We start from the raw sequence: 72089 nt of genomic DNA, 5'->3' as shown, positions 1-72089 counted from the left end.
CTGAGAGCATGGAGCCTGCTTAGGATTCTCTCTCTCTCCCTCTCTCTGTCCCTACCCCACTCATGCTGTCTCCCCCCCCCCCCGTCTCAAAATAAATAAACTTGAAAAAAATAAAAAATAATTTCAAAAAAGGCAAATAATATCATGTGTTGGTGCAAATGAGGAGACACTGGAGAACTATTCGAGTCATCCGGCATGAGCTTCTTCTGATGTCCCCCGTCTGAACTCTTGACACAAATAACCATGGGATATAATAATAACTGGGGGCGCTGGGAGGGCTCAGTCAGTTGAGCGTCCGACTCTTGATTCAGCTCCGGTCATGATTTCATAGTTTGTGCGATTGAGCCCTGTTTTGGGCTCTGTGCTGATGGTGTGGAGCCTGCTTGGACTTCTCTCTACCAATCTCTCTCTGCCCCTCCCCTGCTCACACTCTCTCAAAATAAATAAATAAACATTTTAAAAACTTGTAAAAAAAATAATAACTAAATTTTTGTTTTAAGCCACTAAATTTTGGGATTGTGGATTATGCAGAAATAAATAACTGGAGCAGTCAGAAATGACTTTCATCAAGGGGCGCCTGGGTAGCTCAGTCAGTTAAGCGTCCGACTTCAGCTCAGGTCACGATCTCACAGTCTGTGAGTTCGAGCCCCATGTCAGGCTCTGTGCTGACAGCTCAGAGCCTAGAGCCTGCTTCGGATTCTGTGTCTCCCTCCCTCTCCTCCAGCTCACACTCTGTGTGTGTCTCTCTTTCTGTCAAAAATAAACATTTAAAAAAGTTAAAAAAAAAAAAAGATGACCTTCATGTTGCTATAAATGTAATAGACATGTTTTCATCCTCATTTATTTACCCTGTAGGCAGCTCTTGTCATAGGTCACCGTTCCCTCTTTTTTTTTTTAATTGAAGTATCATCAACACAGAATACCCTATTAGTTTCAGGCATACGTCATAGTGGTTCTATATTTTTACACATTATGAAACAATCCCCACAATAAGTCTAGTTATTATCTGCCATACAATTACTTCAATATTATTGACTATATTCTCTATGCTGTGCTTTACATCCTCATGGCTTATTTATTTTATAACGGGAAGTATATACCTCTTTTTTTTAAACAGTTGATTTATTTATTTTGAGAAAGAGAGAGAGAGAGAGGGAGGTGGGGAGAGAGCATGTGAGTAGGGGAGGGGCAGAGAGAGAGAGGAGAGAGAGAATCCCAGGTAGACTCTTCACTGTCAGCACAGAGCCCGAAACCAGGGCTCGATGCCCTGAACCGTGAGATCATGACCCGAGCTGAAATCAACGCATTCAACCAACTGAGCCACCCAGGCACCCCTGGAAATTTATGCCTCTCAATCCCCTTCCCCTATTTTGTCCACCCAACCCCTCCCCTCTCTGGTGACCAACAGTTTGTTTCCTGTATCTATGAGTCTGTTTCTGTTTGTTTTGTTTGTTTTGTTTTTTAGATTCCTCGTAGAAGTGAAATCATATGGCATTTGTCTTTCTCTGTCTAACTGATTTCACTTAATACCCTCTGGGGCCATCCATGCTATCACAAATGGCAGGATATCATTCTTTTATATGGCTGAGTATTATACCAGTGTATATATATATCACATCTTCTTTATCCATTTATCTATCAGTGGACACTTAGGTCATTTCCACATCTTGGCTATTGTAAATAATGCATCACTGGGGGCACCTGGTTGGCTCAGTCTGTGGAGCATGTGACTCTTGATCTCAGGGTTGTGGGTTTGAGCCCCATGTTGAGTATAGAGATTACTTAGTAAAATCTTTAAACAAAATAATACTGCAATGAACGTGGAGGGCATATATCTCTTCAAATTGGTGTTTTTGTTTTCTTCCACCCAGAAGAGGAATTGCTGGATCATATGGTAGTTATATTTTTAATTTTGAGGGGAACCTCCACACAGCCTTCCCCTCTTTTTGAAATATTCCCTTTCCTTGGATTATCTGACACATCACTCTCCTGGCTTTTCTCATACCTCTTTGGTTCCTCCTTATCCTCCTTTGTTCAACCACTAAATGGTAACATTCAACTCAGTTATAGCCCATCTCCTCACTTTAAAATCTCATCCTGGGGCGCCTGGATGGTTCAGTCGGTTAAGTGTCTGACTCTTGATTTTGGCTCGGGTCATGATCTCACAGTTCATTAGATCAAGCCCCATGCTGGACTCCCCTGCTTGTGTTTGCACTGTCTCTCTCAAAAGACATCAACATTTTAAAAAAATAAAATAAAATCTCATCCAAATCCGGGATTTCAATTACCACCTGTTCGTATATCTCACAAATTTGTATCTCCAGCTTTTCTCTGAGCTTCAAATATTTTTATCCCATGCTTACTATACATCTCCTCTTGGATGTCTCGAAAGCACCTCAAACACAACATATTCAAAACCAAACTCTTTCCTTCCTCTTCCCTCTAAAAATCAGAAACAATAATCCAGTCCTCTTGCAGTGTTCCTTATCTTGGTGAACAACACCATCATCCATCCATTTGCAAGAGCCAGAAAACCAGGACAGGTCACCCTTGTCACGTCCCGGTTCTCCCGTTTTCATGCAACACCCATCCTGAAGCCTTATCAGTTTTGCTCACCAAGCACCTCTTAAAGCTCTCTTCTCTCTCAGTGTCTACCACTCTCACCACCACTAAGATATATTCTTTTCTCACCAGACAGGTAGTTGTAGTCTTCTAATTGACCTCCCTGTTTTGATGTTTGCCCCTCATCCAGTACCTTTTACAGATGGAGTTGTCTTTTTCACTTTTAATCCTTTCAATAATCCCTATTGTGCTTAGGATGACACAAATCACTAACATAGCCTCTGAGTCCCTGTACAATCTGGCCAACATCTGTCTCCTCAGCGTCATTTTATAAAATTCTCCACTTGCTGAATCACCTGGGTGGCTCAGTCGATTAGGTATCCAACTCTTGATTTCAGCTCAGGTCATGATCCCAGGGTTGTGGAATCAAGCCCTGCACTGGGCTCTGCGCTGTGCAGAGCCTGTGTGGGATTCTCTCTTCCTCTCAATCTGCCCTCCCCACCCCACCCCCACTTTCAAAATAAATAAATAAACATTTAAAATATAAATTTAATTAAAATTCTCCACTTGCTGACTGAGCCACAGCGGCACCAGCTCTCTTTTGTCCTTCATATGCAGTAGGCTTCCTCCTGCCACAGGGCCTTTGCACATGCCCTTCCCTCTTCTTGGAATATATTTTCTCCTTTCTCATCGAGTTAGTTCCCATGCACTTTTCAGATCTCTGGAGAGGTTTTGCTTGCTCAGGGAAGTTTCCCTGACCTCTCACACCTCTGTGTACCTCTCCTACAGAGCACTCATCACAGTTATAATTTTACATGTATTTGAATTAATATTTGAATAATGTTTGTCTCGGGGCGCCTGGATGGCTCAGTCAGTTAAGTGTCTGACTTTGGCTCAGGCCACTATCTCAAGGCTTGTGAGATTGAGCCCCGTGTCAGGCTCCATGCTGGCAGTGTGGAGCCTGCTTGGGATTCTCTCTCTTCCATTCTCTCTGCCCCCTCCCCCGCTTGCACTTTCTCCCTCCCAAAACAAATAAATAAACTTTTTAAAAAATGAATAACATTTGTCTCTCTGACTAGACTGTAAGCTCCACTGATTGGCAACAAGGTTGTTTTGCTTGCTATTGTGCTCACAGTACCTAACACAATACCTGACATGTATTAGCTGCTAAATATATATTTTTAGAGGAAAGTAGGGGAGAAGGTAGGAAAGGGATATGGACAGAAGGAGGGAGAGAGGAAAGGGGGAGCAAGAGGGGGGAATCTCCTTCCTATGATTGGTTATTTGTAAATTTTTATTCTCCTTGTATTTCTAACAGACTTGACTTTGTGTATCTTTCATTCATTTGTTATATGCATTAAGGTCCATGATTGTCACATGTTCTTGGTGGAATGTACCTCTTTAAGATTTTATTTTTTATTTATGTTTTTTAAAGTGTTATTTATTTATTTTGAGAGAGACAGAGAGAGAGAGAGAGAGAGAGCACGAGCCGGGGAGGGGCAGAGAGAGAGAGAGAGAGAGAGAGAGAGAGAGAGAATCCCAAGCAGGCTTTGCACTGGCATCACAGAGTCTGACATGAGGCTCAAACCCACGAACCATGAGATCACGACCTGGGCTGAAACCAAGAGTTAGACCCTTAACTGACTGAGCAACCCAGTCGCCCCAAGATTTTATTTATTTTATTGTTATTTTTTCCAAGATTTTGTTTTCAAGTAATCTCTACCCAACATGCCCCCTGAACTCACAACCCAGAGATCAAGAGTTGCATGCTCCACTGACTGAGCCAGCCAGGCGCCCCAAGTGTAACTTTTATCAGGATTAAGTATCCTTTTGTCTCTTAATATTTTTAGCTCTGAATTATATTTTCTTTTGATTCAAAGATCTTTTTTTTACACTTATTTATTTTTGAGGGAGAGAGAGAGAGAGAACAAGCAGAGGAGAGGCAGACAGAGAGGGAGACCCAGAATCTGAAGCAGGCTCCAGGCTCTGAGCTGTCAACACAGAGCCCGATGCGGGGCTTGAACCCACAAACTGTGAGATCATGACCTGTGCCAAAGTTGGCCACTTAACCAACTGAGGCACCCAGGTACCCCTGAAATGGTGCTCATTTTATGCTAGCATTTGGAAAACTCGAAGTTTTATATTTCTTTGCTTACCACTAGTTCTTACATTCTACAATGTTCCTGTTTTGAGGATTCATTTTTCATTTTGCTGTAATGCCTACCTGAGTCATTCATAGAGGTTCTGAATATGTCTACAATGTGTTCCGAATATGCCTAAAAATTAGAATCTGAAAATTGGAGTTTTGTTCTGTATATTATTTCATTCCCCACTCCCCTTCACCACTTAGGGTCAATTGTACTATTTATTCATTTTTGTTCTTCTGTTTTATGTCGTAGATTTTCTCCAAATATTTTCGGTAATTCTTTGTTATCCATATATATTCATGAATAAGGGACAAATCATTAGCAAACATAGCTTGCCTGGGTTTCCTCTGCAGATTTGTGTTCCCCAACTGGCCTGTCTCCTGAGCAGGTAGGCTCTGTATAAGTGGGTTGCATGTGCTGTTTTTAAGTGGATGGGTATACTGCGGTGCCTGGGTGGCTCAGTCTGTTAAGCGTCCAACTTCAGCTCAGGTCATGATCTCATGGTTTGTGGGTTTAAGCCCCACATCGGTCTCTCTGCTGTCAGCACAGGGCCCACTTCAGATCCTCTGTCCCCCTCTCCGTCTGCCCCCCCCCCAAAAATAAATAAACATTAAAAAAATAAAGTGGTGGGTAAAGAGGCTTCACTTTAAAGTGGGTGGGTTTAGGGGCACCTGGGTGGCTCAGTAGGTTAAGCGTCTGTCTTCGGCTCAGGTCATGATTTTGCAGTTTGTGAGTTCAAGCCCCGCATCAGGCTCTGTGCTGACCGCTCAGAGCCTGGAGCCTGCTTGGGATTCTGGGTCTCCCTTTGCCTCCCCTGCTCACACTCTGTCAATCTCTCTCTCAAAGATAAATAAACATCAAAAATAAATAAATAAATAAAGTGGGTGGGTTTGGAAGAGGTAGAAACGCTATTGCTCTAGCTCTCTGTAAATTGCCAAAACAATTTTACTTTGGCAGAGGACTTGAGGGTATTCTCTCCTGGCCAGAGGTGCTTCTTTTTTTTTGTTTTTCACATATTTTGTGAAAGTCTAGATCATACATACCAAGGTCCGCTCTGTTTTTTTCTAGAATCCTGTACTCACACAAGCCAACTTTGCAAAGTAAATCGCTCACTTAACTTTGGTGTGAAATTTTAGGTTTTAACTTTGGAGTGCGTTGAGGGATGGACAGGCAGGCTAGTCACAGAGGGGCAGAATTGATCTTTGTTTTCTGAATGCAATTCTGTAATTGACTAGAGGACACGCCCCCCCCCCCCTTTTTGTATTTCTTCATTCTGAGATTTGATTTTCTCTGGATTTGCTCAAATAATTTTCTCCTGCATGTTTTAGACTGGGCTCCTTCTCCTCTCTTATCAATATGATTATATCTGATTTCTATCCTCAAGGGATTCGTTACAATTTCTGAACTGCTGATGGTACACTTGCCTTTAATTATCCCACTCTTGGTCCTTTTAAAGGATTTGGGGAGGAGACAATAGGGACAAAGTTACTAGTGCTTAGGCTGTCATCTTGATCTAATCTGACCAAAGTAATTTTCTTACCTCAATTTGCCTGAGGCAAAGAGAGTGGCTAGAACTCACTCCGAGAGAGGCAAGGGGAAAGGGCCTCTTACGGTGCTGGCTTCTGATTACTCAGGACTTCTAATCAACCCCCATTAGGATCTAGAAACCTAGTATCTGCATTTCAGTACTTCTGAGAGGGCCAAGCTGGCCACTAGCAGAACCCTCAGAGTAGAAAAATTGCCTAAAATAAAAGTGCCCCCTCAGGGTGAATTGATTAGAAAATGGCAAAAAAAAAAAAAAAAAAAAAAAGGGGGGGGTGGCGCCTGGGTGGCTCAGTCGGTTAAGTGTCCGACTTCAGCCCGGGTCACGATCTCGCGGTCCGTGAGTTCGAGCCCCGCGTCGGGCTCTGGGCTGATGGTTCAGAGCCTGGAGCCTGCTTCCGATTCTGTCTCCCTCTCTCTCTGCCCCTCCCCCGTTCATGCTCTGTCTCTCTCTGTCTCAAAAATAAATAAACGTTAAAAAAAAAAATTAAAAAAAAAAAGAAAGAAAGAAAATGGCACCCCTTTGGATAGGCCAATTGTAAAACAAACTTGCCTTTCTCTGCCGGTAGTGGCATTCCTGCAGGAGGGCACAAGGCTAGAAGATTTTACTCCCCTCCCACATACACCTTCAAATGTGCATCCTTGTGCAGGACACATCCGGCAGAACCATATACAGCAAGTGGTAGCCTCAGCTAATGCCGATTACAATGCCCAGAGACAAAGCCTCCACCCTCTGGGGCTTCTCCCAATTTCACGCGCAGGGCTGAGAAGTCAGGTTCAAGCTCAGAGAGACTTTGCTCAAGTAGGCCTCCTATGACAGCAGCCTCTGCTCCCCACCACCCACTGCCCCAAGAGACAGGCCTCTGACCTCCCTGAGCCCTTGCAAAGCCAACATGGTAGAGTAGCCAGAGATGATGCCTCCAACAGTCGGGGACCTCTGGTTTTAAAGACTAGGCCCTCTTCACTGGAGATAGATCTGCCCTCAGCATCAAGAGCAGAGGTCTGTATTTTATTTTATTTATTTAAAGGGAAAGGTCTTTAAAAAAAATTTTTTTTATTACGTTTCTTTATTTTTAAGAGGCAGAGAGAGACAGACCACGTGTGGGGCAGGGGCAGAGAGAGGAAGACACAGAACCTGCAGCAGGCTCCAGGCTCTGAGCTGTCAGCACACAGCCCGATTTGGGTTCGAACCCATGAACCATGAGATCATGACTGGAACTGAAGTTGGACGCTTAACCAACTGAGCTACTCAGGCACCCCACAAATGGCCCATCTTTTTTTTTTTAATGTTTATTTATTTTTGAGAGAGAGAGAGAGACAGAGCATGAGTGGGGGAGGGGCAGAGAGAGAGGGAGACAGAATATGAAGCAGGCTCCAGACTCTGAGCTGTCAGCACAGACCCCGACACGGGGGCTTGAACCCACAAACTGCGAGATCATGACCTGAGCTGAAGTCAGATGCTTAACCAACTGAGCCACTCAGGCACCCCCATATTTCTAAACAAAAATAGGATTAGTCAATACACATTGGGCTATAACTGATTTTATATCCCACTTAATGCATCAAAAATACCTTTCAAATGGGTACATATAGTTCCAGCCCTTTCTTTTTTGTGGCTTCATAGTATTCCTTTGCATAGATATATCATGATTTATTTAGTTTTCCCATACAAGTACTAAACAAGCTCAGCCTTGCCTAGCTTCCAAGATCAGGTGAATTTGGGCATGTTCAGTGTGGTATGGCCATGGACTATTTAGCTGTCTTACCTTTCCACCTCTCCTCTCCTCCTCATCTTCTTGGTAGAATTACAGCAATTTTGGGATCAACTATTCTGTTTATATCATTATGATTACATAAAAAGAATTCACTGATGAGCCAGTACTATATTATGGTTATATTTCCTTTCTTAAACAACTTATTCTTTTCCTGGATTTAATAATTGTTCCTCCTTTTCATTTGCTTTGTGTGTTTTGTACAGTGTTCCTTAGATTTGTACAGCACATGGCCAGTGCAGTTATGTAATGGCAGCCCTGTCTGTACCTATGGCTAAGTCCTTCCAAACCATCCAACAAACTTTCAGTGTAACTTTTTTAAGTTAAAAAAAATGTTTATTTATTTTTGAGGTGGGGGGAGGAGCAGAGAGAGGGGCACGGAGGATCTGAATCAGGCTGTGCTGACAGCAGAGAGCACGATGCCGGGCTCAAACTCATGAACTGTGAGATCATGACCTAAGCCAAAGCCAGATGCTTAACTGACTGAGCCATGCAAGCACCCTCCATATAAATTTTTAACACAGTTAAATTAACAGATAATCTATCAGTTCCTCCTTTTTTTTTTTTAACTTGGAGCCCTCTGTCTTCCTACTCCAATCTTCTGTGTCGGATCTTCTGTTTCTTACATGCTGTGTCTTCTTCCATCTTGGTTTACTCTTTGGGGTTAGTGAAGCATGTCCTCCAGTTGCTTCTTGAGAAAACATGCACGGGAAGAAAAAGTTTTGGTAACTGCATGTCTGAAAATGTATTTATTCTACTCACTCATTTGATAGTTTGGCTGAATATAGAATTCTATCTTGGAAATTATATTCACTAAGAATACTGAACACGTGACTCCATTGCCTTTCGGCTTTACCTATTTCTGTTGAGAAGCCCAATGTTATTCTTCGTCCTAATCCTTTGTACGGGCCTTTTGTCCTGCTTCTGGAAGCTTTTAAGTTGTGCTCTTTAACTCTGGTATTCTGAAATTTCACAATGGTGTGCCTCTGTGTGGGCTTTTTGTTCCCCATTCCTGTTTCATGTTTTATGAATATAACATTGTCTCTTATTTCTCTGAAATACTAATTAGAGCAGAAGCCTAGTGGTTGTTTTTATGTTTTCATCTGCTCCCTACATTGTCCCCTTTATCCAAGTTCCTCTTTTTGTTTTTTGTTTTTGTTTTTGTTTTTTGGAATGGCCTCTGGCTTTCATGTTGAAATTTCCTTGAACTGTCTGAAATCCTGGGTCATTTGTTCATATTTAATAGCGAGGCACTAAAAAGCCAATTGGAAGTTCTGTGTGCTTGGGTTGGGGGGGTGTTTGTTGTATGTGATTGGACGAATGGCAGGATAGTTTTTGGTTGGGCTATCAGTAGTCTTTTCTCTGGGGTGGTTTAGTTCTCCAGAGAAGGACTATTTGCTTGTTTGTTCATGTGCTCTCCATGCCCAATATGGGGCTCAGACTCATAACCCTGAGATCAAGAGTTGTATGCTCTAACAACTGAGCCAGCCAGGTGCCCCTGGAGAAGGATAGTTTAAATCTATTCTACCTGGGTTGTAAGCCTGGGTGCCTGTATTCTGGGCACTGGATGTGGAAACTAAAATCCTTGACTTTCCTCCATTGCCCCTATTTTTAGTCTAGCACACTCCACTACCCTTATTTGTCTTCAAGTCTATAACCTCTCAGGTTCATTGTCATTTCTTTGTTTTTCAGTCTATTTTAAAAACTTGTTACTGACAGGTAACATACAAAAATGCACAAATGGTAAGTGTATAGGTCAGTGAACGTTCACAAGCAGAAAGAACCGTATCATGAGCATTCAGATCTCTCTCTGGTTCGGTTTCTACAAATAAGAAACCTCTTTGCCCGGGTACCATACATGAAGCACTTAGAACAGTCTATAGTAGGGGTGCCTGGGTGGCTCAGTCGGTTAAACATCTGATTCTTGGTTTCAGCTAAGGTCATGATCTCATGGTTCATGAGTTTGAGCCCCGCATTGGGCTCTGTGTTAGCAGTGCAGAGCCTGCTTGGGATTCTCTCCCTCTCTCTCTCTCTCTCTCTCTCTGCCCCTCCCCTGCTCTCTCTCTCAATATAAATAAATATACTTAAAAAAAGGAAAAAAAGAACAGTCTATAGTATACTGTGAGTGCTTCCTAATGCTAGCTATCATCATTCAGTTGCCTGTCAACCTGCTTTCCATTTTCACAACTTATGCTTTCATGTAACAGTTATCTCTTGGTTTCAGGGAAGGTGGAATCTACATTCCAGTTTTTTCTTTTCCTTATTGTTTCCAGGTGATTTATGTACTTCATTCCTTACAAAAATTGTTATTTTTTATGTCTGTCAATGGATGGACAAAAGGTACTGGATAAAAACCAGCAGCTATGCCTTATAAAAATTCTAAGTACAAAAGAATAGAAGAGAACTTTCTAAACATAGGAAAGAATATTAAAAAGCTATCTGCAAGCTTCATGATCAAGTCATCTCCCAACAAATTCAGGAATAAGGTACGGATGTCCTCTATAATGTTTTGAAGGTTCTAAAATGTAATAAATGAAGAAAATGAAAAACGCTGTATAAATCTAAAAGGAATACAGAGAAAAAAGAATAATTATTTACAGATGATATGATTATATGCATTGAGAATCCAAGAAATGTAATTTAAAAAAACATGAAAACTAAGAAGTCTATATAGTGGACATCTGCTGTTTCAGTTTGCCTGGCAGCATTCTTTCTTTCCTGCTTCTAGTAATAGCACTCTTCTTCCTTTGGAGAGCTGCTCCTCCTTCACTGTCCTTTCTCTGTTTTCAATATTTATTTATTTTTGGGAGAGAGAGAGGAGGAGAGAGAGAGAGAGAGAGAGCATTCACGAGCAGGGGAGGAGAAAAGAGAGAGGGAGAGAATCCCAAGCAGGCTCCGTGCTGTCAGCACAGAGCCCAACATAGGGCTCAATCACACGAACCATGAAATCATGACCTGAGGTGAAATCAAGAGTCTGATGCTTAACCAACTGAGCAACCCAGACACCCCACTGTCCTTTCAGTATAGTCCTGGTAGGATAGGCAATGATAGTACCTTGTCCCATTCACCTTCCACACACATGGCTGTGCACCTAACCCAGGATGAGCTAATCATAATATATATCAAACTCTGGGGGCACCTGGGTGGCTCAGTCGGTTAAGTGTCCGACTTCAGCTTAGGTCATGATCTTGTGGGTTCACATCCTGTGTCGGGCTCTGTACTGACAGCTCGGATCCTGGAGCCGGCTTCGGATTCTCTGCCTCCCTGTCTGCCCCTCCCCCACTCACACTCCATCTCTCTCTGTCTCTCAAAAATAAATAAATGTTAAAAAAATTTTTAAAAAGAAAGAAAATAATATCAAACTCTGCTGGGCACAGTAGCAGCTGCAAGGGGTAGGCATGTGTCCAAGGTCAGATATATAAGACCTTTCTTGGAATAATCCAAATCAGAGGTAAAGAAATAGCTCTCTCTTTTCCTTGGATGTTAAACTGTAAGGCTGTGACCCCAAAGCAGTTGGTAGCCATGTCTCTATCATGTGGAAGAGTGTTAGAGAATGAGGCAATCCAGAGAAGAGAGAAGCAGAGAATGGAGATGAAGAGATGACTGAGAACCTAGTCATTTGAGTCTCTGGATCCTGGTGTGTCTGAGATCTGCTTTGTCTTTCCCAGTTATAGAAGCTAATAGACTCCATTTTCCTCAAGCTTATTCAACTTGGGTTTCTGTCACTTGCAAACCAGAGTCCTAATAATACAAGCTGTATGTAAGATAGAAACACTGAATCCCATAACTTTTTTGTTTTTTTTCTTTCTTAAAGTACTATAAAGTAGCTCCCTCTTGTTTTATTTTCCAGCATGTATTATAAAAAATTTCAAATGTATAGAAAAGTTTAAAGAATTTTATAGTGAATACACACCACCTAGATTTTACAATTACCATTGTATTATTATATTCCAACAGCTTTCTTTTAAACAATAACAGGAATAGAAACAGGAAACTATCTCATTCGCAAGAGTAGAAAAAGATATGTGTGAAACACAAACTGGCACAGACAAATAAAGCTCCCACAAAATTCTTTTTCTTTTCTTCTTTTATTCTTTAAACATTTTATTTTTCGGGGCACCTGGGTTGCTGAGTCGGTTGAGCATCTGACTCTTGACATTGGTTAGGGTCCTGATCTCAGGTTCGTGGAATCCAGGCCCAAGTCGGCTCCGTGCTGAGTATGGAGCCAACTTGAGATTCATTCTCTCTCTCTCTCTCTCTCTCTCTCTCTCTCTCTCTCTCTCCCCCACCTCCCCCGCCGACCCCGTTCGGGTTCCCCCTTTCTCTTTAAAAAAAAAAAAAAGGGGGGGTGGGATCAAAATCAGATACATTTTGAGTTTTTGGTTTTTGCCTTGGCGCCAACCAGGCGTCTGTTAGATGAGTGGGGTTTTCCCTGAAGGGATTGGTCAGATCCGCTGTCAATCAGCCATCCTTGACCTATTAGATACGCCGGAACTCCAGCTTCAGTGGGCAGGACCTAGCTTTAAGAACACGCGTGTTGCTAGCGTGACTGACGGTCCTTCGTTGGCGGCCGTGGTTCGTATTTCGAGACGTTGGTTTGGAGATCCGAATCGATAGCTAAAACGCCGGTAACCACAACAAATCCCATTGGTCCTCTTGGGACGGTGAGTTAAACAGCCCCTTAGAGACTGGGGAAAGCGGAGGGGGTATCTTCTGGGGGCTTACTGAGTTTGGACCTGACTTCGGGCAGAGAGACGATAAGCCAAGGCTCCGCTTCTGGCAATTTTAAGTTATTCTCTTTGTTGTATTTCTTTTCGTTATTCGCAAGCATTTAACAGGTATGTTAGAAGTTATAGCCTTTACTCACCTGCGATATGAATTTAGGGAAAATCATGTTAGAGCCATAGTTATCTGTGGAGAAAATCTTCTTAAAGGTGGTGACCACGTGGGAGGACCCCCAACAACCGCGGCTCTGTAGCCTGACGAAGAGGCCAAAATAGAAAATAATTAGAGACCTGGTTCAGATCGCAGTGAGGTCGTACTTTGAGACCCTCCGGAATAGCTGGAGGATGTCCAGAGTCTGTCTGTTGCCGGTTAAGCAACTGGGCGGGGGGCGAGTGGGGGGCACAAGCCTTCGTAATTTAAAAGGGCATGGCAGATTAAGATGTTAGTCTGAACAATTGTGCTTTTTCTCCACAAAATAGCATTAGAGATGGAAAATAAATATAAGAATAAAGACGTTAAAAACAAAAAAAAAGGATAGAGCCGTAAAAACAGGATACACTTGGTTGAGAAGCCAGAGTCCGAGAATCCAGAACACTATACAGATACGGGAGAGGACTGCTGCAAACATGAATTCTGTTTTCTAATGCAGCCCTTCAAAGACAGAATATGTCACTGTTACCTGGATCAGGGAAAGGGAGGTATGGTGCCCTCAATTCAGAAGATAATGGTGAACAAATGAAGTAGTAAAAGCTAAATTCAGAGTTAAATACAAATAATTGTTAAGAATATGTCTAGGAAATGGTGCCTGTCTGGTTCAAGTTGGTAGGGCATGGGACTTGGGGATCTTGGAGTGGTGAGGTTGAGCCCCACATTGGGCATAGAGCTTACTTAGTAAAAAAAAAAAAAATCAAGCATGAAACTGTTCATATAAAAATTAATAGCAAGATGCAAATAAATTTCTGGAGAGAGGATGGTGGTAGAGGGCACTTATGCTTTGTTGTGGTTGTTTTACAGTGAGAATGAATTCATGTATATTTTGGCAAAAAAATTAAAGTTTGATAATTCTTAGTGTTGCTAATGGTGTGGGCAATCAGCAGTCATTCTGAAGGTGACTGTGTATGTACCACCTTTCTGAAGAGTAAGATGGCAATCTATCAACATTTTAAATATACTTTTTCCTTGATTCTGCTTCTTCAAATATATCCTCAGAACTACTTTTATGCCTGCATAAAGATTTACATCACAGGATGTTTATTGCTGCATATGTGTAGTAGAAAAAAATTAGAAATAGCCAAATATCCAAAAATAAGGGAGTGGTTAAATAAAACAAGGGATGGCTGTACTATGAAATAGTATGCAGCCCCTAAAAAGAATGAAATCTCTATGCACTGGCATGGAAAGCTGTCCGAAGTATATTGAGTTTAAAAAGCAAATTGTAGAGCCAAATTTACAGAAATGATACTATTAAAAGATACCAAAGCTGCCTATTTGTAGATATACAAATATATGTATATAAATACTGAGGAAGGCTATGCACCAAACCTACCAGTGAAGGGATTTTTTGTTTTATATTTTTCTATATGTTTTTCTACAAGAATGTGTGTGTCATTCGTGTAAGTTAACAAAACTGAAAGACAACCAGTAATAGAATTTAGTGTGTAGAACTTGCCAACCACTAATAGTTGAAAAAAAGGAAAAAGGGAAATTCAGTCAATTCAGTCAATCCAGTAAGGAGAGGGGAAAAACAAACAATAATGCAATAATTAGAATTTTTTAAAGTGAGAGGGGAATGTATATTCATATACAGTATGCTATGCTACCCTTAAAAGTGGTGGGGTAGATCTATGTATACTGACTAGGAAAGATGTCCGTGATATAATAGTAAGCAAAATAAACTCACAGAACAATTCATGTATGATCTATTTTTTTTAAAAGCAACAACTGTATGTTGCTAAAGGTGTACAGAAAGATCGTTAATTAGTAAACTGTGAACTGAAGTTATGTTTAGGGAGTGGTTTTTGTTGGGGAGCAGAGAGGGGGAGGTGTCACCTTATTTTGTAGTTAAAAGTTGTTGAGACCTGGACATCTCTAAATGCACAGCTGATCAGATTATTCCCTTCCCTGCTTGAAGCCCTTCAGTGGTTACCCATGACCTGGGGAATCAAATCTAAACCCTATAGCATGGCACAGAATGTTATCCATGATCTGAACCCTGCCTGCCTCTCTGTCTTCCTCTCCTACCATCCCCCTCTCAAACCTACTGCACATTAGTCACACAGCATAATAATACTTGCATTTGCGTAAATGGGCCATCATTTTTCTCGTATTTCCATGTGTTTGTATACACTATTCCCTTTTTCAAGTAACCCCTAGGTTTCCAGATCTCACCATCCTGATACTACAAATTACATTCAGATTTGTATAATTAATGCACAATTACAGCAACTCTTAAGTCCCCATCTTGTGGACCATGAAAAGTCTATTCTTCCATCAGCTTGAGGGTGATTCCCCCAGCCCCCAAGTAACTTGAAAGAATCCATGAGAAATGCCTAAATGTTCCAGAAATCAGTCCTAGTTGTCATTTACCATCTCTGCCAGCTATTCTTTCTCCAAACTGTTATGCACTAGTGTTCAACAAGGCACCACTTAGCCTTTTATAATTTATTCATTAATATTTAAAAAGAAAAACTTTTTTTCCAGTTTTTTAAAAGAAATCTTTATGCCCAACGTGGGGCTTGAACTCACACCCTGAGATAAAGACTTGCATGCTGTACTGACTGAGCCCCCAGGCACCCCAGTCTTTATACTTTAAAAAACTTTTTATTAGGGGCGCCTGGGTGGCTCAGTCGGTTGAGTGTCTGACTTCGGCTCGGGTCATGATCTCGCAGTCTGTGAGTTCGAGCCCTGCGTTGGGCTCTGTGCTAACAGCTCAGAGCCTGGAGCCTGCTTCGGATCCTGTGTCTTCCTCTCTCTCTGCCCCTCCCCCCACTCATGGTCTGTTTCTCTCTCAAAAATTAAAAAAATAAACATTAAAAAAATTTTTTTAAACTTTTTATTATAGGGGCGCCTGGGTGGCTCAGTTGGTTGAGCGTCCGACTTCGGCTCGGGTCATGATCTCACAGTTTGTGAGTTCGAGCCCTGTATCGGGCTCTGTGCTGACAGCTCAGAGCCTGGAGCCTGCTTCAGATTCTGTCTCCTTCTCTCTCTGCCCCTCCCCACTTGTGCTCTGTGTCTCTGTCTCTCAAAAATAAATAAATGTAAAAAAATTTAAAAAAAACCTTTTTATTATATAATTTTAATACATACAGAAAAATGTGTGGGACATGTAAATTATGGAGCATACTAAGAAAACACACACCCATGAAACCATTTATCAATCTAAGAACTAGAACATTATCAATGCTTTTGAATCTACTTAAATTCTTCCCCGTTTCCCCTAGAGCAATCCCCTATCCTGGGTTTTGTGTTTATTTTTTCCCTTCTATCTTTTAATGATTTTTACCACATTTTCTGTCCATTGAGTCTTCCTTATTTTTGAGCTTTACAAAAAACTTATCAGTTGCGTGTGTTCTGTGATTTGCTTTTTCCATGTAACATTTTTTGTGATTTATGCATGTAAGCTGTAATTAATTTTTCAGTGTCATGTAGTATTTCATTATCTGAATATGCCACAGTTTATTTAGTCATTCTGTCAAAGAATATTCTCTTGCCATTTTTTTAAGGTTTATTTTTGAGAGAGAGACAGTGTGAGCAGGGGAGGGCAGAGAGAGAGGGAGACACAGAATCTGAAGCAGGCTCTAGGCTGTGAGCTGTCAGCACAGAGCCTGACACAGGGCTCAAACCTATGAACTGTGAGATCATGACCTGAGCCAAGGTCGGACGCTTAACTGAGTGAGCCCCCCAGGCACCCCTTTTTTGCCATTTTTTGAAGTCTGTATCAAAGGTTGATGCAGACTAGGAACAGAAAATCCTTAGCATGTTCTTTCCTTTCTTTAGCATGTGTTAAATCACTTCCCTCTTGTGCCACCACTAGACAGTCTCCATATATCTATTTTTAGCACTTAGGGCAAAAGGTCAGCAATTTCTTTTTTCTGTAAAAGACTAGATAGGAAATATTTTAGGCTCTTGCTGGCTCTATGATCTGTCCCAACTACTTAACTCTTGTTTTAGTACAAAAGCAACCACCAAAAATATGTAGATGAATGCGTATGGCAGTATTCCAATAAAACTTTCTTTATAAAAATAGGCAGCTGGCTGGGTTCAGTCGACTGACTCTCCTTTCCCAAACTCTGCTCCAGTTCATCTGAATTCTTGTAGCATTGTCCAGTACTGTGGTTACATGTGCATCTGTATTATCTCATCTCATTCTTATTACTTTATTTCCCATGCTTATCTTTCCCTGCACTCCCCCAACTTTGCGATTACTGAACCAGTGTGGCTCAAAGCAAGAATTATTATCAGTATGGGGTGCCTGGGTGGCTCAGTCGATTAAGCATCAGACTTCGGCTCAGGTCATGATCGCAGTTCATGAGTTCCAGCCCCACATCGGGCTCTGTGCTGACAGCTCAGAGCCTGGAGCCTGCTTCAGATTCTCTTTCTCTCTCTCCCTCTCTCAAAAAAATAAACATTAAAAAATTTTTTTAAATGAATTATTATCAGTAGCAATGAGAAGAAAAGCTAGTAAAAATGAGATAACAGGGACAGCCAGATGCCCGAGCCTGGATTCTCCCCTTGCATACTTTTGGCTTCTGTAATCTTGTTTGCCTCCTGTGTCCACCATCTGCCCAGTTAGCACCACTGTTAAGGGCCCTGTACCCCTTTTCTTTTGTCTCTCAACACTCTACCATCCCAGCCATAAAAGGAGGCTGATGCCAAGGTTTGAGGCTCAGCCTTTGGAGGTGACTCCACTGGGCCAGCACCAGTGCTCAATAAACAATCTTTTCCTGATTCCCCAAGTGCGTGTGGTTTGTCTCTTCCTGGGCACCGAGTATTTGCTGTAACATTTGGTGCTTTGGCCGGGAAACTCAATAGCTGCCTTGGCCCCTTGAGCCACCGTTGGTGGAGGCTAGTGGAGAGGCCACTCTTCAAGGGCTCTGTGACAGAAAGGAAGGTACAGCACCACTGATTTCACTGGATCCCAACCCTCACTGGGCCTGGCAATAATTGGCCCCCGCTGTGCTCAGACAGACTCCAGTGGGAATCAGAAAATTCTGCCAGGATAGGACATCAGATCGGGTAAGTGTCCCTGGGGACCCAGAACCAAGTTCAGGCCTGCCCTAGAGGTGGAAGGGTAGTCTGATCACCTCCCAGGCGACTCAGACACCACATAGGACAGGGAAGTCCTGGGTGGAAGTCTGCAGTCTGAATGTGTGTGTGAGTGCCCGTGCTCCATGGTCTTGGCTACAGAGCCTGAGTGGGTCCTACCCTGCAATTCCGTGACGACCTCATATGGCTCAAGGCAGAATCAGGTCCGCACAGGCCTGATCCGAGTTAGGGGTTTATACTGACCTTCCAATGCTAAGAGGCGTCTAAATCCCCACGAGGGGAGCGGCCAGGTGGACAAAGTGACCTCTTCCCTCGTGTTTGTCCTGCGACACCATACATTGGGAGGGATCTATCTAGGATACCAGGATGGGAAGAATTTCCTCAAAACCAACTGTTTTTGAATGTATGATTAAGAATTTTAAAAAGATGGGGCGCCTGGGTGGCTCAGTCGGTTAAGTGTCTGACTTCGGCTCAGGTCATGATCTCGTGGTCCTTGAGTTCAAGCCCAGCATCGGGCTCTGTGCTGAGAGCTCAGAGCCCGGAGCCTGTTTCGGATTCTGTGTCTCCCTCTCTCTCTGACCCTCCCCCGTTCATGCTCTGTCTCTCTCTGTCTCAAAAATAAATAAATGTAAAAAAAAAAAGTTAAAAAAAAAGAATAACAGAAATAATTAAAAAAAAAAGAATTTTAAAAAGAGATTTTCAGGTGACTATGGGGTCAAATTGACCCCCGGGGAAGTTACACACCCTCTGTGAATTAGAATGGCCCATGTTTGGTATAGGCTGGCCCCCAGAGGGCACCCTAGATGTCCCCAAAGTCTAAGCTATTTATAAAGTAGTTAGTGGAGACCCTGGCCTCCCAGGTCAATTCCCATACGTTGATCAATGGCTGAAAATAGCCCAAATCAAGTCTCCTTGGGTCCAGTTCTGTGTTAATAATAAGGGACAATGTAGGGTCTTAGTGGCACAGGCCAAGAAGACTTCACAGCAGAAAAAACTGTCCCCCGTTCTCCCAAGAAACTTCAGAAGTCCCTCCATTTCAGCCCCATATGCCCCAGCATCCCATCAATTGAGGGAGGGGAACCTCGCCTGCCTGATAGTCCACCTCCGTCGGTCACGCCTCTGCCAGCAGCCAGCCAGCCCCAACTTGGGACACCTGAACTGGTAGGGAAATGTCTTAGGTCTGTGGCTCAAGGTCCAAGGCCCCCAACGGCAATGCAGATGCCATTGTGGGAGACTAGGGGTCCCCAGAGAATAGGCCCCGATGGGACCCTACAAGAGGGGGATTGGTTTTCTACTACCAACCATTCCCCACTACTGACCTCCTCAACTGGAAACACCGCATGCCACCCTACTCTGAGAAGCCACAGGCGATGATAGATCTCCTAGAATCCATAATCCAGACTCACTGCCCTGCCTGGGTCGGCTGTAAGCAGCTTCTGCTTACCCTTTTCAACATGGAAGAGCACTGACGAATTGTCACTGAAGCCAGAAAATGGCTCCAGACTCAGGCACCAGATGGGAATCTAGAAGTTGAGGCTTGAGTATGGGAAGGTATGCCCGAAGAGGAGCCCTGCTGGGACCCTAACACAGAGGTGGGAAGGGCCAGATTAGGAAGATACTGATCCGCCTTCCTCCAGGAGTAGAAGCAGGGGCCAAAAAGCCCACCAAAATGGCAAAGGTATCTGAGGTCCTACAAAAGCCTTCAGAAGAGAGTCCAGCTGATTTCTATGAAAGATTTATGTGAAGCCTTCAGAATTTACACTCCATTCGACCTAGAAGCATCAGCGCATGGTCAATGCTGCCTTTGTGGGACAAGCCCAAAGTGACATTAGACAGAAGCGCAAAAAAATTGGAAGGATTCCCTGGAAAAAATCCCACCGAATTATTGGAAATTGCCAACAAGATTTCTGTAAACTAGGATCAAGGTGCCAGAAAGGAGGCAGACTGAAAAATGAAACAAAAGGCAGCTCTTCTGGCTGTGGCCTTGAGGCAACCACTCCCTCCAGAAGGGCCCCCACAGAAACCATGAGGGATGCAAGAACAAAAAAGTAGGGCCCCACGGGGATGGGATCAAGGAATGTGGACACTGGAAAAATGAATGCCCAACCGCCAAAAAGGGAAACCAAAAACCTCTTCACTCAGATGCTACCAACCAGAACCACCTAAGGCTGACCTGATTGGACTGACAGGAGTGGACTCTTACTAGGAAAGACTGAACTCTAGCTAACTAGGCCCCCATGAGCCCATGGTCAAAATGAAGGTGGGGGGCCAAATAATAGACTTCGTGGTCGACACTGGGGCTGAACACTCTGGTGGCACAAGGTGGCACCTCTGTCAGGTTGAGAAGTCACCATTGTAGGAGCCACAGATTTGCCAACAGGAAGTTAAATATTTGGGCTTCACAATTACCCAAGGCAAACAGAAGTTGGGAGCCGAAAGGTAACAGGCAATCTGTGCCATTCGGGTTCCCGCTACCCATTGGCAGATCCGAGAGTTCCTGGGAGCAGCAGGATTTTGTTGAATATGGATCCCAGGTTTCTCAGAGTTGGCCAGACCTCTATATGAGGCGCTAAAGAGGGAAGAGAGAGCACCCCTTTTCTGCGGCCCTAATAAGAAAAGACTTTCATAAAGACCATAAAAACAAAACTCACGGAGGCACCAGCCTTGGGACTCCCAGATCACGAGATTTCAACCTGTTGGTACATGAGAATAATGGGGTGGCCCTGGAGGTTCTCACTGGTGAATTTGGACCTTGGCAAAGACCAGTGGCATACCTTTCAAAGCAGATTGACTCAGTTGCGGCAGGGTGGCCTCCCTGTCTGAGGGCCCTGGTAGCCACCACACTTTTAATCAAGGAAGCAGACAAACTCATGTTGGGGCAAACCTAAATGTTAAGGTTCCCCATTCTGTTATTACCTTGATGGATGCCAGAGGGCGACACTGGCTAATGCATGCTCAGATGACACAATATCAGGGACTGCTATGTGAGAACCCATGAATAAGATTGGGAGCCATAACATTTATCCAAGGGATATAGGTGTGCTGTTTCAAAGGGACACATGCACCGCCATGTTTATAGCAGCACTATCAACAATAGCCAAAGTATGGAAAGAGCCCAAATGTCCATCGATGGATGAATGGATAAAGAAGATGTGGTATATATATATACAATGGAGTATTACTTGGCCATCAAAAAAGAACGAAATCTTGCCATTTGCAACTATGTGGATGGAACTGGAGGGTATAATGCTAAGTGAAATTAGAGAAAAACAAAAATCATATGACTTCTCTCATATGAGGACTTTAAGAGACTAAACAGATGAATATAAGGGAAGGGAAACAAAAATATAAAAACAGGGAGGGGGACAAAACATAAGAGACTCAGAAATATGGAGAACAAAATGAGGGTTACTGGAGGGATTGAGGGAAGGGGATGGGCTAAATGGGTAAGGGGGCACTAAGGAATCTACTCCTGATATCATTGTTGCACTATATGCTAACTAATTTGGATGTAAATCTAAAAACAAAAAAAAAAAGATTGGGAGCCATAACAACTATAAACCGTGCCACTTCCTTGCTCACAGCAGCATGGACCCCAGAGCATGATCTTCTAGAGGTACTTGATGAAGTCTATTCTAGCTGACCCGACCTATTAGGCTCTTACAAACCCTGACCTCATCCTGTACACCGATGGCAGCAGCTTCATGAACGAAGACAAAAGATATGCTGGTTATGCAGTAGTCTCTGATTTTGAGGTCATAGAAGCAAAGGCCCTTCCACGAGGATGGTCAGCCCAAAGAGCAGAACTGTAGGCCCTAATAAGAGCACTAGAACTCTGCAAAGACAAACAGGCCAACGTATACGCGGACTTGAGCTATGCCTTTGCCACTCTACATGTACGTGGGGCTCTATACAAGGAGAGAAGACTTTTGAGTGCAGGAGGAAGAGAAATAAAAAATCGGGAAGAAATCGTAAAACTATTAAGGGCAGTCTGGAAACCAAGTCATCCACTGCAAGGGACACCAAAGAGGAAAGGACTCAGTGTCGGAACGTAACAGACGAGCTGATGCTGCAGCTAACCAAGCAGCAGGAAAACAACACCCTCAAAAATCATGCTGGCCCCGGAACTGCCCGCTTCCCCAAGGCACACAATCCAAGAAACAAAATGGGCACAGCAGGAAAAAGGAGGCCAGACAAAAGAAGGGTGGTGGGTACTTCCAGACCAAAGAGTCTATATCACCAGAGCAGCGAGCCCACTAGGTGGTTCTCCAGCAGCCTGAGCTTGCCCACCTAGGAAAAACCGCCCTTGAAACCCCACTGAGCCGTTACTATGTAATTGCTCGACTCCCATCACTCTGTGCCTCGGTCTCTCAACACTGCCTCCTCTGTGCTCAGAATAATCCCAAACAAGGCCCCAGTGGGCCCATGGGAATCCAACGCTGTGGTCAGGCACCCTTCGAAGATTTAGAGGTAGACTTTACCAAAATAAGACCCAGCGGATGATACAAATATCTTTTGGTATTTATCTGCACGTTTTCGGGCTGGGTTGAAGCCTATCCCACACACACCAAAAAGGCAAGAGAAGTAACCAAGGCCTTGCCAAGGGGTATCATTCTCAGTTAACCAGAGGCTCAGACAATGGCCCAGCTTTCATGGCTGAGGTGGCACAACAAATAGCCAAAACCCTAGGTATCCAATGGAACTTACAGCCTACCAGCCCCAGAGTTCAGGGAAAGTGGAACGTATGAACCGGACCCTTAAATCAGCCATGGCAAAACTATGTCAGGAAACTAACTCGCCCTGGCCAGATACACTACCCCTAGCTCTTCTGTGAATACACTGCACACCCTGGGGAAAAAACAGGATTCTCCCCATTCGAGATCCTACATGGAAGACCCCCTCCACTAGTCAAATTCAAGGGGGACCTGAAAGCTAGGGAATTGAGAAATACAAAACGACTAAACGGACTAGGGAAAACTGTATTTGAGATACATAGATGGGTGACAGACAGAATGTCTATTTCCCTAGGAATAACTGTACACCCCCACAAACCTGGGGGTCAGGTTTGGATAAAAGATTGGAAAAAGGAACTGCTTAAACCTACCTGGAAGGGACCTTCTTGTGCTAACCACACCCACAGCTCTCAAGGTGCAGGACTAACCTGGATCCACCATTCTGGAGTAAAGGCAGCCCACCTGTCACCTGACAATCACTTGGAATGAAAAGTAACTGCTAACAGAATGATCCTCTACAGACCACCCTTAAGGAGACAACAGACTATACGTGGCTGGCAGCCAACACCTGAGAACTCTCTCTGTAACCAGAAGCTTGAAGAAATCACCACGCAACTTAAGTGAACTATACCAAATCGTTCTCTCTCAGATTTCATTGTCATCCCCACCTATTTCTCTTTCCATACTCGTTGCTATACTCTTTGCTGTAGGGCTGGACCTGCTAACTGCCCAAAGGAGAGGACTGTGTCTCTTCCGAAATGAAGGTTGTTGCTTCTGTGTCATCCAATCAGGGAAAGTCTGAGGTACAGTCCAGCAGTTAAAGGAGTGAATCAACAAAGGAAGACAGGAACTAGCAGATTCATGGAACTCTTGGAGCACCATATGGATGCTCCAGTTGGACTATTCTAGCTGTCGCTACTCTCCTTTGTATGATGAAGAACCCTAGCTGCCTCACCCCTTCCTTTGACGTCCCTGTCCCCTCCTTTCATTCCCTGGGCCCCACAAACTGATTTTCTCTAAGTGCTACCGCAGCTGGAGAATCAAGAGGGGGGAATGAGAAGAAAAGCTTGCTAGTAAAAACAAGATAAAAGGGTCCAGCCAGATGCCCGAGGCTGGATTCTCCCCTTGCATACTTTTGGCTTCTGTAATCTTGTTTGCCTCCTGTGTCCACCAACTGCCCAGTTAGCACCACTGATAAGGGCCCCTTCCCCTTTTTCTTTTGTCTCTCAACACCCTACCATCCCAGCCATAAAGGAGGCTGATGCCAAGGTTTGGGGCTTAGGCTTTGGAGGTGACTCCACTGGGCCGGCACCGGTGCTCAGTAACCTGTCTTTTCTGATTCCTCAAGTGCCTGTGGCTTGTCTCTTCCTGGGCGCCAAGTATATGCTGTAACAACCACAGCTCCAAGTAGGGGATACGAGTAAGGCCTGGTGCTAAGAAGCCTAGGAATTACTGTACCATAAATGAGACTGGGATGTTGCCTTAATTCCCCTCCATAGCACTCCAGGGGGATCAGTTAGGACAAACTAAACTATTCACTGACAACTAGTTTACTTGCTGATCCTGAATATGTCTTAGTCTTTCTCACCTTTAGGATTTAAACATGCACCTTAGTTTCCTTCTTTGTGCCCCTTGCCTCCTCCCATTCTCCTTGCCGGGTTAATTCCCACTTACCCTCATGGATTTAAATTGAATTATTTTCGGGGCACCTGGGTGGCTCAGTTGGTTGAGCTTCCGACTTTGGCTCAGGCCATGATCTTGCAATTCATGAGTTCCAGTTCTGCGTCAGGCTCTGTGCTGACAGTTCAGAGCCTGGAGCCTACTTCAGATTCTGTGTCTCTCTCTCTCTGCCCTTCCCCTGCTCATGGTCTCACTCAAAAAATGAAATAAAATGTTAAAAAATTTTAATTAAATTACTTTCTTTGGAAGCTATTTGTAACTCCTCACGCCCACCTTTTCTCTACCCCACCCCACCCCACCCCACCTTCCTAGGCTGTGCAGGTGTCTCTCTTTTGTGCTTCTAAAGCAGCTTTTATCACTCTGTTCTCTAATTGTCTGCCTCACCCACTAGGCCAATTGAGAACTGTTTGAGGGCAAGGGTTGTCTTTGTATACTCCGTGACAGGTCCTTAGGCAAGGCTTGTTCAGTGTTTGTCTAGATTTGGCTAGGAGAAGGAACTGGTTTCTACCTCTAGTGAAGATCAGCCATTGGGCTGAGGGTCCAGCCAAAGAATGGACTGATTCTCTAGAACCAAATGGCTACTGTCTCCTTAAATGTGCATTGCTTGCTGCTGGATCCTGCCTGAACCAAATCCAAGCTTGGTCTCCTATTGGGCTCTGTGATTTGGCTCATCTCAATAAAGGAGTTATTTTTTATTCCTCACTTTTTTTTCTTCTGGTGAGTGGGACCCTGAACGTCTTTTCCTAACTTGTCTATTACTTGAGACAATTTTATGGCATGTCTCCTTACTAAACTAGAAATTACAGGAAGTACCTTATTTGGGTTTGGAGAAAAAGTGTGTTTGGTTTACGTCTGTGTGCTTCGTGTCCTTGGCAAGTCATTTAAACCTCCTTCTCTGAGTCTGTTTCTCATCTGTAAAATGGGGATGGCACCTGACCTATCTCACAGTGTGGTTATGAGGATAAAATAAGATTGTGTGTGAAAGTGCTTTGAAAAACTGTAAAATCAACCACAAATGGAATTTCGTATTAGTTCTGTATTCCCTTATGACATCTAGCACCATGCCTTGCCCAGAGTAGTTGCTCAATACATTTTTCTTGAATGACCAAATGAATTGGCAAGAAAAATAATGCTATTGGTGGGAATAAAGGACATTTAATGGAATCAGGAAAAACAGATCATTTGGCAATAGAAACATCCATATGGTGAATAATTCAGAGTTGGGCATTTATAGATAGTCCCAAATCTACATTCTCAATGTCTGGTCTTTGTTTTGTTTATAAAAAATATTTAAATTTCTTTGAATAAGCTTTTGGCAGCTGAGATAAACTTGACTAGATCTTAAATATGCAGTCATCACAAAGCAGGATTGGCCCCAGGCAATACTGTGAGGTCAGCAAAATGTACTCTCAGAAATCTTTCCTCCCCTGCTGGTAACTTTACCCCCCCCCCCCCACATCCCCCATTGCAATGCCTCGTCCTTGTTCTGTTTACCTCCAGGCATTTAGGACTTTTGTATTATCCTTTGTTCCCCAGAACCATTCACCTTAAAGGGTCAGGAACTGAGTCTCCCTGGCTAATTTGCATTTGAAAAAAGGTTTCTTAGAGAAGGAGACTATTTTTATCAAAAGGAATGAATAAATAATTGTGAAATTTCGGGCATTAAAGAGTACAAAGGCTTATCAGCTTCATTCAAATCATGATGGTACTTAGTTCATCTACAGCTGTGGTCTCAATCTTGGAGGTATGTAGATTCACCCTGAGAACTTCTTAGAAATAATGATAGTTGAGGCCCTACTCACAGAGATTCTAATTCAGTTGGACTGGTTTCAAACCTGGGCAAAGGTGTGTTGTTTTTTTTTTTAAGTCCCCAGGCAATTCTGTTGTTTACTTGGAGTTGGGAACCACTGGTTTAAACCTTAAATTGGCCTTGCTCTGGAGAAAAAGAAAAGCCAAATGCTATTGGAATATCAAACCTTGAAGCGGGACGGGGGGGGGGGGGGGGGGCGGGGACTATGATAGTCATTGATAAAGTGAAGGGAAAGTTAAAAATAGGCCCAGCAACTCCACAATAAGCAAGTGCATGGCAGCACCAAAGAAAAAAGTCATCTGTGGTTGATCCAGTCCCCTACCCCAAACCCACAGGGAAAATGGCCTGGCCCTAACTTTCAGTCCTGAAATCTGCTTTCCAGATGGTTCACGGTAGGACTATAGGTAAAATCTCTGTGCTAAGGGGCTAAGTCCTCAAATGTTTGATGTACCCAAGTCAGTAAGTCTTAAGTTGATGAGATAATTTTACGTAGAAGATAAATGATTTTGTTAAAAATATGAGATCTGTGTTATATTTATTTACATTGCACTGAGCACCACAGGTTTAGCATTTTTTATCAAGTTTCTTGCTTTATAAAGCAACTCTAGGAGGGGTGCCTGAGTGGCTCAGTCGATTAAGCGTCTGACTTTATTTTTTAATTTTTTTTAACGTTTATTTATTTTTGAGACAGAGAGAGACAGAGCATGAACGGGGGAGGGTCAGAGAGAGGGAGACACAGAATCTGAAACAGGCTCCAGGCTCTGAGCTGTCAGCACAGAACCCGACGCGGGGCTCGAACTCACGGACCACGAGATCATGACCTGAGCCGAAGTCGGCCGCTTACCGACTGAGCCACCCAGGCGCCCCAAGCGTCTGACTTTGGCTCAGGTCCTGATCCCATGGTTCGTGGGTTTGAGCCCCACGTCAGGCTCTGCTGCCAGCTCAGAGCCTAGAGCCTGCTTCTGATTCTTTGTCTCCCTCTCTCTCTGCTCCTCCCCTGCTCACGCTCTCTCTCTCTCTCAAAAATAAACATTAAAAAAAAAGCAACTCTAGGATGGGCAAAGGGTTTAGTTGGATCATCTTTGCTTAAGCTTTGACCTCCCCAGTCGTCTCCTAGCAGCCCCTAGCTGTTGAGAGCATCACAGAGCCCTTATTATGACATCATGTTGACTACCTCACCACTGCCTGGTTTAACTTTTCTGTACTTCCCTGCTTCAAAGATGGTCCTTCCGAAAGGCCGATAGGCAGCATGGACTACGTTTTACCCACCAGTTGTCTTTTCTAGACACATTCTTAAACAATGCTCGCTGCAGAAATATCTTTAGTATTCTCCTGAGCAATCACCATCTCCTATTTAAGGAAGATTCCACCTGTGGACAACAAGGCTTCCAGGGGTGTCTATCACTGACAAATCGCTGCTCTGAGATGTCTGGAGAAGACACAAAACAAAGTAACTTGGGGAATTCCCGTGATCAAAAAAGGGAATCAGGTTATACTCTTTTTTAAAGTTTTTTAGAATTTTAGTTATTTTGAGACACAGAGACAGCATGAGCAGGAGAGGGGCAGAGAGAGGGAGAGAGAGAGAGAAAGAATCCCAAGCAGACTCTGCACTATCATTGCAGAGCCTGATGTGGGGCTAGAACTCACGAACTGTGAGATCATGACCAGAGCCAAAACCAAGAGTCGGACGATTAACTGACGACTGAGCCACCACAGCACACCTCTCTTTTAGAGACATGCCTGCCAAAATAGGGGAATGGACATTAGAAAAACTTGTCCTCTGTTTTTGTATATCTTTCTTTATACATGTTTACCTTTATAAGAAGCTACAGGTTTATTTATTTGCTTGATTAAAAGAATACCAGTAGTAACTATACTTCATCTGGCAGCACTGTAAAGTTTAATTAATGTTTCTAAGGTATGAGTTGAACTCACAAGATGAAAGATTCTATATATGGAATATGTGTTAAGTGCCCAATCTGGTTTAGTCTGATAATGGCCATAATTGTATGGTGTTCTACATTGCAGTCTTGATTATTGTGGTTTCAGTGAGTTCAACCTTGAGAAATGTATTTTAATGTTGAGAATGTGTTTAACAACGGTTGGCAAATGTTTGGGTGTACTTGATTCTTGATGTAAAAGATGTTTTACAAAGAAATATGGAAGGTTTTTCTTTTTAAATTGGTTCAAGGGTCCAAGAAGACACAAAATTCTGGTCCTCACACATCATATAGTAATATCTAAGTTGGTTTGTGCCACAAAATCTACATGCTAAATAAAAAAAATCATTATTAAAATTACATCTCCATATTAAGATATGCTAAATATGTGAGGATTGAGCTGGCACAAAATAAGGTTGTTAAGATATCAAAAGGAAGATTCGTGTTAATCACCAAGATAAAAAAGAAAAATATTTTTCCACAAAACTCATTTAAGGATATTTCATGGAAAACTTAAATAGTAGGTAGGACTGCTGGGTCATTCAAAGTGAGCTAGTGCTCAAGAGCCAAGGATCTGTGCTTTTAGAGCTAACATGTAACTTGGAAAACCGAAGGGCTTAGATAATCTTGTCAGATTGGGAGCTATTATTACCAGAGTGTAGTTGAATATTAACAAGACTCAGCTATGCTTTATGTTAGTATAAACGTTTATCTTTGTATGGCAAAAGCAGTTTTCTACCTTTATGTCCATTCCCTTTCTGTTGTACTAATATTTGTAATTTTAAAAATAGCCAGCACGTCCATATACCCTTTAAGAAATATAATTACATGAATTAAAACAAGGCCCATTTTTTTGCTCTTGAAAAGTACTTGGTTAAAATGCAAATCCTTCTAGAAAATGTATCAATTTGGGCCATTATCAGCTGGCCCATCCACACACCCTTCTAAGAAATTATAACTACACAAATTGGAACAACCTTGTTCATTAAATCCGGAAAATTAGCTAATCTTCCCTTGTAAAGATGTAAAGACACGGCATTATTTTCTCATTCAATGAAATTTTCAGTATTTACTTTGCATTTACAGTTGTTCAGCATCATGTGAAATATGAGACACACTAAAGGAAGGTTTAATGCTTTAGGATACCTTTCCTGGCTTTAAGAGTTGACAGTCATTTTAGGCAGTCAGAACAAAATGGTACATTCAAAACAGATAGGAATCCATTCCCCCTCTTTTTGGCCTCCATGTCTGTTCTCTATGGTCCTAGGGCCTAAGTTCCATTAGAGCCTTGCTCTCAGCCAATTGTCATCAAACAGCATAAAGCTGATAGTGGTTCCAGGTGGTACCTCTTCTAGGAGGATTTGCATTTTAACTACAGACTTATGAAGATCTAAATTTATTAAATAAATAAATAAAGTGGGCTTGTATGACAGCTAGAAAATTGATTCATTCTTAGAGTTCTGATTTGTCTCTCTAAAACTATTCAATACAAACTGCTTTTACTCCACCCACAGTCCTGTTACTCCCCTGCTTTTAAAAGCCTAGCTTGCTCCCTCCTTTCCTTGCTGTCTAACCTAGCCCACAGAGTAGACCAGATTTTTGGCTTTGTGTGCCAGAGGAGGGAAGGAAACATTCTTCCTCTACCCTTCAAGGTCTTCCAGCTGGATTAAGAATTAAATTCACAGGAGACAGATTAATAGGAGGAAAAAAACCCCAAAGTTTTATTACGTGGGCACAGAGATCTCGAGAAATGACCAAGGCAGGCAGTTCTTAATACATTTTAGACAATGAGACAGTAAATTTGTGAGGAATTGAAGGGATAAAGAAAACAGGTGTTTGAGAACTTTAATTAAATTACGGAATTCTAAGCGGAATTTAGGTTGAGGTAGATTAGAAAAACGTTGGTTTCTGCAGCTTTCTCAGCTTTACTGGTGATAAGGATGTCTTTTTCTTAGTACAGGGAGCATATTTGCCTTATGGGAGATTTGTTTCTTGCTTTCAGGGGGACAGAACAGGGTCTGCGTGTTCTTGTGCCAGTGGTTTCCCAAGTAGCTTCAATTCAAAATAATCAATATGCCATTGTGTTACATTTTGGGTGGACTGCTCTTGGCCTCTACCCAGGCACTCTTGAGCCTCATTTTCCTTACTTCTAACGACATCTTACTTGGTAGCTTCATTGCACTTTCCGTATTTCCATAAACAGGCCAGGCCCTTTCACAACTCCCTGCTTTGCCCATTTGCACTGCCCAGAATGCCTTTGACCTGCCCCCTCTCTCGTCTTTTTGGCAGTTCCCACTCTGACACCCAGCATAAACAATTCCTATGTGAAACCGATTATTCCAAAATTCTTCTGAATTTCTTGATTCACATGTTTCCGGAGCACTTTGTACATATGTTATACAACTGTTAGGGAAATTAGTTTTGTAACCCTTTTCCCCTACTGGTTTCTCAATGGTAGGGACCTGATAACATGTGTGGCATAAAGTCTTTCAGTTGGATGTTTCTGCAATTAGAATGATCAACAGGTTGGCAGATTTAGTTTTATTTGACATTGTGCCCCACCCCCCTGCCCTCAGGTTAAACAAAAACTCTCAGCAGGAAATTTACAAGGTTAGTGCTGCTAATTTAACCCCATTTAGAGGTTTGTTCTTAAGAGTAATCTATTTTGGAATTGGGGCTTGTGGAATATATTGGTAGAAAACATTGATTTTTGCCAATATCATTCTTCCAAAATGTGTTCTTTGAAACAGTTCTGAATTGAGATTTGGTAAAAGTCGCTTTGTTTGGTCTGTAAATTATTGGATTAATGACTGAGGAGGTCGTTGTGTATTGTGTGTGTGTGGGGGGGGGTGTTAGTTACCTGCTTGTTTCTTGGACCTTAGAATGCACCCTAACTCTGGCCAGCCATCTTAGAAAATGCTCCTGGTAGGAAGGTAAAAAGATTTTACAGCTACGTTACTGAAAAAGGTATCAAAATTCAGGCCCTATTCAGTGTTGGGTCAGCAGTGTCCTTGACATAAGAGAAACAATTTATAGCTCAATCGAAGCAAAAACTCATTTTCTTTGTATCTAACATCTTTTTCCTTTCCTATTTTAACGTCAGGACATTCCTTCTTAGCAGGCATAATGCCATGATCATATTTTCCTTCATTTCGGGTTACTCCCCATGCCTTACAACCCCTCCTTATTCCTTTATCTCTTTCAAAGTTTCCATTCTCGGTTCCCTTACTTTTTACTCCCTCCCTTCCTGTCTTCCTCCTCCTCTTTTTTCCCAGCTAGCTCACCCCGCCCCTCACCGTCACCACCTTCCCTCCCCTTCAGGCTCCTTCCCGCTGCTTCTCCCGCCACCTTCCCCCTACCCCGCCCGCCTCGCGTTCAGAAAGCTCCAATCAGGAGCTCGGGAGGTGTCTAGAAAGCCCGCCCCCTCCTCCCTTTCCACTTCTCTTACCCCCCTTTTCTCCCTCCCCCACCCCCCCCACTCAAGTCCTGCGGACCTGGGGGCTTCGGGATCTGGGCGCTATGAAAAGTGTCTGCCCAGTCACTTCCGGTAAGGGCGCTGCAGCGCGAAGCTTCCCGCGGGACCGTTAAGGAGGGGGTGGGAGTTACCGGCGGACCGGGGGAGGAGAGTGCTGCCAAGGAAGGGGAGCGGGAGAGGGAGGGGAGGAACAGTGAGAGCTAGGGAAGGAGCACGAGCGTCTTGGGCGCCTTAGCTGCCGCTTTCCCGCCGCCTCCCCAGGAGCCAGCACCCCCGCCCCTCGGGCGCCTTGCAGTGCTTCTCTCCACCCCCCACTCCCGAGGACAGACGCCGCCCCTCCCTCGCCGCCGCGTGACCGGAAGTGGCGCCATCTTTAGCCTCTTGTGCTATTGACAATAACAAGCCTTGGTTCTCTCCCCCTCCCCCCTCCCCCCAACCACGGCATCTCCCCTCCCAGAGAGAGGGAGAACAGGAGGAGGAGCTGCAGCCTCACAGACTCACTGAGTCGCTCCAGCAGAAAGGGGGGAGAGAGACCGAAAAGCAGGGGAGGGGGACGGCACCGCCGTTTACCTGTCTGCCTCCTCATTCGCTCTCCCCCCTCGTTCTGCTCACTCCTGGTGTCAGCCTATCCGCCTTCCCAAACCCTCCCATTCCCCCGGTGTAGCCCCCCCTTCACTTTCCTTCTCGTCCTCTGTGTTTCTCCTCTCTTTCTTCCCTTCCCCCTCTAGCATTGCCACCTTCTCTCCTACACGCACGCAGGCATATAAACGTAGGTTTTTGATGCTCCTCTGCCTGTTGACCCCGCTATTTTCATGTTTCCAACAGGTTTTTCTTCCCCCAATCCCTCAGCTGCTGCTGCTGCTCAGGAGGTCAGATCTGCCACTGATGGTAATACCAGCACCACTCCGCCCACCTCTGCCAAGAAGAGAAAGTTAAACAGCAGCAGCAGTAGCGGCAGTAATAGTAGTAACGAGAGAGAAGACTTTGATTCCACCTCTTCCTCTTCCACTCCTCCTTTACAACCCAGGGATTCGGCATCCCCTTCAACCTCGTCCTTCTGCCTGGGGGTTTCAGTGGCTACTTCCAGCCACGTACCGATACAGAAGAAGCTGCGTTTTGAAGACACCCTGGAGTTTGTAGGGTTTGATGCGAAGATGGCTGAGGAATCCTCCTCTTCTTCCTCCTCATCTTCACCAACTGCTGCAACATCTCAGCAGCAGCAACTTAAAAATAAGAGTATATTAATCTCTTCTGTGGCTTCGGTGCATCATGCAAACGGCCTAGCCAAATCTTCTACCACCACTTCTAGCTTTGCTAACAGCAAGCCTGGCTCTGCTAAGAAGTTAGTGATCAAGAACTTTAAAGGTAACCAAGGCCAAAATCCATAATCACCTACTAAGGATTTGACACTTGAGCGGTCACGTGCTCTGTTTATGTTAATATATTAAACAGTATAGAGGTGGCCTAATGTTTTATGCATAATCAATGAGGTGGAGGGAGGTCCTTTTTTGGGTGGAGGGTTCATTTTCCGGGGGTGGTTAGTATCCTTGTGCTGAAGCATACACCGAGTGTTTCTGGGCAGTATTTTGAGGTCTGGCTCAGCTTCTTCTATCTACTGTTACTCATTACAATACTGAGAATCGGTATGATTGATCCGGATTTTACAGGTGAGAAATTTGTATTCTAAAGAGGTTTATTTATTTCAGGTGCATAGTGAGCTTTCGTACTGGTGATTTTTATTTTTATGCTTCAGTAGGCCACATTTTCTAGTCCCTAGAAATGCAGGTAGCAATGGTGATCTTTTCATGCTCAGTGAAGATTTATAGTTAGATTTGTAATATTGAGCATTATATTTTTGAAACCCCTTGTGGAAGCAGTATTTGGAGAAAAATATTTATGATCTCTGCATTTCTTTCCAAAGGTAGGGTTTGGAAGTCAAAAACACTGTGTATACAGATAAGTAGTAACTCTGTACCACTAGTTTAAAGATGGGAACAATTACTACATCTTTTTTTTTTTTCACTAAAATGGGTTTTAAAGTACTGACCTGCAGTTCAAATTTAGGAAAATTTGTTCATTTTACATTTGAGATATGTGATTGAGAGTATTATGAATGCACTGATGTATATAAAATCAACAGATTTTGAGCTGAATTACTTTTTTCTGTTAACTGTGTTTCTAGTTTTCTGACTTAGTTTTTCAACACCCTTAACTGGCAGGTAATAGCTGCTAAGAGGTTTATTAAATGGAGAAGTAAATGAATGAACTTAAGTAATATTTACCAGATAAGTGCCTTGTGGGTAAATATTAGTATTCAGAAAATTAGCTTCTTGGTGCTTGTGCTTTCAACATTAGTGTGAAAATCAAGAATATGCTCTATTTTGTCTAAAGCAGAGGGTTATAGTGTTTATTTTTAACCTTCTCTTTTTTTTTCTGTCATTCCTCTCCCATCCCCAGGTTCTCAAGAGTGTTGTAATCTTTCTGGTTTAATAGTATACTTTTCTGAAGTGAATGTGAATTGTAATTGACTAATGTGTTCACTGTTCCACTCCAAGTATATGGATGTAATAGCCAAGGATTTTTAAAGAGATGAGCTTTATCCCTAATTTCATTTGCATACTGGTTTCAGAGATTTTGTTTGGGTTTTTTCTCTCCCTCTTAAACTAAAAACACATTAAGACATTTGAATGTTTTAATTAAAAAAATATTCCTTGTTGGTCAATGAAGTTTAAATTAAGGCCCGGGTTAAGATATTCCTTTCCACTCTGAAAATGCTACATAGGTTCTGGAGTCATTTGGATGTTTTAATTTTTAAAAATTTTACTCTGCTCATAGATGGAATTTAAATTAAAACCTGAGTTAAGATGTTTCTTTTCATTTGTAGATGCTGCATAAATTTATGTGAGAGTCAAACAGACTTGGATTAGAATTCCAGTTTTGCCATTGATTAGCTATGATGACCTTGGGCAAGCCTTACTAAATCGAGTCTTCTGGCCTCAGTTTCCTCTGTTGCAAAATAGGGGTGATAATACCTTTCTTAGAGCGTTGTTAGGAAGATTAAGAGATTTATAAAGTACTTGTACATAGTAGACATTCAGTATTTCAAATCTCAGGTACAAAATATATGTCAACTGACTTGCTAGGTTTTACATGTCCTCGAATAAGATCAGGATTGTTATTTTTTTATCTGTGATTCTTGAATTTTTATTTTTTGAAGCAATACAGTCAATAATAGAAAAAAAAAACTTCACCTAAAGGTGAATTCTAATAGGTGAGTCAAAATGACGAACAATATTCTGGCATTTCAAATTTTATTCTTTATGCTAAGCTTAAATACAGTAGTTACTTTATTTTTTATTTTTTATGTTTATTTATTTTTGAGAGACAGAGCGTGACTGGGGGAAGGGCAGAGAGAGAGGGAGACACAGAATCCGAAGCAGGATCCAGGCTCTGAGCTGTCAGCACAGAGCCCAACACGGGGCTCGAACTCATGAACTACAAGATATGACCTGAGCCGAAGTCGGATGTTTAACCTTCTGAGCCACCCAGGCGCCTCCAGTAGTTACTTTAATATTTAGATGTAATAATTATAAAAATCAAAATTTACTCTTAAAAAGCAGTAATACTATTATTTTACTTTTAATGGATCCTTTCGTTACCATATACTATATATTCTGACATCAACTTTCTACATATTATCTAGATAAGCCTAAATTACCGGAGAACTACACAGATGAAACATGGCAGAAACTGAAAGAAGCGGTGGAAGCTATCCAGAATAGTACTTCGATTAAGTACAATTTAGAAGAACTCTATCAGGTACGTGTTAATGTGGATAGCCAGATTTGGCTAGCATATATTGAGGTGGGATGTATATGGATTTTACTTTGAAATGAGTCCTTCTGTAGACTTTTGGTTCTCTTCTAATTACAATTTCTTGATTAACTTACACATTCTTTTATTATTTTTTTTTAATTTTAAAAATTTTTTTTTTCAACGTTTATTTATTTTTGGGACAGAGAGAGACAGAGCATGAACGGGGGAGGGGCAGAGAGAGAGGGAGACACAGAATCGGAAACAGGCTCCAGGCTCTGAGCCTTCAGCCCAGAGCCCGACGCGGGGCTCGAACTCCCGGACCGCGAGATCGTGACCTGGCTGAAGTCGGACGCTTAACCGACTGCGCCACCCAGGCGCCCCCGCATTCTTTTATAATCAAACCACATACTCTGACATACTCTGACATAAACTATGAGTACAGTCATATTGGTATATTTCGGGTTTATTTTGGACCCTTCCGATTAGGATTTACAGTAAGGAGTACCTTGGTATAATCAAGGTTTTACCTATAATGGAATCCTATAGCCTGGATCCCAAAGATGATATCTGGTAACATCATTCTGTTGTCGCACTTCTTGCTAAGTGGTGTTATTTGCCTATAGGAAGGGCCTCAAGAAATGCAGATACTCTGTATTTTATCCTTCTTCCTTTGTAGTAGTAGACTTTTGCCATTTCTTTTTCTTTTGAGAGAGAGAGAGAGAGAGACAGAATGCGAGAGGGGGAGGGCAGAGAGAGAAGGAGACACAGAATCAGAAAGGGGCTTCAGGCTCTGAGGTGTCAGCACAGAGCCTGATATGGGGCTTGAACTCCAGAGCCGTGAGATCATGACCTGAGCCGAAGTCAGATGCTCAACTGACTGAGCCACCCAGGCGCCCCGCCATTTCTTTTTCTTGCTCTTTACGTTTGTCTTATCTTCTGGACTGCAAGACCATCCTTAGCCAAAAAAATGAGCAGCTGATTGTAGTCCAGTGACTTCCTCTGAGGTTCAGGTTTGTTTCTTTTGCTTAACAGATGGGTCTATATTTGAAGTGTTTGGTTTAAATATACTATTAAGGGCAATTACTGATTTAGACTTCTTACTAATAAGATATTTTTCCCTACTGTATTTTTGACACAACCACTTCAAGAAGTTACTTTCCATTATAGTGTCAGCAGTTGCATATAAAAAAATATTTCAGAATCTAGTAGCTTGAATTGTTTTTATTTTTAACTTTTTTAAGTTTATTTATTTTGAGAGAGCACGCACACACAGGGATGTGGCGAGAGACAGGGAGAAAGAGAATCCCAAGCAGTTTCTCTGCTGTCAGCGTTTAGCCTAACTTGGGGCTCAAACTCACAAACCATGAGATCATGACCTGAGCTGAAACCAAGAGTCAGGAGCTTATCCAAATGAGCCACCCAAGCACTCTTAGAGTCTTTTATATTGATAAATACCTTGTAAGAAGTTAAGTTGGTTCAACTCATCAGAATTTGTAGTTTTCATCTATTGACTTTAGTTGCAGAGGCTGTGTAGTAATGGACAAACACTGGGTTAGGAGTCAGGAGACAGATTTGGGATCTGGTTTTGGCTGCTATCACCTTTGTGATCTTGAGCAAGAAATTAGACCTCTCTCGACTTCAGTTTGCTTCTCTGTAAAATAAGGGAAAGAAGAACTGTCCTATCTACCTCATGGAGCTACTTGTAAGAATCCAGTAAGATGTGAGAAACAACTCGAAGCACTATGATCTAGAAATATAAGATGATATCACTAGTACAGCTTTTTCATAAGTCACAGTGTGCCTTTTTCACTTGTAATAAGCCAATTAAGATCACCAGTTTCTGTTGCTTTGAAAATTGAATGAGTCAGTGCATGCAAAACACTCAGAACAACGTCCGAACCATAGTAATAATGTTATACAGTATTCTAATCCTTATAAAGCTATGGAAGTATCAGATAGTGGTGGTAGTAGTAATAAGTTATTACTTAAGAATGAGCCCACCTTACTTGGCTTTGTTGGTATACTGCACATGTGGCTCCTGAGTTGTACAATATTAAAAGTAGAATAACGGAATTGGAGTTGGAAGGGCTTTAAGAGATCAGATCATGTAGTCCAATAGCTTTTTTCATATAGTGCAGGTGACAGTCTACAAAGCAGGTGCATCTTTTATTATTTCATTTAAGCATTAAAGAAGAAACCTTTTGTGAAGTGTATAAGGGAGTGCTTATTATTCCTCTGTTGATGAGGAAACTGAGTCTCAGGGAAGTTAAATAATGAGATGCCTAAGTTTCAAGTCCAGTGCATTTTTACTACTATGCTGCTTCACTAATACACCACAGCTCTTTGAATACCTCTGTAGTGCAGTGTTTGAGGCAAATAAATACTTCACTTTAGGGAAAAAACTTTGTCATCAAAGAAGGTAATTTTTTCATTCGTGTACGTATATGGTGTTTAATTGGAAATGCTGGTGTACAGCATCTTTAGTTTCAATAATGTTATTTTATATATTTTGTATTTATGGCAGATTGTGATTGCTAATGAAGCCTATTTACTTTACCTTGAATATTTTTCTAGAGTTTTGGGGTTCAAAAATATTTCTCCTGGGGCGTCTGGGTGGCTCAGTTAAGCGTCTGACTTTGGCTCAGGTCACGATCTCAAGGTTGGTGGGTTCGAGCTCTGTGTTGGGCTCTGCGCTGAGCCTGCTTTGGGTTCTGTCACCCCCTCTCTCTCTGCCCCTCCCCCGCTAGCACAGGCGTGTTCTCCCTCTCTCTCCCTCTCTCTCTCTCTCAAAATTAAAGAAACATTAAAAAATTTTTCCTGATAAATTGATTCTGTTAAATGTCTTTGTTTCAGGAGCTCATAGCTTACATTTTTTCTGTTTTTCCTTTCCTGTATTTCAGAATTATTACATGCTATTGTTCAATTGCATTTTTTTTAGCCTAAAATCAGTGATACAGCTTTTTAACTCTTTGCATTTTTCATAGTTCTTTACTATTTCTGCTTTAATAAATTGAAAAGCATTTGTTTATAACTGTTTTTGTTTTTGACTTTAATTTTATAAGTGCTCGTTTGGATCATTCTCAGAAAGTTTATTTTGAGATGTTCAAGTTCACAAAAAGATAAAAAGATAAAGGGAGTAAAGTTCATACCATCTGGATTTCAGGTGCTTGTTTAATTTTGACTGGTTGAAATGTAAATTAAAAGTACTCTCCTAAAAAAAAAAGTACTCTCCTAAAATTGAAACCGTAGAAGTATGTAGTATTACACCAAGCAAAAGTTCACCAAACCTCTCATTCCCCCATGCTATCCTTTGTATCTGAAGTAAACGCTTATTTGGCATATATCTATGCAGAACTTTTTTCTCTGCACGCAAACGGTTTTAAAGCTTAATCATAGAAGTCCCTAGTATGGATGGCATGTACTGCCTCCCTGAGTTTTTAGTTTCTAGAACAGAATATGTGGTTCTGCGTGCATTTGCAAGAAACAAATGTCTTTTAAGGGTGATTTTAAATGAGAATTGTACTTGAGTTTAAAAATATCTTTCCTCGACAACCTTGAAATCCTGGTAAGTGTGAGGCAGTGGTTGGTTAATGTTATTTTAGTTTGGGGGATTTTTTTTCTTGTTTGCTTATTTTTGATTGACTACAGATAGGAGTATGGTTAAGTGCACTGACTTTTGAGTTGATCAGCCTGATTTAGATTAGAGATCTGCCACTCATGATAACTTTGGGCAAGTTACTTCTCTAAGCCTTGTTTTCCTCATTTGCAAAATGGAAGAGTAACATTATCTTTGTGTTAGGGTTGTTTAGTTGTAAACAAAATACTGCAGAAAAACTGCTTGTTACAATGTCTACTGTTTGTTGGTGTCATCATTGATAATGATGATAATAAATGAGTCTTTTAAAAAGATATCTTTATTTTTAGATTACCCTTTACTGTACAGCTCTAAAGCCACATGTTATAAAATTCTAAATCCACACTGACTCAGAACAGCTGGCTGATAAATAGATTACATTCCAGATACGTGTCAGTAGACATCATTAGCCAAATTGAAAGAATAATAAAGAGAGGAACTCTCTAGGAACAAGTATTTTTTACTTCTCAAGAATATGTCTTGTTTTTTACATGTGGTATCTTATAATAGTTGGAATTTTGGGTGTTTTAAATAATGGGATTATTTTTCTTACGTACTCAGCCTTGTATAAGTAGCTGTATAGTCTTTTAAAATCAGCTACCTTTTTTGGAGCTGGCTGGTAGTTTATATATGAAAATATAACATTTATTCTTAATATAAATGTTTATTTTATTTGAAGGCAAGTCTAGTCCATACTTCAATTCTGATGGAAATAATTTTATGTATTATTAATAATAGTGCGGGGGGGGACGCCTGGATAGCTCAGTTGGTTAAGCGTACCACTCTTGATTTTGGCTCAGGTCATGATCTCAAGGTTTGTGGATTCAAGCCCCATGTCTGGCCCGCTGCGGACAGTGAGGTGCCTGCTTCAGATTCACATCCTCTGTCTCCATCTCTCTGTGCCCCTCCCCTCCTCATGCTCTCTCTCAAAAATAAACAAACATTTTTTTTTTAAAGTGCGACTACAAATTCTTAGTCCTTGATAATTTTAGTCTTATTTAAATCCTTTTTTATTAGCTGTAAAAAGAAAAATAATTTAGGTTTCATGTCTGGTTTCCTTTCTGTAAGTTCTTAGTTTTTGATGTATTTTGAGTATCTTATTGTAGCCATTTTTCCTAAATGTAAAAAGATAAATTAGATTTTATTGCTGTATCGTTTGTTGAAAACTAGGTGGTGTGTTTTCCTTTCTTTAAATCTATGGTTTGAAGAATAACACCCAACCCATTAGGCCGACGACCAGAGTTCAGCACCCTGTGGGAATTTAATATCTTTCTTGGTGTCTATCGTTGTTAAATGAGAAAAATTTCTACATTTCCTCCCTTACTGTGTTTATTTTTGTAGTTTTTGTATTTTTTATTCTTATTTTAGTCCTCTTCATTTTTTTATTCTACTCTTACTACTTACCCTCATTTCTGTTCCTTCTCTTGCCCCTTGTGCAATCTTATGTGCCTTTGCTGTCTTAAATCCTGTATTCTCCAAAGCATCAAATTTCAGGAACTACAGTTTTACATTTTGTTTGCTACATGTTTACATTTCTTTGGAGTGTGTGGTTTTGTTTGTTTCAGACAGACACTTTTTTTTCAGACAAACATGTTTTTGATGTGATATGTATGGATTTTGGAGGGGAGGGGCTGAGATTTTGGGGAATAAAGGTTAGAAACTTGTTAGAATGTTCTATTTTATATCTGACTACATTGAAAAAGAATTAAAAAAAATTTTTTTTTAACGTTTATTTATTTTTGAGACAGAGAGAGACAGAGCATGAACGGGGGAGGGTCAGAGAGAGAGGGAGACACAGAATCTGAAACAGGCTCCAGGCTCTGAGCTGTCAGCACAGAGCCCCGACACAGGGCTCAAACTCACGGACCGCGAGATCATGACCTGAGCCGAAGTCGGACGCCCAACCGAGTGAGCCACCCAGGCGCCCCTGAAAAAGAATTTTTAAGGCAGCATATTTACCAGTAATGATTAGGAGCTTAAGTAAAAAGATAATTTTATTTAAGAGACTTTTAAAATGATCTAGAATCTGCTTGATATAAATAGTTGCATGTGAAATGAGACATAAAATAATACTAAATACATTTCTAATAGTTCATTTCAAAGATCTGGAATAAAATAGAGCTTATCCCAAACTTTAAGTAGTTATTTAACATTTTCCTATTCATGTTTCTATCCCAGTACTTAATAGGGTACAGAACACTTAGTTAAATAGTTCTTGTTGAATTAGTTACTGCTTACTGTGTGCAAAGCTGGACAGATGTCACGGACATAAAAAGATCACTTAGGCCTTTTTCCTAAGGTGCTTATATTTAAGTAGCTTCATGAAATGAGTAGTTTGTGACCAGCATTTAAAAAAATTTTTTTAATGTTTATTTTTAAGAGATAGATACAGCATGAGCGGGGAAGGGGCAGAGAGAGAGGGAGACACAGAATCTGAAACAGGTTCCAGGCACTGAGCTTGTCTACACAGAGCCCGACACGGGGCTGGAACTCATGGACTGGATGGTGAGATCATGACCTGACCTGAAGTTGGATGCTTAACCGACTGAGCCATCCAGCGCCCGCCCGCCTCCCCCCCCCCCCCCCCCCCCCCCCGGCCATGACCAGCATTTTTTAAAAGACATGAAATAGAAAATAATCAAAGAACATCACACATAGTAACAATAAGTGTAGTTTCTTGAAAATTTTGTTTAAGTTACATAAATTTATGTATAATGGATTGTGACATACAATGTGTTTCTTAACTGGCTTGTCAAAAATTTTTGGAAGTCCCTATTTTAGGCACACGTGATTGCTCCAAACAAACCTTGCTTTAAAAAGTAAGGAAAGCAGAGTGTTTAGATGATAGTATGTGTGGAAGATCATAAACAGACATGAGACTAAAATGGTAAAATTGAGCCTTGAATGCCATGCTGAAAAGTGGTGGTGGGGAAGATAGGATTTATTGGGTAAGGCAGATATTTTAAATTTTTTGAGGACTTAATGTATTCATCTAGTTCAGAATCCAAAAAATAATACAGAACATATAGTGAAAAGTTTCACTTCCACCCTATCCTCTACCCACCCCCCCCCCCCACACACACACACAACTCAGTTAGTTCCTCTCTCCACAAACACTATTAGTTTGGGGAGTATCTTTCCAGCAGTGTCTCATGTATGTAAAAACAACTGTGTGTGTGTTTTATTTGTTTTGTCTTTTTTACGTAAATGGTAGACCATGAACCACATGGTTTAGTCCTTTGTATATTTTTTTAAAGATTAAAAAAATTTTTTTAGTTTAGAGAGAGAGCGTGCAAGGGGGGAGAGAGGCAGAGGGAGGGGGGGAGAATCTTAAGCAAGCTTCATGCTTAGTGCAGAGTCCAACACAGAACTCTATCCTGTGACTCTGGGATCATGACCTGAGCTGAAATCAACCGACTGAGCCACCCCGGTGCCCCAAAGATAGATAGATTGTTTGTTTATTTATTTATTATTTCAATGTTTATTTATTTTGGGGAGAGAGAGAGCGCGCGCGCACGCGTGCATGAGCGGGGGAGGGGCAGAGAGAGAGGGAGACTCAGAATCTGAAGTAGCCTCCAGGCTCCGAGTTGTCAGCACAGAGCCCGACACGGGGCTCGAATCCAAAGACTGAGATCTTGACCTGAACTAAGTCAGACGCTCAACCGACTGAGCCACCCAGGTGCCCTGCACCAAAGATTTTTTAAAGTAGGCTCCATGCCCAATGTGGGGCTTGAACTCATGACCCCGAGATCAAGAATCGCAGTCTTCTTCCAACTGAGCCAGCCAGGTGCCCCTAAAGTTTTTTTTTTTATTTAAGAATTTATTTTTAAGTAATCTCTGCACCCAACATGGGACTTGAACTCACAACCCTGAGATCAAGAGTCACATACTCCACTGACTGAACCAACCAAGCACCCCAGCCCTTTGTATTTTTTTATACCTATTATGGGATTTCTCCAGAACAGTACTAGAGCTTGATGAAAGGTTGTCAGGGAAGGGAAATGACTAGATCTGGTCTATATATGTTGAACAGTCAAAGTTAACTAAATTAGAGAAGCAGAGTGTTCTCTTCAATTTGACCTTCAGGACTCACCTTAGATCCTTAGATGCTCCCTTTCCTGCCTTTTTTATTTTTGCCTCTTAACATTTTAAGTCACTTTTCAACTAAACATGGGGGAGATGGTAAAGCCCGGCTAAATTCTCTATTTCTCGCTATTCCCACTAGCTCTTCATTTTCTTTTGGTCTTTGGGATTCCACCTCTTTATCTCTTAGGAAGGCTTTTCTGACTTGCCCCTATCCTAAGGAGACTGGGTTAGGGCCTTGCCTCTGTGCTTATCCTTACCATAGCACCTAACAGTGTTTTGTAATTATATGTTTTCTGGTCAGTTTTCTCCTTATGCTATAAGCCCCTTCTATGTGCAAGACACACTGCTAGTTGTAAGTATGTTGGTTTTTGAATATTTACTGTATTGCCTGGTTCAGAGCCCCCAAAACATTAATAGAATATGTGGATACATAAGCACATGATCTCTTTTTCTCGTTAGGGAGAATTAGGGGATAGATATACTTGAAAAGGTAAAGTATTGACTCAGTGACAAATCACTGTGTTATGATTGGTGACAGTGCCAGGTGAGGCAGTTAGGCAAAGCTTATTGGAAGAGGTGGGACCTAGTAAGTCATAAGGGAATATGATATCTTGTGTGAGAAATACAGCAGGAGGGAATGGGAGAAGGAGGAGTCGGAGAAGTACTGGAAATGGGAAATGTGCATAAGATGAAGTACAAAGAATCTAAGCAGGGAAATAAATGCTGACAAAATGAGTCATTCAAGAGGAATACCAGATACAATGAGATTACTAAAGGAGGAAGGGGGAGAATCCATAGAGAACCAATGTGAACAGAAAGGCTCATGAAATAAGCATAAATACACCCTTTAGGTATTTGTGGCCTACCCCAAGGCCACTTGGAAAGTGGCCAGGGGAGACTGAGGCTTCTTATTCAGCCGTAGCTACTGGATCTAATTGGCCTGCTGTTTCCTGGTGAGGTGCAGTGACTTTCCTCCAATGATATAAGTGGTTTTCTTTAAGGTTTCTTTTCATTTACTAATTTATTTACTGGACCTGCATGCTGGGAATGTGACTTAAAACTACATATTTATAAAATTCCACTCCAACCAACAGAACTTGGAGTCAATTTTAATGGATTTTCTGCCTTTTGTTGTGGTGAGGAAGGAATCTTGGTGTTATGTTTAAGTTATTACTAGTTGGAATTGTAGATTATATCAGAGTTCATCCTGAGAGTTTTTTACCATGCCTGTTGTTTTAAATTTGAAAGCCTTTGATACACATAACAAGAAACTCATTGAAATCTGAAGTTTGTCCTTTTGGGATCTGAGTAAAAAAGGAAGACCAATTCAACTATTAGAATGAAGAAAAAATACAGTCATTTTGGTTATAATTAATGTTTATTCAGTTGTGCCAATTAAAAAAAAATTCTGTATTTAAATATTCTTAGACTTAAATATTGGAGAAAAGTATTTGGTATTTACCTCATACTCTTATAATACTGCTAGCAGTAATGTTTCTTGTTGTTCTGCTTAGGATGACTTTCAAAGAAAGTACAATTAAGTTTTAATTCATTGGTGGTCAAAGTGCCCAACTCATCTGATAAACAACTGGTGAAATTGTTTTTAAAACTCAAAATGGAGGGCACCTTGGTGGCTCAGTCATTTAAGTGTCCAACTTCGGCTCAGGTCATGATCTCAAGGTTCGTGAGTTTGAGCCCTGCATCAGGCTCCGTGCTGACAGCTCAGAGCCTGGAGCCTGCTTCAGATTCTGTGTCTCCCTCTCTCTCTGTCCATCCGTCACTTGTACTCTGTCTCTCTCGCTCAAAAATAAATTAAAAAATTTTTTTTAAATCTCAAAATGGGATTCTGCTTATGAAAACAATGAACATTTTAAACAAGAAAGCATTTATATATAGTAGTTGTTACAAATTGGATGTCTCCGTAGGGGGAGAACTTGACTTGATTCCCTGTGTCCTTAACCTGAACAGTATATAATATAATAAATATACTGGTGGGGATTTTTTTGGGGGGGAGGGTGGTACGTTGGTTATGAAAAAGTTCACCTGCATTCATATTTTATTTTACTTTATTTTTTTAATCTTTATTTATTTTTGAGAGAGAAGGAGAGACAGTGTAAGCGGGGGATGAACAGAGAGAGAGAGGGAGACACAAAATCTGAAGCAGCCACCGGGCTTTGAGCTGTCAGCATAGAGCCCAACATGGGGCTTGAACTCACGAACCCAACTCATGAACTGAGAGTTCATGACCTGAGCTGAAGTCAGACACTTAACCCACTGAGCCACCCAGGCCTCTTCCTTTGTGTTTTAAATGGATGAATATGGGGTGCCTGGGTAGCTCAGTCGGTTAAGCATCTGACTTCAGCTCAGACTTCAGCTCAGGTCATGATTTCATGGTTCGTGGGCCCGAGCCCCGCTTTGGGCTCTGTGCTGACAGTGCAGAGCCTAGAGCCTGCTTCAGATTCTGTGTCTCCCTCTGTCTCTCTGCCCCTCCCCTGCTCATGCTCTGTTTATCTCTCTTTCTCAAAAAGTAAATAAACATTAAATTTTTTTAATGGATGAATAAACTTTTTTAAATAAATTGATGTAAAAATAGTAAAATAGTAAGAATTTGAGGGTTTCCTGGGTGGCTCAATCAATTAACTGACTCTTGACTTCAGCTCAGGTCATGAATTCATGGTTCATGAGTTCAAGCCTCACATGGGGCTCGTGCTGGCTGTAGGAGCCTGCTTGGGATTCTCTCTCCCCTCCCACCCCTCACCCATTCACACATGTTCTTTTTCAAAATGAAAAAAAATTAAAAAAAAACTTTAAAAAAAGTTCAGAATTTGATGTAAGTAATCAAGAAATCCCTACCCCATTTTTCTCCTTAAACAAGTATGTGTTTAATCTTGCAGGCTGTGGAAAATCTCTGTTCCTACAAGATTTCTGCAAACTTGTACAAACAGCTGAGACAGATTTGTGAAGATCACATCAAAGCACAAATTCATCAGTTCAGAGAATATCCTTTTAAAAACCAAAAATACTGTTTTTTTTACCTTTGACCTCTTTTCCTATCCCTCACTATTTAACCCAACTTGAAGTGGAATGCCTGTGTTTTATAGATGTGTTGTTAATTTCATTTCTAGAGAAAGAAGAAACAAGTTTTTGACTTTTCAGCTTTAATTAGGTTCCAAATTTACATTGTAGTATAAGTTTACTCTTGTCCTAACAAATTTCCATTTTAAGAAAAAATAATCTGAGGGAAATCATAAACAACACAATGCTCACTTATATGTAAGACTTGTTCTAAAAGGTATTTTTTTAGTGGGATCTAAAACTTTTTTACAGTTTAATAGCATTTTCTATAATAAGACAAATGTGCTCTTCTATTGCTTATTACTTGTACTAAGCACTTAAAAATATCCTTGACATATTTCATGGATTCATTGGATAGTGTTCTTTTTCTAAAGAAGATTGATAGATGCTGGCAAAACCACTGCAGACAAATGGTAAGCTGGAAAAATATTGTAGTTAAATACATTTTTTCAAATACATGGATGTTTTAAAAGTTTTGCAATGTTTGGGGGATAGCCTCAGTATCTGCTCTTGTTCTGAATTGAAAACAGATTTTGTTTGAGTTTTCTACTTTAAAACTGCTAGTTATAGGAAGACCACAAGTTTAGAATGATTTGCACCTTAGGATCATTTTTATTTTTGTCATGCGTAAACTAAAAGTATTTATATGACTAAAAAAGTAACATTTTTGTCTGTTAGTCTTGATGGATATCTCACCCACCTACTTGATTACCTGTGAAGGTGCCTGATGCATTTTAGTTTATTCAGATCAGAACTTTTTCCTTTTCCCTAATCGTATTTATTTTATACCTTTTAATCGCAAATTAAAAATCTTAAAATCCCCGTACCCAAAACCCACACGTGCAATTTAAGGCAATTTCACTCTGAATGGGCACTGTTACTGAAGAAGAATTGCATGTGTGTCTCCTTGATTCTGTTTTTATTTTTGGTTACTTCTCAAGTTGCAGAGAAGTCATAGGACCATTCTAAGTGTCCCTTTTCTAGAAATTACAACAAGGATTAAGACAATAGAATAGTTTAACAAAAATGGCATGGGCATATTCTCAGGTAGATTTCTTTATCTGTGTGTTTGATTCTAGTAGTTTATGTATAAAAGTGAACCCTGCAATTTTATTCTTATTTTATCAAGAGCAAATATTTCAGCTTAACAAAATATAAAAATTGGTTTTCTTTTTCATTGGCAGATCATGATTAGAAGCATTTTTTTGTTTCTGGATAGAACTTACGTTCTTCAGAATTCAATGCTACCCTCGATTTGGTAAGAATCCCAGAAAAAATTACGAAAAGATTTGTTACAAATGATAGTTAAATCTTAATTACACTAATGGAAAGAGAGTAAGTGATTCTGTGAACATTCTCCTAAAAATTCACATTTGGCTTCTAGACTTGTATTTATAGCAGTTTTACCTTCTTAATTAGTTTTGCCTGTGTTGGAGATAGCTCGCATTCCTTGAGCATATGATACTTTATAAAGTTTTTTTGTTAGCCAAGGGATTAAAGTTTGCTCTGGACTATCTTATGAGTGTGCATTATTTTGTTGCTTATCAAGAGTTTGCTCATTATCTTTTAACTTTGTTATGGAAAATTCCATATATGAAAATAGAATAGTATAACGAGCTCTTTGCCCCACCATGTGCCTAGTATCTGCCTGCAGTAATTATCTGGAGAGTTTACTGATTTTTGAGTACTGAAGCCAGATTACAAATGACCAATTAGCCTTCATTACCAGTACAGTGAAAACCATTTTATATCTTTGAACTAATTTTGTCTCTTGATTTGACCAAGGAAGAAATCCACCAAAGGAAATAATACAACCAAACTTAGTTACGGAGGAAGACAGGAATTTAGCTTCAATTCTCATTAAAGGCAATGATTTTCCTGTATACTTTAATTCTAATAATGTTATGTAAAATTAAATGTGTGGATTTTATCTTTTCACAATTGCTGCTTCAAATCTGGGGCCCTCGTTAACATGTGGTGAGAAGTTAAGCAGGTTTCTCTAGAAGTGGTATTGTCAATTAATTATATATGTTTTTTATTTTAGGGACATGGGACTAGAGTTATTTAGGGCTCATATTATAAGTGATCAGAAAGTCCAGAATAAGACAATTGATGGCATTCTTCTCTTGATTGAGAGGGAAAGGAATGGTGAAGCAATTGATAGAAGTTTACTCCGAAGCCTTTTGAGCATGCTGTCTGACTTGCAAGTAAGTTAACTTACTTCACTTACAGAGCTGATTGCTATTCCTAGTTTGATGTTTGAAAACCAGATTCATGGTGCTATTCACATAGAGGACATTTAATAAGTATTGAATAAATGAACTCGTTTGTTTTGATTCCCCCCCACCCCCAGATTTATCAGGATTCTTTTGAACAACGGTTTTTGGAAGAAACTAACCGGCTCTATGCAGCTGAAGGCCAAAAATTAATGCAGGAAAGAGAGGTACTTAAAAATCATGATTAATAAATCCACTGTGTCTCATAATAGACCTTACTTTATAGAGCATAAGCTGCCTTTTGCATTTATCTTCTGAACATTGTGACGCTTTTCTCTCACTTGGGTTCTCCTTTCTTTTCTCTCTCCTTAAAGGCCAGAATTCTGGATCGTAAACTACCTATAATTTTACATGTTTCAGTCCTGTCATTCAGGGCTGTCCCCAGGGTATTTTGGATTTGACATTTTCTGAATGATTTATGGGGAGGAAAACAATAATATGAAAAACTGTCTTTGTAGGTTCCTGAATATCTTCATCATGTTAACAAACGTCTAGAAGAAGAAGCAGACAGACTTATTACTTACTTAGATCAGACCACCCAGTAAGTATTATATGCTCAGTCTAATAGACTTTAACCAGTGTTGTTGAATCACTTAAGGCACTAAGCATCCCCAAACCTGTTAGTACCCATTTTCAGGTGTGATTTGAGATTTTTAACAATTGTTTTCTTAATGTAAACTTCAAGTTATTTTTCTCTAGTTAATTAGATTTAATCAAGGGTTGTCTGCATGTGTTAAGGATGTAATTTAAAAATAGTATTAGAGAGGTGCCTGGCTGGCTCAGTTGGTAGAGCATTCAACTCTTGATCTCAGGGTCGTAAGTTTCAAGCCCCACATTGGACGTAGAACTTATTTTTTTTTTTTTAATGAAAAAAATACTAGGCTGATTAAAATTCAGTAGGTATGGGGCATATGGGTGGCTCCATTGGTTAAGCTTCCAACTTAAGCTCAGGTCATGATTTCATGGTTGGTGAATTCAAGCCCCGTGTCGGACTCTCTGCTGTCAGTGGGCTCTCTGCTGTCAGCGCAGAGCCCGCTTGGGATCCTCTGTCCCTACCCCTCTCTGCCGCTCACGTGCGCATGCTCTGTCTCGCTCTCTCTCTGTCAAACATAAACTTTAAAAAAATCAGTAGGTGTTTGGAGGAGAAACTTTCTGTGCTTTCCTAAATATTAACCACCAAGGAGTTCCTGTAAACAGCATGGATAACTACCTTCCTAATAAAAGCAGAGAAACTTGGAAAAAGCCAGCCACGGCAAGACCATGGAAATACTTATTTAGTGATGTAAATCAAATTCTGAAATAATGCACTTTTTCTTTTTGCATAAGTAGAGTGCCTCTGAGCACCAATAAATTTAAATGTAGGATAGGAATATTAAAATTATCATAAAATAAGCTATATGTGATTTTTCCACCCAAACAAAGGTTTTAAATTTTCAGGAAAGTCCATTGGCGGTAATTCTAAACTTTTTCTTTCTTGTAGGAAGTCATTAATTGCTACTGTAGAAAAACAACTTCTAGGTGAACACTTAACAGCAATTCTTCAGAAAGGTAATTGACAATTTATAAATAGATTACATTTTAAATGGTAGAAGCAGACAAGTAAAAAATTTTTAAGGATTACCCTTTTAAAAGCTTGATGCTGTGTGGCTGCTTTTCTGAGGATGGACAAACCCCTTTTCCCTATTCATCATTGTAAACTTTCAGGAGGTGCTTCTTGCCTTAATTTAAAGATACAGGAACTGAGGAGGCGCCTGGGTAGCTTAGTCAGTTAAGCAGCTGACCTCGGCTCAGGTCATGATCTCAAGACTCACGAGCTCATGGGTTCCAGCCCTGTGTTGGGCTCTGTGCTGCAGCTCAGGGCCTGGAGCCTGCTTTGGATTCTGTGCTCTCCACCACTCCCCAACTCACGCTTGCTCTCTCTGTCTCTCTCAAAAATAAATAAACATTAAAAAAAGATACAGGAATTGAGAATGAGAGGGGTCCACTAACACCAGCAAAAAAAAAAAAAAAAAAAAAAAAAGCAGTGGGAATTCTTGACTTAATTTGTAAGACTATGGTAACATTCCTTTTTACACTCAAGTGTTTTTATTCATAGCATATAAAACCAAGCACTTCTAATCCCAGGTGATCTTGAGGGTATACCCTGAATTTTATTTTGACAGTGCCAGGAATACACAAAAGTCTTACCTTTCTCTCCAACTACCTTTTGTATAAAATGGATATATTTTAGAACTTCAAAGCAGTTACATATTATTTCATTCTGAAAATCAAATACAGAACCTCATTTAAACTTGGCCTATTAGGGGCGCCTGGGTAGCTTAGTTGGTTAAGCATCCAACTTCGGCTCAGGTCAAGATACCATGGTCTGGGAGTTCGAGCCCCGTGTCGGGCTCTGTGCTGACAGCTTAGAGCCTGGAGCTGGCTTCAGATTCTGTGTCTCCCTTTCTCTCTCTGCCCTCCCCTGCTCGCATTCTGTCTCTCTCTCTTTCAAAAATAAACATTAAAAAAACACTTAAGCTTGGCCTATTAATGCATGGTTTTTAAAACACCACAGACTGTATCCAGTACTCTGAAAAATAGGTATACTAATTAGTGCCAGATATAATACGGCTTCCACACACATGTGCGAGTTATTTATAACGTATATTTAAGTAAATCACTTATTACAAATTGGTTTATACCTCTGATCTATGCTAAATGGAACAAACTGTTGCATAATTATTTTTGTTTTTATATAGACTAAAGCTCCCTGTATTTAGTTTTCATTTGGAAAGGTGATTTATCTATTTGGATTGACTAGAAAACAAGTGTCCGTTAAAATTCATAGACTAGTAATAGTTTAGACCACTATTACATTAATAATTTAACTTAATTTTCATTAAAATGTCTGACATTTTTGGTAACTATTTTTAATGCCAAAATATTTGAAATTCCAGGTTTAAATAACCTCCTTGATGAAAACCGAATTCAAGATTTATCTCTCCTGTATCAGCTCTTTAGTAGAGTTCGAGGTGGAGTTCAGGTTCTCTTGCAACAGTGGATTGAATACATTAAGGTATTAACAATTAACCTGTGTTTTTTTCAGCTATTATAATCTATGCAGAATGCATATCAGCAAGTATTTCTTGTTAGATTCCAATTTTTTTTAAGTAATGGGAATTTTGAAGGCGGTAAACCTGAGAATGATAGCTGTGTAACAGATCAGCAATAAAAGTTATCTTCCTGATGTCTGATATGATTTCTAGCTTCAGTACTTAGAATAGTGAATGTGGGGAGTGGGGGCAGGCAAGAGGATTTTTGTTTGGAGCCAAAATTTCTTTCCTTTCTTCAATTTTACACTGAAGCTAGATTGCTATTTTTTAAAAAAATTCAAACCTGACTTTAAAAGTAGGAACAAAAGCCCAGAGACTTACAATAATACTCCATTATGATACCATATACCCAGTAAGTCATTTCTTATTTTGTGACTGTAGATGAATTGTATCAGTCTGCATGTTTTATCACTTTAGTTTTTTCTTTTCCTGACCTCAAAAACAGCTTTACTTTAATATTTTGATATTTAAAAATGTGTGTACCTACTTAAAATATGATTTGTGGATTGTTTTCATCAGATAATTCTGCTAAAAAGTGGTCATTTTTATTTTTAGGCATTTGGCAGCACTATTGTAATTAATCCTGAAAAAGATAAAACCATGGTTCAAGAATTACTGGATTTTAAAGATAAGGTTGACCATATAATTGATATTTGTTTTCTGAAAAATGAAAAATTCATCAATGCCATGAAAGAAGCATTTGAGACATTCATTAACAAAAGACCAAACAAACCTGCTGAACTTATAGGTATTTTCCAGTATTTTTTTTCTGGCTGTTTAATGTTCTTTTATTCATAAAATTTCAATTAATTTGAAACTTTGACAAGGTTGTAGTTGATTCAACATCTCATTTATTTGGGGTTGATCAGGTGGCAGTTTCTAAGAACCTTATACTAAGGAATAAGTCTTTCGAGGTAAAGAACATAAGTCACATGTCAAACATGATGTTCTGTCTTGATAAGATCGTACATTGGACCCTATTTACTTTTATTTACACTAAGCTTGATATCTGTTTTTTAAGCCTGTAGCAATTTAGAGGTGGGACAGGGTGGTACTTCTAGAGGCCCACACTTAGGGCTACAGTAAAGTCTAGCAAGAAATTATAGTTGCTAGTGAGAAAGGAAAATGTCCAGGACAGGGGCACCTGGGCGGCTCAGTTGGTTAACATCCAGCTCTTGATTTTGGTTCAGGTCATGATCTCATGCTTCCTGAAATTGAGCCCTGTGTCAGGATCTGTGCTGACAGTGTGGAGCTTGCTTGAGATGCTCTCTATCCCTCTCTCTCTGTCCCTACCCCATTCATGCGGGCACTCTCTCTCAAACTTAGAAAAAACGCCCAGGACAAAAATAATCTGGTCATCTGGGTCCATTTAGTGTAAGGATATGATATATGGCAGTGTTTCTCAGGTTTTCCTACCAAACTACCCTTTAGTGTCAGGAGAGGTACTCTCTGAAGGTTTAGGGTCCTCTGCCAAAGGGATGAAATTTCGTTGATCTACTACTTACCTTTAAATTTTTTGGCAGATTTTGCCTTTTACTCTGTGTCTGGTTTGTTTTCATAAGTAGCGTTTAAGATTGCTTGACATCAGTATAAAATGGACACTCAGAAGATGTGCCAGGTCTTTCAGTGGCTTTTTTTGGAGATGTAATTGCCATATGTTCTATTAGTTTCAGATGTACAGCATAGTGATTCAACATTTGTATGCATTGTGAAATGGTCACCACAATAAGCCTAGTTACCATCTGTCCCCTTGTGAAGTCAATACAATATTTATGGACATTATTTATATTCCCATGACTTATCTTATAACTGAATTTGTGTTTCTTTATCCCCTTTACTCATTTTGACACCCCCAACCGCCCTTCCTCTGGCAACCACCAACCTGTTCTCGTATTTGAGTCTGAATTTTGTTTTGTTTTTTAGATTCCACATATAAGTGAAATCCCATGGTATGTGTCTTATTTCTGTGTCTTAATTTCACTTAGTGTACAACCCTCAAGATCTGTTATGCAAATGGCAAGAGTTCATTCATTTTTATGGCTGAATAGTATTCCATCACACACACACACACACACACACACGCTCTCTCGCTCGCTCTCTCGCTCTCTCTCTCAACCTTCTGTATCCGTTTATCCATTGATAGGATATTTATTTTTTTATTTTTTATTAAAAAAAATTTTTTTTTAATGTTTTTATTTTATTTTTGAGGCAGAGAGAGACAGAGCATGAATGGGGGAGGGTCAGAGAGAAAGGGAGATACAGAATCTGAAGCAGGCTCCAGGCTCTGAGCTGTCAGCACAGAGCCCGATGCGGGGCTCGAACTCACGGACCATGAGATCATGACCTGAGCGGAAGTCGGCCGCTTAACCGACTGAGCCACTCAGGCGCCCCCATTGATAGGATATTTAGATTGTTTCCCTATCTTGGCTGTTGTAAATATGCTGCAATGAACATAGGGGTACATGAATGTTTTTGAATTAGCGTGTTCATTTTCTTCATGGTGGAATTGCTGGATCATATGGTAGCTCTATTAATTTTTTGAGGAACCTCCATAATATTTTCCATGGTGGCTGCACCGGTTTACATTCCCACCAATAATGCCCGAGGGTTACCTTTTCTCCAAATCCTCACCGACACATTTTTTTGTCTTTTTGATACTAGCTGTTCTGACAGATAAAAGGTGATATCCCATTATGATTTTGATTTGCATTTCCCTGATGATTAGTGATATTGAGCATCTTTTCATGTGCTTTTTGGCCATCTGTATGTCTTTGGAAAAATATCTATTTAGGTCCTCTGCCAATTTTTTAATTGGATTTTTTTTTGTTAACTGGGTTGTAGGAGTTCTTTATCTATTTTGGATATTAACCCCTTGTTGGAAATTGGTTTTTCTGTATGGTGTAAATCATGGTCCAGTTTCATTCTTTTGCATGTGGCTGTCCAGTTTTCCTAATACCATTTATTAAAGAGACTGTCCTTTTTTCCCATTGTATGTCCTTGCTGCCTTCGGCATGGATTAATTGACCACATAAGCATGGGTTCATTTCTGGGCTATTTATTCTCTATTTATTCTATCCCATTGATACGTGTGTTTGTTTTTATGTCCACATGATACTGTTTTGATGAGGGATTCTTTTGGTTTGTTTTTTTAAATATGGAATGCTTCACGAATTTGCGTGCCATACTTGGGCCATGCTGATCTCTGTATCCTTCTGATTTTAGTATATGTGCTGCTGAAGTGAGCATTGATTACTGTAGTTTTTTTAATGTTTATTTTTTAAAAAGAGAGAATGTACGGGCATATGTGTGTGGTGGAGGGGCAGAGAGAGACAGAATCCAAAGCAGGTTGTGCACTGACAGCTGGATGTGGGGCTTGAACTCATGAGCCGTGAGATCATGACCTGAGCTGAAGTTGGTTGCTTAACTGAGCCACCCAGGCGCCCCTGATTAATGGTTTTGCAGTATAGTTTAAAATCAGGAAGCATGATGATACCCGTGGCTTTGTTGTTCTTTCTCTAGATTAGCTATTTGAGATCTTTAGTGGTTCCATACAAATTTTTAAATTATTTGTTCTAGTTCTGTGAAAAATACCATTGGAATTTTGGTAGGGATTACATTGAGTCTGTAGATTACTTTGGGTAGTATGGATGTTTTAACAATAGTAATTCTTCCAATCCATGAGCACAATATATTTTTCCATTTATTTGTATCGTCTTCAGTTTCTTTCATCAGTATCTTACAGTTTTCCACATACAGGTCTTTCACCTCTTTGGTTAAATTTATTTTTAGGTATTTTATTCTTTTTGTTACAGTTGTAAATGGGATTGTTTTCTTGAGTTCTCTTTCTGATAGTTTAGTATTAGTGTATGGAAACACGAGACTTTTCTATATTTTGTGTCCTGCAACTTTACTGAATTCATTTGTTTTAATAGCTTTGTGGTGGAGTCTTCAGGGTTTTCTATATACAGTGTCATGTACAGACAGTGACCATTTTACTTCTTCCTTTCCACTTGTATGCCTTTTATTTATTTTCCTTGCCTAATTGCTGTGACCAGACTTCCAATATGATGTTGAATGAGACTGGAAATAGTGGGCATCTTTGTCTTGTTCCTGATCTCAGAGGAAATGCTTTCAGCATTTCACTGTTGGGTATGATACTAGCTGTGGGTATGTCCTATATGGCCTTTATTTTGTTGAAGTACATCTCCCTACACCCACTTAGTTGAGAGTTTCTGTTGTAAATGGCTATTGAATTTTGTCAAATGCTTTTTCTACATCTAATGATGATCATATTATTTCTCCTTTCATTTTGTTAATGTGGGTGTATCATGTTGATTGGTTTGTGGATGTTGAACCGTCCTTTCATCCCTGAAATAAATCCCACTTGATCACTGTGTATGATCCTTTCAGTGTATTGGTTTTTTTTTTATTTTAACAGTTTTTATTTTTTTAATGTTTATTTTTTGAGAGAGCGCAAGTGGGGGAGGGACGGAGAGAGAGAGAGAGACAGAATCTGAAGCGGGCTTCAGGCTTTGAGCTGTCAGCACAGAGCCCGACATGGGGCTCAAACTCACAAACCGTGAGATCATGACCTGAGCCAAAGTCGAGACTCTTAACTGACTGAGCCACCCAGGCACCCTTCAGTGTATTGTTGAATTCAGTTAACACATGCAAGCTGATCTACCTGTACTAGTGAGCTATGTGGAAAGTGCAGTGATGATTCTAGCACCTTGATCTTCAGGGAGTATATTACCTGTATCTCTTTGCCCCCAGATCAGCAAACATATCTTCCACGTATAGCCTAGGTGCTTTTCAAAAGGCTGTTTTTTCATTGGGTCTTGAGGTGAGCCAGGCTACAAGGAGCCCTCCAAGAGGGGAATCCCCATTTCCTAGAGTACTTTGGGATCCCTGGAAATCATGTCTGTTGGTTATTTAATAATTTTTTAAAATATTTATTTTTGAAAGAGAGACAGAGCACAAGCGAGGGAGGGGTAGAGGGAGAGAGAGACAGGATCTGAAGCAGGCTCTAGGCTCTGAGCCGTCAGCACAGATCCCAACGTGTGGCTCGAAGCCACAAACCGTGAGATCATGACCTGAGCCGAAGTCAGTCGCTTAACCCAACTGAGCCACCCAGGTGCCACAAAATCTGTTGGTTTTTTAAGTCAGATGTTCCCGGGGCTCATCTCTCTGCTGCAAATCACTGAGGCCAGGGTACCCGAAGTAAGGCACCAATCCCTTGTTCCTCCAAGAGAAGCACCTGACTGGTGAAATCTTTCCCTATTGTGTGTTACAATATCGTGTCTCTGCCTCTCCTACCCATCTTGCTGTGATCCTTTTATCCTTTGTTGTAGAGAACAGTTCATCCAGTTTTCAGATGTTTTTCAAAACAAAATGCTCCATGGAGCTGTAGCTGGGGTCTGTTCATGGGAGGAAGTGAGTTTAGGCTGTTATGCTGCCATCTTGGACCCCCCCCCCCCCATCGTCAATGGTTTTGATGACTCCAGCATGGTACTGTATACACTACCTTCCCCAGGATACATATACCCCATTTTACTAACCATCAGGATAGTGGAAAGTACATGAGATATGGAGCCAGAAAACTTGGGTTTGAGTTCAGGCTCTGGTATTTATTAGCTCTGTGATGTTGAGTAAGTCACCTGATGTCCCTGACTTTGGAGACTTTAGAAATGCATGTATATCTCTGAAGCATTGAAAAATTCAGTGTATCATATTCCTATTTGGGTGTATATAGTGCTTAGTATCTTACGGATACTAATGATCACTAAACAAACTTTCCCCCCATTTTAGCTAAGTATGTAGATTCAAAGCTTCGCGCAGGCAACAAAGAAGCTACAGATGAAGAACTTGAAAAAATGTTGGATAAAATTATGATCATATTTAGATTTATCTATGGTAAGTGTTTTTGCCTTAAAATTTATCTTTTAGAACAGAGCACTCAACCTGGAGGGAGTATTTATTTGGGAGTTAGATATTTAAATTTGTATTAGATTTGTTGCATTTAATTCATTGGGGTACTTGTGGAATATTACTTAATTGCCTTGTGCTTTGACTTTTCCACTTATTAAGAGCCTTGATTTTTGCTACTTTTTTTAATCTGTTAATGCCAAAGCCACCAGTCGACTAAAACTTTTTTAAAGAAAAGTTAATGTAGTCTTCTTTACAGCAAAGAACATTTGAAATGTCTGGCATAAATATCTACCTCTAATGTCTGTTGCATTTAACGAACTTGGGTAAAATGTATAAATTTAAATAACCTGGAGTAATGGAATGATTTATTAAGCACTTGGGAGCAATTGTGTCAGAACTTTTTATTGGAAACTTAGCTGTATTTTATTTTTTTAACATAGGTAAGGATGTTTTTGAGGCCTTCTATAAGAAAGATTTAGCCAAGCGCCTGTTAGTTGGGAAAAGTGCATCTGTAGATGCTGAAAAATCAATGTTGTCCAAACTTAAACATGGTATGATTGTCATTCTTTCTATTCCTTTTCTTTGATTTCTGAGGGACAATGCTACCTTAATTTTTATTTAATTACTTGCCTCTTTCGTTAATCATTATTCAGATGATGAAAATGTAAATTGAGTTAAGTTTTTGAGGTTTCCATCCTATTGTACATATCCAAAGCGGTTGCAGTTTTTTAGAAAATAAAGCATTGTTCTTGTTTTTATTATTTGTATAAATATTTTCCATTTATCTTATGCCTAAATAGTAGATAAGGTTACTACAGGATTAAAGAGTTTGGCTCTGAATTAGTGGGGCATACACTTTGGGGTAAGGATTTTTTCATTCTTATGAACAGTTACAGATCATATTTCATGCTAAAGTACATTTTACATTTCATGTTTTCAATTTTCAATTGTTTGTTTTCACCACTTTAAAATATTATAAATGTATAAACATCTTTAATAGAATGTGGAGCTGCTTTCACCAGCAAACTTGAAGGAATGTTTAAAGACATGGAACTTTCTAAAGACATCATGATTCAGTTCAAACAGGTAAAAGTGAGTTAAACTCTTACTTAATTTCTTAAACTTAAGTGTATTTAGTTATTTCCTTTCTGTGGTTTGCACTGAAGAGGATAAATAGGAACCTACATTTGTTGTAAATACATCATAGCAGCTTAGATGATGTTCACATTAGAGAAATCACCAATGGAATATATTTGACCTACTTCAGAATTTATTCCCAGTATACACCCAGGGTAACACAAAAGCAAATAAAATGCATCGAACTGAAGTTGGGACAAGAAAAACTGTAGCTAGATCGTGAGAATGGGGCTTTCTCTAACATCCAGTCACTGTTAGTGATTTATATGTTCAAAGCTCGCAATGGGGAGAGAGGAGATTCAATAAAATGGTTGTAAAAGGCCTTTGGAGCCATTGGGAATGAAAAGCTTAGATCCACGGTTTTGTAGATGTTGGTTAAGATGATTTTGAAACATTTAAGAGCATAGGTAATAGTGATAGCAAATTAAATTTTCCTCTCAGGGTTTTTGTAATGGCTTCTTTACCACTATATTGCTATGGTGGGAAATGATAGTGGACAACGCAAGAGAAAGAGCAGCAGGATCACATTCCCATAGTAGTGGCAGAATAGGGTTTATTTGCTTTGCTCTTTCCCCTTCCTCTTCCTTCACCACTTCAGGTTACCCCCTGTAAGCAGGCAGTGGAGCACGTGAAAAAGTGGATACTTGGGCTGGCTGGTGGGGTGAGGAATGGGGGTTGCTACAAGTTGTTCAGGTCACATTAGGCGTCTCCAAAGGTGGGGACTGCAGGTGGTAGGGGGAAGAGAATGGACATGAGATTCTACCTATAACAGCCTAGCCATAAGTGAGAGATTATTGAAGTCGATAATGCCTCTAATGAGGTCACATGATCCTTGTGTGCCTTTGTAATAAAATGTTAGCTAATGCATTTGATAGAGGCTTCGTTTATAGTCCTTTTATAACAGTTCCCTTTTATTTTAAAGATGGTCAGTGTTGGCATGTAATTTTATAATGGGGAACTTCTTGAATGGGCTATTATTATGACATGAAATGTATGCACTTTTTTAAAGACCTCATTGTGTGTGTTGATCTTATTGTAGTATATGCAAAACCAGAATGTACCTGGGAATATTGAATTAACTGTGAATATCCTGACAATGGGTTATTGGCCAACATATGTGCCTATGGAAGTCCACTTACCACCAGAGGTAAGGGTTGCTGTTCAGGACTTGTGTTATAAGCACAGAAATACATAACACTTCTATTTTGTTTGTCATTGAAAAATAGATACTTTTTAAAGGTTTGTGTCAGCATGCCAACACCAAATGCCAACTGTTTTAATATTTTGCTCTTCCTTTTATTATTCTTGTACTTACATCGTTAAAGCATAGTTAATGATGTCAAGTTTCTGGGTCCAGAGCCAATTTTCATGACTCTTTTTCAGTTTTCCAGATTGCACCTATCTTTCTGCCCAGCTCTCAAAAATTCTTGCCCATATATCACCTGGGGGTTGGATTGCTGAGTCAATGGGCTTGAGTAAATCCATCCTAAATTCTGGGGAAATGTCTTAAGTCAGGACTGAAGCTTAGAAGCGGGGTTAAAGCTAGAGATAGATATTGAGAATCCTTCATGGAGATGATCATGGAAGCCAAGGGGGTCGAGATCTCCCTCATTAAGAGGAAAAGAATGTAGAAATAGAAAAAAATAGGGCTGAGACAGAACATTGGAAAAGGTTCACATCTGGCAGGTGGTAGGAAGAGGAATGAAACCAACAAAAAAGCAGTCATGAGGTAAAGGAAGCAGCATGATATGGAGGCACAAAGCCACTGGAGGGGAATGTTGCAAAAGAGGGGGTGTTTAAATGTTGCAGAGAGATCGAAGCGTATAAAGGCTGATGAATGCTATTAGATTTGGTAGTTGGCAGATCATTATTTTACATCAAAGTGATCAGTGGACCTACCAGGTATAAAAACTGATACTAAAAGCTTCCAGAAATTATTATACATGAGGTGAATAGAAAGAATGATGAAAGCGATACTGGATACAGAGCTTAAATAAAGCTGTATTTTATTTACTGTAGATGGTAAAACTTCAGGAGATTTTCAAGACATTTTACCTAGGCAAACATAGCGGCAGGAAACTTCAGTGGCAGTCAACCCTAGGACACTGTGTGCTAAAGGCAGAATTTAAAGAGGTAAGTAGATGTTCCCATAACTTAGTGTTCATCTTCATTTTTGTTGTTGAGGTCATCCTTTTTTCTCCTTTAAACGCTTTTTATTTGAGTATAGTTGACACACGATGTTACATTAGTTTCAGGTGTACAACATAGTGATTTAACTTCTCTGTACATTATACTATGCTCACCACAGAGGTCATTCCTTTTAACTTGACGATTTGTTTTACAAGTTTATCCTAAATATATAACAGTGACTGCTTTGTGTATATTATTAAGAATGTGGTCTTCATGGTTGAAGTGGCCCTGCTGCAAAACCACAAACAGTAACCCTTTTGTTGCCATCCTTTCCCCACCTGTGGATACAGGATTCCCATTTCCACTTCTTGACAGGAACCTTCTTGTTGCTGGGAGCTAGGGAATAGAGTGGATGTAAAGGAGAATAGTTCCCGTATCTAATTTCAAAAAATTCCTGCAACTTTTCGTGACTAATTTGAATCTAACAAGTTGAAAATGCATTTGAAATAGTGATTTCTTGCTGCTTGTGAAAAAAATCTGTAGTGATGAATAAGGCCAAGTTATTAATGTTTGGTTTTTTTTTTGAGAGATAGGGACAGAGTGCGAGCAGGGGAAGGGGAGAGAGAGGGAGACACAGAATGTGAAACAGGCTTCAGGCTCTGAGCTGTCAGTACACAGCCTGACGTGGGGCTGAAACTCGGGAATGGTGAGACCGTGACCTAGACCGAAGTTGGATGCTTAACTGACTGAGCCACCCAGGCAATAAGGCCAAGTTATTAATTTTCATTACTTTGTTGTTCTGTTTTAATTACAAGACATTTTAAAAAAGACCCATAGAAAGGTCACCCAATCCTTCTTTTCTATTTCAGGTAGGATCACACCTAAACCCTACACTGAACGTACTGGCTTTTCTGTATAATGTTAATCCACGTTTCTAAATCCACTGAAGGAAAATTGCTTTTCCTGTTAAAGATTATTGATGATTTGATTAATTTTCATGTGTTTTTTAAAAAATGATGGCTAAACTCTGCTGTTTCTCCAACAGGGTAAAAAAGAACTCCAGGTCTCTCTCTTTCAAACCCTGGTGCTGCTAATGTTTAATGAGGGAGAGGAGTTCAGTTTAGAAGAGATCAAGCAGGCTACTGGAATAGGTTTGTGTTGAGTCAATCAATTAGCAAGCATTATTCAGTGTCTGCTGTGTGCATTCCACTAAGGTTAAGAGCTCTGGGGGGATACAAAGGAATAATCCCTCTTAGCACTCATAATCATGGGGAAAGGGAAAAATGACATTTGTAATAATTTCACAACCAATAAGTATCAATCTGTGGGGCTGACTAGGACTGTGTTAAGAGTTTAGTGAAGCAAGAAACGTCTGTGGGCTGGCATAATTGGGAAATCCGTCATGAAGGAGGTGGTATTTGAGGTGGCCTTCAAGTTTTAGTTAGGGAGGTGGCATATGCTGCCAGGGGAGATAGTGTGAGAAAAGTCTTGGTAAGAATGAGCACAGTGTGGGCAGGATTCATGAAGAATGTAACTGCAGCATCGAATAGTGAGATAAGGGTAGGTAAGATGAATAGAGCCTGATCATGGAGAGCCTTGAAGATCTGGCAAATGAAACCTGCATTGTAGGGTCTCAAGTATGAGACATCATGAAAGTGGCTTATTTACACAACTTACCTGGAATCAATAGACAATAGGGCAGCTTGGAGGATGAAGAGATGCCAGTCCAGAAACTAGTCAGGGTAATTCAGGCTTAAACCGATAAGGGGCTTCGATTTGAATGAGGCCAACGAGAATGGAGAAGAGGCATCTATCTCTAAGGAAGCAGCTACTAGGTACATGAAGGAAAAAGGGGAAGGACAGTTAAAAGATGATGCCAGGGTTTCTCACCAGAGTGGATTGGTAGTTTCAGGACTAACAATTAGAAAGAATATACAGTTTTATGGGGAAGATTATGAATAAAATTTTAGACATTGGAGTTGATAGTTAAACAGCCAAGTGGAGGTGTCTTTTGAATGTGGGACTAGAAGGAAGTGAGATGTCATTTCTGAAGATTTGGTAGTTTTTCACGTGGAATAATTGGAGCCTTTAGAGAACCACAGGAAAAAGGCCATTGGATAGGGCAAAGAGGAAGACCTTGACCTTGGGGAAAAAAGGAAACAGTTTTAATCGAGGGATGGGGTAGAAGCTAGATTGAGATGAACGTAGCTGTTTATGTTGATGAGCTAGTAACAAATAATCCACTATTTCTTCTTCAGAGGATGGAGAATTAAGGAGAACACTGCAGTCATTGGCCTGTGGCAAAGCTAGAGTTCTGGCAAAAAATCCAAAGGGCAAAGATATTGAAGATGGTGACAAGTTCATTTGTAATGATGATTTCAAACACAAACTTTTCAGGATAAAGATCAATCAAATCCAGATGAAAGAAACGGTATCTCTTTTGCATTCTCCTTGTCCTGATGCACTGGAATTACATGTATTCATAATAAAAATGTATAAAGAAGGTTTCATACCTGTACTATTGGCACTAACGTTTTCTGTGCTTATATTTAGCTCAGTATATTTCAGTACTTGATCTTGCAGTTTTTTGGGGTGGGGGGGAAGTACACACAACTGGGCCTGATACTCAAGATAGTTCTGTATTCTGCTTTTTTTGCTTAACATTAAGTCTTTAGAATATTCTATGCCCTTAAATATCTTCATAAAATGTCAAGTGGCTACACAGTGTTCTTTTACATGGCCATTATAATTTATTCAACTAATGCCTGCTGGACGATTACATTCTTAATTTCTTAGTGCTGTAAACAAAACTGCCAGAAATATCTTTGTACTTTAATCTCTCTGAGACTTCCTTTATGATAAATTCATGGAGGTACGTATTTTTTGGGTTAAAGAGTATGAACAGTTTAAGAATCTTAAAACTGATGTTGTATTGTGTTCTAGAAAGACTGGACTAATTTATACTCTATCTAGCAACAAGAATGCCTGTCTTACTGGTGCCCTCACCAGCAGCACTAAAGATTGTTTTACTTTTTAAATCTGCACCAATTTGCTGGGTGAAAACTCTGGATGATTTAGTTAGTATTTCTTTGATTAACAGTGAAGTTTTTGTTTCTGCTATTTGAATTTGTAAGGGACTTGTATTGTGGAAACAAACAACTGCGGCATTTCCTGACATCATTTGGTTTCAGTTCCAAAGGTTTAATGCAGTACATGAGGAAAAATTTTAATGTGAGACAGAGGGCAGTATCTCAGACAAGTTCCTGTTTTATACACATTCACATCAAAGGTGTCATATTCCCTTAGAAGATTACTGTGTCCTTTTACAGCATTTATGCTGTATCAGAAAGAAATGGGCTGCAAAAAGCCCAAACTCTTAGGTGCTAAAGATGAACATTTTTGCCTTAGCATTAAAATTGATAAACTGACTCATAAACAACCTAAATTTCTGGTGGTTTTGAACACTATAATAACTTAACACTGCATTTCTGATATATGTATTATAAAATAATTTTTAAAAAGTTTGACTCCAGTTAGTACTATACTTTAAGTCAGAGATCAGAGTCCATCACTTCTACGGAAAAGCTAATGTCATACAGAAATCTGGTCAATAACCCCTTATGACACATTAACCAATATTGGCATTACTTCATTGGTACAGGACAATATAATTAGGACAGAAAGGTATTATTTTTACTGTCATCGTCTGTATTTATAAGCATTCTGTAAATAATTAAATATATTTAAATCATTAATTAACAGTATGTCATGGCCCTAAAATTTTCAGTTTGTGTAAGCAAATTTCACTTCAGGTGTAGTTCCTAAGTTTGAAAAAATTTTGTTGTTAGGTTGAAGAACAAGCAAGCACTACAGAAAGAGTATTTCAGGACAGACAGTACCAAATTGATGCTGCAATTGTTCGAATCATGAAGATGAGAAAGACGCTTAGCCACAATCTTCTTGTTTCAGAAGTGTACAACCAGTTGAAATTTCCAGTAAAGGTAGGTACTTGTATATTTTTGTATTGAGCTTGTTACATAAAAAGAACATGTTAGATTTTCAGACACGAATCTTTTCTTTTAAGTTTATTTATTTTGAGAGAGGGAGAGAGAATCCTAAGCAGACTCCGCACTGTCAGTGTGGAGCCCAGCATGGGGCTCAAACTAACAGAGATCGTGACCTGAGCTGAAACCCAAGAGTTGGACACTTAACCTACTGAGCCACCTAGGCGTCCCCAGACATGAATCTTAAAAACAGATTGATTTCTCCTGCTCATATATCTGTGATTCCCCCCACAAAAAAACCCTTTGTTATCATATGTGGATAGCTGTGACAACAGGGAAAACTATTTATAAGAGCTCTGCTTATACCTGAAAGTTTAGCTGCTAAATGCGAAATTTTCAGGTTCATTCACATTATTTCTTTTGATCTTGTTTTATTTTTGTTTATATTTTCTTTTTGAACTACTTTGATATTTTGACAGATTTGGTTATTTTCAGTTATATCTTGTTTTATTTAGCTTATGTAAGTGTCCATTAAAAACTGTTGAGACAGGGGTTCCTGGGCGGCTCAGTCAGTTGAGTGCCTGGCTTCAGTTCAAGTCATGATCTCACTGTTCATGAGTTCAAGCCTCGCATTGGGCTCTGTGCTAACAGTGGGGAGCATACTTGGGATTCTCTCTCCCTCTTGTCTGCCCCTTCCCACCTCAAAATTAATAAACTTTAAAGAAAAAATTCTATACAGGTAACTAGCCATCATTAGGCATCTTTTTGAAAAGTTTAGCAGTTCTGGCAACCTGAAATTGGTCATTAAATGGACATGTTCCAGTGTAGATGTTCAATATTAAAGAGGCTTAGACAGTGTGGTGTTTTACTGGCCTATTTCTCAAATTTTTTTTTTTTGAGAAGATTTCCAAACCTTTGTTATGATAAAGACTTCATAGAGTTTGCATAAACTCTTGGCTCTTGAGGTTCTCATGACCTTTAGGCTTAGGTAAATCACTTCGTCTTGTTTTGTAAAATGGGGATAATCTATTTAAATCGTAGGTTTAGGGGCGCCTGGGTGGCTCAGTCGGTTGGGCGTCCGACTTTGGCTCAGGTCAGGATCTTGCGGTCCGTGAGTTCGAGCCCCGCGTCGGGCTCTGTGCTGACCACTCAGAGCCTGGAGCCTGTTTCGGGTTCTCTGTCTCCCTCTCTCTCTGACCCTCCCCCATTCATGCTCTGTCTGTCTCTGTCTCAAAAATAAATAAATGTTAAAAAAAAAAATTAAAAAAAAATAAATCGTAGGTTTATTGCGAGGCTTAAATGAGGTATGATATATGTACAAAACTTATTAGCTTTGGGCCTGGCATGTAGTAAGTGCTCATTAGCAATTAATGTTAATAAGACGGGGCGCCTGGGTGGCGCAGTCGGTTAAGCGTCCGACTTCAGCCAGGTCACGATCTTGCGGTCCGTGAGTTCGAGCCCCGCGTCGGGCTCTGGGCTGATGGCTCAGAGCCTGGAGCCTGTTTCCGTTTCTGTGTCTCCCTCTCTCTCTGCCCCTCGCCCGTTCATGCTCTGTCTCTCTCTGTCCCAAAAATAAATAAACGTTGAAAAAAAAATTTTAATGTTAATAAGACAGGCTTTCTCTCTTCTCCAAATCTAATACTGCCTTCTCGTTACCACACTCTTACCCATATGCTCTGCCTTACAACCATTTCACCTCCAGCCAAAGAGATCACTGGTGCTACGGCAATTAAAGGATTTCTGTAATACTGTTTTTTGGCTTCCCCATCAGACCACTTTCCTTCTTCAGCCTTCTCAAGTGGCCATTTTATGCAATCTGAAAAACTATTAGCAAGATTACATTTTTTTTAATAGGCTAGATACAAAAGACAATGAGATTTTGTCATCCAAGAGCTAAGAATGCAAACATGAGAACAAGTTATAAGCTTTCTTGATTTTTCAACCATAGGTAGAGTTCAGATATCCAAATTGTTTATAGTAGATAACAGGTAAATCTTAAACCTGAAATACAGAGACCTGAATAATGAAATGGTAATTCACTTATCAGACCATTTGTTGTAGTATTTTTGTAAATAGTGTTTTCTGCAGTACATTTTTTAAATCTTAATTTATAAAAATACAACCTGACTTTGAGAACTACCTTTTGCCCAAATTTAAGGTCTACTTACTTAGTCTTTTCAGACTCTCTTAGCAAAACTAAATAGCATTCTGGTTTCCTAAACTGTAATGTATTCCTCCTGTGAAGTTACAATAAGTTAGTCTTTTGTATTTGTGCAGAGAATAGCTGGTTCTTTTTTTTTTAATGTTTTATTTATTTAGAGAGAATGCAAGCAGGGGAGGGGCAGAGAAGGGAGAGAGAATCCCAAACCCGTGCTGACAGTGCAGAGCCTGATGCAGGGCTTGAACTCATGAACCGTGAAATCATGACCTGAGCCAAAATCAAGAGTTGGACACTTAACCAATTGAGCCACCCAGGCTCCCTGAAAATAGCTGGTTCTTAAAAGACTTCCTTTGGGTTGCCTGGGTAGCTCAGTCTGACTCCAGCTCAGGTCATGATCTCATAGTTTTTGGGCCCCGTGTCGGGCTCTGTGCTAACAGTTCAGAGCCTGGATTCTGCTTCAGATTCTGTGTTTCCCTTTCTGTCTCTGCCCCTCCCCCACTCGTGTTCTAGCTCTCTTTCTCAAAAAATTAAAAATAAACATTAAAAAAAATTTTAAAGCTATCTTTAAAATAGAAAAGTAACAGTATTGTATAATGATATGACAAGATGTGACAGTATATGTATAGTATAAAAACATTTCTTAATCTGGTTTTATTTTCATTATATTTTTTCTCTTTAAAAAAGTAAGGAAATAAAATACATTAAATTAGTCAGCCAAAAAAAATTTTTAATGGGGTGTTGGTACATGGGCTTGAGCCAATGATGATGAGGTTTGCACTGAAAATTTGCCTTCTTTTACAGCCTGCTGATCTTAAGAAGAGAATAGAATCCTTAATTGATCGGGATTACATGGAAAGAGATAAAGAAAATCCAAACCAATACAATTATATTGCATAAACATTGGCCTCTGAGTATTTGGTATCATATACAGTAGCAGTGGATAAACTAACCTGTTGATCCTATATTATTTGACTTCTTTTATACTACCAATGACCAAATGAAGCAGTGTAATGGAAATAGTTGAGTCGACTTTTTCAGTGGTTAACATGCCCATTTAAAGAGTTAATACTTAACCTTTAAGAAGAATGTTGTTGAACTCTTTGCATGTTATTTAGTATGATGTGCAGAAAATTCTTAAGAAAGTACCTGGTCTTCATGATTCCTCTTTGGAACTGGGGAAGAGGTCCCTAAGGCTATTAAAAAAAAAAGGGGGGGGGTTCTTATACACCATTAATTATGAAGCAAAAGGTTTATTTGCTTAAAATGTCATTTAAAGATACTTAAACTGCATGCAAACTTTATTTACTGTACAGAGTTCTGGATGTATTTATCAAATAGAAAAACCACCCTGGACTTGGTTGTTCACATGTTTTGTGATTTCCCTTGAAAAGAAAAATAAGTTGTCGTAGCTATTGATATTTTACTAAGTAATGTTCTGTTACACTGAAAGGGATGTTTAAAAAAAACTTATTTGGAAACAAGTTTTCAAGTAGAGGGACAGTTGCTTATGTAATCTCTTGTATATACACATCCTAAGTTGTTCCATCTATGACTATGGGATGTGTGTATATGGCTTAGCCCTGAGTTTACTGTTCTGATTAACAGGTACTTATAAAAATAGCTGAAATAGAAAATTGCTGATCAGCTGTACTGGAAGATATGGTAAGAGAGAAAAAAAAATCCAACTTGTCATATGAAAAGTGAATACAATATGAACATTGCAAAAGAGACCAAAACCCATGTGTTTTGTAAATTTTTACAGAAGCAAAAATCATCAACTAGTTTTCAACTTCCTTTAGACTTTAATGTTGTTTGGGCAGTTTTATCTTTAACTTGGACCAATTGTTAGATTGTTACAGGCTTCCTAGGATTTAGCATTCCTATTTTCTCTACCAAAGTTTTTTTGGGAAGCACCCCAACTCCTTTTTGTTGCTAAATAAACCTTTCATCCTTCTTCTGACTTCCTAAAGACCTAGATATAAAGGTCCTCTCCCTTTGTTTTCCCTATATACCTCCTAGTCAGGAATTCCAAAATCTGTATTATGTTCATCTTACTCCTTTCAAAATTTCTTGAAGAGTTCTCATAGCCAGCCACTGGACATCTACTTTTCAGGGGAATGTCCTAGGATTGTTCATACATAGAAAATAGCAAAAGTATTGTTATTCAAATTGGTAATGTGAGTAAAAAGGCTTCTCTGTAGCATCGGTTGTTTTTGTTTTTGTTTTGTTTTTTTGTTTCTTTTTTTGTTTTTTTTTGCTTGTTGGTTTTTCCTTGAGAATTGATCTTGGAGGAGAAGCAGAAAATTTGTTTGGGTTTTTAAAAATCAGAATTGCTTTGATGTTTTTGGCAACAGTAGATTTCCTTGACTATTTGGAGCCATTAGAAAAAATACCTAGATCCTAACCATCAACTGAGGAGACGTTTGGCTCTTGTGTCTACTATTGTTTTCTTGAGTTCTCAAGACCTGTGACCAGCTGTTATTAAAAAGTTGCCTGTTTCTCTGATTGCATCAACTTGCACACTTTTAACAATATGTGGTATTTAGAATGCCTTCCTGATTATTTTTGAGTGTGGCCATTGTCTATATTTTCTCAGCTTCTCCCTGGTTTCCTTGCATGAGCTCATCTGACAAGGAAATGCAGTTATTTTGTTTGTCCTCTCTCCACACTGGACCATCTCTGTCAATGTTCTAACTCATCCCAGGTGGTCTCTGAGATATACAGACTATCCCACAAGACTCAATAGTTACTCTTAGGGAATTTCTAGGTAGAATTGGTCCCTGTTAGGAGGAGACTCTTGGTGTCACTTTTGTTATCTTGAAAGCTGGTCCCTTCCCTGAGGCTCTTAATTGTTTGAAAACTTGATGCTGTTTCAACTGAAAAATTGGCAAGACTATTAAAAAAAAAAGTTGAAGGGAGCTGTTTAAGAAATTGACAAGTAATTGCAAAAAACATTGGGTAATTGTGACTTTCAGTTGTTCTGTATCAGTTAAATTTTTGTGCTCTTTTCCCTGTGTACGTGGTGGTTCTATTTTTCTCCAATAAAACTTTTATTTAAAAAAAGTTTCTGGAGAAGATCTTTAAAACTGAAGTATTGTAAGAAAGTTATGAAACCACAGAACTTTGCATCTTCCTAATGACTTCATGCATTCATATTTGTCAGTTTTGTTATTTAAAATTTTCTCTTTTCTATGTGGTGGTTTGGTGATAATGCTATAGGAATGTGAAGGAGGGTGAGTCAAATTCTCAGGAATTCTCAAGGTGAGTATTTATTCTTCAGTGTCAGTATTGTAGAAAAATCAAGTGCAAGTATAAACACGGTTTCATTTAAATTCTCAAAAGTTTAATAGTTTCATAAAGTCACCATGAAACTAGATTTACATTGAGGGAAGAATAAAAGATAAAATACTTTCGTTTTTAGTAACGGCACTTGATCTACCTTTTCTATTCATATGAATTCTAGGTCATATACTCTCACTGTTAAGATGCTCCTCAAGAACCTTATCAAGCCAGGAATCAGGAAGCTTTTTTGAACCCAGTTTGTGAGTCTGCTGAACAGTCTTAACATGAGGTCTTGCCATACTCTTGAAAATTCTTATCTTTGTGCATGTGTGTACAGTTCAGGAAACTAGTTGATGCTGTTTAGGCAACTGTGTCTCAAGATTTTCAAAAGCTTGTTTTTTAATCTTAGTATCCATACATCTTTTTTTACATTAGCTGTTTTTTTTTTTTTATTTTAGTGACCATTCTGATTTATGCTGTGAATGGCAGGACGTGTTATAAATGTGTTCTGTTCCATCATCTACATAAAATTGCCAAAGTAAATTGCCCATTAAAAAGAAAAGAGCAAGGGTGCCTGGGTGGCTCATTTGGTTGTGTCTGACTCTTGATTTTGGCTCAGGTCATGATCTCATGGTTCGTGAGGTCAAACCCCTTATTGGCCTCTATGGTGGCAGCGTGAAACCTGCTTGGGATTCTCTCCCCCCACTTCTCTCTGCCCTTCCCTCACGCTTGCGCTAGCATGCTCTCTATCAGGATAAACGAACATTAAAACGTATTTCTATGTATTTTGTTCTTTTTTTGATGCTCTTGCAAATTGAATTGTTTTCTTTATTTTTCAGATTGTTCATTGCTAGCACATACAATTTTTTTAAATCTTATTTTTAAGTAATTTCTACACCCAACATGGGACTCAAACTCACAACCCTGAGATCAAAAGTTGCATGCTCTACTGACTGAGCCAGCCAGGTGACCCATACACAATTTTTTTGTGTGTTTATCTTACACCCTATAACTTTGCTGAATTTGATTATTGGGTCTAATATATTTTTGTGGATTTTTAAGGATTTTCTATTGTCTGTGAATAGAGTTAAGTTTTTGCTTTTTCCTTTCCAATGTGGGTGTGTTTTATTTCTTTTACTTGCCTACCTACTATCTCTGTCTGGAGCTCCCAATATGATGTTGAATAGAAGTGGCTAAAGCAGGCATCCTTGTCTTGTTCATCATCTTAGGGGGAAAGCTTTCAGTCTTTTGCTGTTAAGTATGATGTTAGCTGTGGGTGCTCCACAAATGTTCTTTATCGTCTTTTATTCTTAGGTTTCTGAGTTCCTATCATTAAAGACTGTTGAGATTTGTCCAATGCTTTTTCTGCATCAACTCAGACAATTGTGATTTTTTTCCTTTGTTCTATTAAATTGGTGTATTACGTCTGTTGGTTTTCATATGTTGAACCACCTTTGCATGCCTGACATAAATCCCACTTCATCATGGTGTATAATCTTTTTAATATGTTGTCATTTGGGTTGCTAGTATTTTGATGAGGATTTTTGCGTTATATATTCATAAGGGATATTGATTGGTCTGTAGTAATCTTGTGTCTTTGACTTTGCTATCAGTTGAAATAGTTACACAGTGTTATTTCCTCTTCTGTTTTTTGACAACTTTGAGAAGGGTTGGTGTTAATTCTTTAAATATTTGCACCAGTGGAGACATCTGGTCCTGGGCTTTTCTCTGTGGAGAAATTTTTAATTCATTCAGTCTCTTTGCTCATAGATCTGTTCAGGTTTTCTGTTTCTTCTTGAGTCAGATACAGTGTTTTG

General features: G+C 40.0%; 1 protein-coding gene and 1 pseudogene across 10 annotated transcripts; one reads left to right on the top strand and one right to left on the bottom strand.

Moving 5' to 3' along the window:
* The first annotated feature begins 12542 nt into the window (after positions 1 to 12542).
* CUL4B (cullin 4B) lies at positions 12543 to 67973 on the top strand. 10 transcript variants are annotated; one of them, XM_019823338.3, is made up of 21 exons: positions 12543 to 12687; positions 32477 to 33016; positions 35355 to 35470; positions 46082 to 46185; positions 46606 to 46675; positions 47447 to 47520; positions 48307 to 48469; positions 48616 to 48705; positions 48997 to 49079; positions 50019 to 50086; positions 51475 to 51593; positions 52186 to 52378; positions 57439 to 57543; positions 57999 to 58109; positions 58559 to 58650; positions 59735 to 59842; positions 60715 to 60828; positions 61871 to 61976; positions 63084 to 63256; positions 64674 to 64826; positions 67792 to 67888. In XM_019823338.3, exons 2-21 carry the CDS (start codon positions 32806 to 32808, stop codon positions 67885 to 67887), a joined length of 2349 nt encoding a protein of 782 aa, XP_019678897.1. In that variant the 5' UTR covers positions 12543 to 12687; positions 32477 to 32805; the 3' UTR covers position 67888. The 10 variants fall into 10 exon arrangements, with proteins under 10 accessions (XP_019678897.1, XP_044906244.1, XP_044906243.1 ...); XM_045050309.1 differs by lacking the exon at positions 12543 to 12687 and adding an exon at positions 26604 to 26628; XM_045050308.1 differs by lacking the exon at positions 12543 to 12687 and adding an exon at positions 26604 to 26640.
* On the bottom strand, positions 54779 to 54876 carry LOC111558838 (annotated as a pseudogene).
* Positions 67974 to 72089: the final 4116 nt, after the last annotated feature.

The sequence above is a fragment of the Felis catus genome, chromosome X, assembly GCF_018350175.1.
Source record: "Felis catus isolate Fca126 chromosome X, F.catus_Fca126_mat1.0, whole genome shotgun sequence".
Classification (NCBI taxonomy): domain Eukaryota; kingdom Metazoa; phylum Chordata; class Mammalia; order Carnivora; family Felidae; genus Felis; species Felis catus.
Note: the sequence above shows the minus strand (reverse complement) of the source record. Positions and strands in the feature narration are given on the sequence as shown.

Coding starts and splice junctions, on each gene's coding strand:
- CUL4B (XM_019823335.3), top strand. CDS start 27,662: ATGTCTGGAGAAGACACAAAACAAAGTAACTTGGGGAATTCCCGTGAT. Junction 35,471..46,081: donor ATTTAGAAGAACTCTATCAG/GTACGTGTTAAT, acceptor TTAATCTTGCAG/GCTGTGGAAAATCTCTGTTC. Junction 47,521..48,306: donor TCAATGCTACCCTCGATTTG/GTAAGAATCCCA, acceptor TTTTTATTTTAG/GGACATGGGACTAGAGTTAT.